Source organism: Nerophis lumbriciformis, linkage group LG04 (assembly GCF_033978685.3).
Source record: "Nerophis lumbriciformis linkage group LG04, RoL_Nlum_v2.1, whole genome shotgun sequence".
In the NCBI taxonomy this organism is placed as follows: Eukaryota; Metazoa; Chordata; class Actinopteri; order Syngnathiformes; family Syngnathidae; genus Nerophis; species Nerophis lumbriciformis.
Window position 1 is genome coordinate 67,294,942 of NC_084551.2, and position 72,089 is coordinate 67,367,030.

Here is a 72,089-nt window from a genome sequence, read left to right on the forward strand (position 1 = left end):
GAGGGCAGTGGGAGTGATTCAGATAGGGAAGATGCTGTGAGAGGCGGGTGGGACCTGAATGACTAAAACAGTAAATAAACACAAGACATATACAGGTAAAAGCCAGTAAATTAGAATATTTTGAAAAACTTGATTTAGTTCAGTAATTGCATTCAAAAGGTGTAACTTGTACATTATATTTATTCATTGCACACAGACTGATGCATTTAAATGTTTATTTCATTTAATTTTGATGATTTGAAGTGGCAACAAATGAAAATCCAAAATTCCGTGTGTCACAAAATTAGAATATTACTTAAGGCTAATACAAAAAAGGGATTTTTAGAAATGTTGGCCAACTGAAAAGTATGAAAATGAAAAATATGAGCATGTACAATACTCAATACTTGGTTGGAGCTCCTTTTGCCTCAATTACTGCGTTAATGCGGCGTGGCATGGAGTCGATGAGTTTCTGGCACTGCTCAGGTGTTATGAGAGCCCAGGTTGCTCTGATAGTGGCCTTCAACTCTTCTGCGTTTTTGGGTCTGGCATTCTGCATCTTCCTTTTCACAATACCCCACAGATTTTCTATGGGGCTAAGGTCAGGGGAGTTGGCGGGCCAATTTAGAACAGAAATACCATGGTCCGTAAACCGGGCACGGGTAGATTTTGCGCTGTGTGCAGGCGCCAAGTCCTGTTGGAACTTGAAATCTCCATCTCCATAGAGCAGGTCAGCAGCAGGAAGCATGAAGTGCTCTAAAACTTGCTGGTAGACGGCTGCGTTGACCCTGGATCTCAGGAAACAGAGTGGACCGACACCAGCAGATGACATGGCACCCCAAACCATCACCCAACCATGCAAATTTTGCATTTCCTTTGGAAATCGAGGTCCCAGAGTCTGGAGGAAGACAGGAGAGGCACAGGATCCACGTTGCCTGAAGTCTAGTGTAAAGTTTCCACCATCAGTGATGGTTTGGGGTGCCATGTCATCTGCTGGTGTCGGTCCACTCTGTTTCCTGAGATCCAGGGTCAACGCAGCCGTCTACCAGCAAGTTTTAGAGCACTTCATGCTCCCGGTAGGAGCAGCACTCTTTTATGCAGAAGCACTGTAGTACTATAAGTGATATGCTTGCAGCAATAACATGTAGATAAATCTGTCTGAACAAAGAGAGCACAGTCTACCAGGTCAAATTCTGTGTGTTAAACATACTTGGCCAATAAATCTGATTCCATTTAAAATAGTTGTGTGACAAAATAAACCAATACGTGTTTATGTCAAAGCTAGGTTGCATTTAATGTCATGTAAAAAAAAATCAACAAAAAGTATCTAGCATGTACGTTGGGTTGTTCAATGTCTCTGTTTGCTGGGGTCAATCTTCTCCAGGTGCACCAAAGGTTTGAGCTGCTCTGCAAAACTGCGCATGTCCTCTGACACGGTGTCTTGACCGGCGGGCGCCAACACACTCAGCTCCACCAAGTACGACAGCGACAGGCGTTCCGTGTTGTCCGTGTTCCCCGGCACCAGGATGCGCGACAGCTTGCTGACCACCACTTTCATGGCGCCTTTACGGAATATGTGTCCGTTCGCTACAAACTCGTGGTCCATACGGAAGCCCATTTCATTGAGGAACTCGGGTAAACTGTGCGAGGCCGCCACGTCAACGCAGTTGCGCACCAGAGCGTGCCGGCTCTTGTCCCCCACCTCGGGCTGTCCCAGGTAGCGCAGGTGCCACGGCGCTGTGGGGTGGGCGAGGGAGCGGCGAGCACGGAGGATAAACGGGTTGCCTTGTTGGCCTTTCAGGAGGTAAACCAGCTCGTGGTCTGTAAAGGCCTCGGGTTCAATGTTGTCGCACAAGCCTCGCAGGCGATGCAGGAGGCTTTCCAGGGCCTGGTCCAACACACTTCCTACAATGACCAATATACAGAATGTGGTGCGATGAGTTTATCCTTGTTATTTTCATTTATTATGTGCCCCCCAAGCAACTGTTACATCAGTTGGTTGAATTTCACTGCAAACAAAAAAAACAAAAACAAAAAAAAACAAAAAAAATCAGAAACAGAGACTGAGACACACAAAGGAATCTAAACTAGGGATGTCCCGATCCAGGTTTTTGCACTTCCGATCCGATACTGATACTGACCGATACCGATACTTACCGATACTGGCCTATCCAAGCATGTATTAAAGTTTAAAGTTATTTAGCCTACTTACCGTATTTTCCGCACTATAAGGCGCACCTAAAAACCACAAATTTTCTCAAAAGCTGACAGTGCGGCTTATAACCCGGTGCGCTTTATATATGGATTAATATTAAGATTCATTTTCATAAAGTTTCGGTCTCGCAACTACGGTAAACAGCCGCCATCCTTTTTCCCCGTAGAAGAGGAAGTGCTTCTTCTTCTACGCAAGCAACCGCCAAGGTAAGCACCCGCCCCCATAGAACAGGAAGCGCTTCTTCTTCTACTGTAAGCAACCACCCGCCCGCGTAGAAGAAGAAAAAGCGCGCGGATATTACCGTACGTTTCATTTCCTTTGTGTGTTTACATCTGTAAAGACCACAAAATGGCTCCTACTAAGCGACAGGGATCCGGTTCATGAAAAGACGCAATCTCTCCATCCGCACACGGACTACTATTTCATAGCAACTGCCTAAAGACTTTCAAGAAAAGCTGGCTACTTTCCGTGCATATTGTAAAAACAAGATAGCTGAAAAAAAGATCCGGCCAGAGAACATTATCAACATGGACGAGGTTCCACTGACTTTTGATATTCCTGTGAACCGCACTGTGGATACAACGGGAGCACGTACGGTGAATATTCGCACCACAGGGAATGAGAAGTCATCCTTCACTGTGGTTCTAGCTTGCCATGCTAATGGCCAGAAACTTCCACCCATGGTGATATTCAAAAGGAAGACCTTGCCAAAAGAGACCTTTCCAGCCGACGTCATCATAAAAGCTAACTCGAAGGGATGGATGGATGAAGAAAAGATGAGCGAGTGGTTAAGGTAAGTTTACGCGAAGAGGCCGGGTGGCTTTTTTCACGCAGCTCCGTCCATGTTGATATACGACTCCATGCGCGCCCACATCACGCTGGTTTTTAATATATTATTAAAGTTTGACTGACCTATCTGACTGTTTTTTTGACATTCCTTTAGCGCAGTTAGATGCGGCTTACAACACGGGGCGGCTTATAGGTGGACAAAGTTTTGAAATATGCCGTTCATTGAAGGCGCGGCTTATAACCCAGGGCGCCTTATGGTGCGGAAAATACGGTAGTTGTCAGAATCATGTTGAAAAGGGTTTTAGTACTCTTGATAACAACTAGCCAGCTGAATTAGGGGAGTTTGAATAATACACAATGGTTGGTAACAAGAAACTGACCTGTTTATTCAAGGATAAACACAAAATAGACAAAATTATACATGACAAACAGAAATGGCATCATTGAACTAGGGCTGGGCGATATGGCCTTTTTTTAATATTGCGATATTTTAAGGCCATATTGCGATACACGATATATATCTCGATATTTTGCCTTAGCCTTGAATGAACACTTGATGCATATAATCACAGCAGTATGATGATTCTATGTGTTTTGATTGATTGATTGAGACTTTTATTAGTAGGTTGCACAGTGAAGTACATATTCCGTACAATTGACCACTAAATGGTAACACCCCAATAAGTTTTTACACTTGTTTGAGTCGGGGTCCACTTAAATTGATTCATGATACAGATATATACTATCAGATATATACTATCATCATAATACAGTCATCACACAAGATAATCACATTGAATTATTTACATTATTTATAATCCAGGGTGTGGATGTAAGTGTCAAAAAGACAGCCAAAAGAGTTTGATATGAGAATAAATCTAAAGTTAAAATATAGGGTAGAAATGCACCCATTTGCAGGAAATGTAGTCTTGATTTTCAAAATGTTCTTTCAAGGCTTGCATGTCTACATTAAAACATTCTTCTTCATACTACATTAATATATGCTACTTTTAAACTTTCATGCAGAGAAGGAAATCACAACTAAAAAAAAATCACAAATTTTTTCATACGGTGTTGATGTGGAAATGTTTGCCATTTTGATGGTGTGGACGTGTGGCACCGAATGGAGATAAGCGTCTCGACAGACGTCACAATATTTGAACAATGATGACGAAAACTGTTGTCTCTGTCGTGTCCGTGTGTCGAAAATTGTTATGCGCTTATTTTTTTATTTGATTTTGTGCGTGGCATAGATTTGCCGTGCGTAGAGGACGCTTGAGCAGGCGCGCACCTTAGCGGCTGCGCTAGCATCACAGCTAACGTTAGCCATGCTGCTACCTCTCTGCTGGGAGAGGACGTATACGTATGTGACGTGTGACGTGACAGTATGTGACGTGTGTAAGAAGGTGCGCTCGCTGTCTGTGAGAGGGAGACACAGGAAAGAGTGAGAAGAGCCTGTCGTGTAATGCCAGCAGCTAAAAGCAACTGTGTGAGAATTGTGGATGTGTTGAAGGTGTGCTGGAAAATGCGGAACGGAAATTACGGAGCAGCAGAAAAGTGGAAAGTATTATTTAAATCGGTGCGTTGGAAAACACGGACCGGAGTTTTTTTTTAAACTGGATCTGGATCGGCATTTTCCCATGCCTTGCCGATACGCAATTTTTGGCAAATATCGGCGGCCGATCCGATCCAAATATCGGATCGGGACATCCCTAATTGATATATATCGATATATAATGTAGGAACCAGAATATTAATAACATAAAGAAACAACCTTTTTGTGTGAATGAGTGTAAACGGGGAAGGGAGTTTTTTTGGGTTGGTGCACTAATTGTAAGTGTATCTTGTGTTTTTTATGTTGATTTAATAAAAAAAATTAAAATTAAAAAACAAAACGATACCGATAATTTAAAAAAACCATACCGATAATTTCCAATATTACAATTTAAAGCATTTATCGGCCGATATTATCGGACATCTCTAATTGAAATTGAGTTATTTGATACCCCTTTTGTTATATCTTAACCAGAAAGTTTTATTAAAACTTTTGTTTTACAAAGTGTTGAAAATCTTCAGTTATTGTGCATGCACACAACACATAATTACTACCACTATGTTTTTAAACATTCCGTATTTTCCAGACAACAGGGCGCACTGCACTGCTAGTCAGGTCTATTTTCATACAAAAGGCGCACCGGATTAAAAGGGTCATATTATTATATATTTTTTCTAAATATAAAAGACTTCATTGTGGTCTACATAGCATGTGATTGTGGTTCTTTGGTCAAAATGTTGCATGGATGATGTTTTACACATCATCTTCAAGTCACTTTCTGACAGTCGCTTCATGATGCGCCGTTTTGTGGGCGGTCTTATTTACGTGGCTCACCTTCGACAGCGTCTTCTCCCCGTCATCTTTGTTGTAGCGGTGTAGCGTGCAAGGACGGGGGTGGAAGAAGTGTCAAAAGATGGAGCTAACTGTTTTAATGACATTCAGACTTTACTTCGATCAATAACGGAGCAGCATCTCCTCATCCGTGGCTCACTAATGCAACAACAACACCGGAAATGTGTCCCCTTGAAAAAACGTCCGACCGGAACTCTCTAATAACTAAAGTTCCTTGGGTGAATAATGTAAACTCACTACACCGGTATGTTTTAGCGCTTTCATGGCGAGTTTATTGACAAATATAAGTAAGAACTTGACACTACTTTATATTAGAAATGGCAACAGCAGAGGATGAATGTCCCATAACAAGAAGAGAGAAAAAAAGGAGAAGCTTATCGACTACGGTGTCGCCATTGACTACAATGGCGGATGTGCGCAAATTTTCAGGACTTATGCAGATCCCAAATACAGATCAGCAGGTACCAGAAGTTAAGAAAAGTTGCTTTTGCATAATATTGTGAAACAAAACGCCTGATAATATGTCTTAGCTTATACAAACACCATAATACTCATATGTTGAAGCGCAGTACAATTCTTTTTTGTTTCCATTTCATTTATTTATTTATTTTCACTTAATTTAGAAAAAAAAAGTACAAAGTTGACAACACATAATAATATAAATTAATATAGTGGAAAAGGTCATGTATAGTATGTACCGTATTTTTCGGACTATAATTCGCAGTTTTTTTCATCGTTTGGCCGGGCTCCAGTGCGACTTATATATGTTTTTTTTCCTTTTTTATTATGCATTTTCGGCAGGTGCGACTTATACTCCGGCGCGACTTATACTCCGAAAAATACGGTAATGCAAGATTGTCCACTCCATCAAGCGGTGCGGCTTCATAGTTTACCAGAATCGTACTAAAACATTTTAATAGATTTTTGAGCGCCCTGTGTAATGTTCTATATTTTCCAATGGAACACACAACATTTTGGTGTTGTTTACTTGAGTCATATTGCAGTCTACACGTATCTCTTATGTATGACTGCCAGCTACGGGTCACACTTATTTCACCACGTACCAAATAAAATAGCTTCGAGGTCGGTCAGTAAGCGCAACCAAAATTATTCCGTACATTAGGCGCACCGGGGTTATAAGGCGCACTGTCGAGTTTTGAGAAAATGAAAGGATTTTAAGTAGAGATGTCCGATAATATCGGCCGATAAATCCTTTAGAATGTAATATCGGAAATTATCGGTATCGTTTTTTTTATTATCGGTATCGTTTTTTTTTTTTTTTTTTAATTAAATCAACACAAAAAACACAAGATACACTTACAATTAGTACATCAACCCAAAAAACCTCCCTCCCCCATTTACACTCATTCACACAAAAGGGTTGTTTCTTTCTGTTATTAATATTCTGGTTCCTACATTAAATATCGATATATTTAAATACAGTCTGCAAGGGATACAGTCCGTAAGCACACATGATTGTGCGTGCTGCTGGTCCACTAATAGTACTAACCTTTAACAGTTAATTGTACTAATTTTCATTAATTACTAGTTTTTATGTAACTGTTTTATATTGATAGTCTTTCTTTTTTATTCAAGAAAATGTTTTTAATTTATTTATCTTATTTTTTTTTTTTTTAAAGGACCTTATCTTTACCATACCTGGTTGTCCAAATTAGGCATAATAATGTGTTAATTCCACGACTGTATATATTGGTATCGGTTGATATCGGTGTTGGTAATTAAGGGTTTGGTCAATATCGGAATATCAATATCTGCAAAAAGCCATTATCGGACATCCCTAATTTTAAGTGCACCTTATAGGCGAGGGCGGACCTACGTCACTTCCGCCTGCCAATCCCCTAGCAACCGGTCGCCATATTGAATTCGTTGAAAACAAACCAGCTCACAGCGAACACAGCATTGACAGAAAAGGCATTTAACGAGGTTTCACGGCATTTTAAACTGTTCTAAATGGCGTATGATTATGTAAATAGTCTTTCCAGTGAGGCTAGGTTAAGATACGAGTTAAAATGTTCTGTAGTTGGATTAAACGACTGCCCTTACCGCCTTCCAGCAGATGCGTGGACTGATAATCCTACACAATGGCCGGACATGGAATTTGGAAATCTTTATGTCTACCTCACAAGCACACCAGGTCGGTTGTTAGCTTCGGTTGTTATATAACGAATAAATCACATAAAAATTGTTGTTAGGGTTTATTGGTTTTTAAAAACCCAACCGTTAAATGCAAATTTAAATGAAACCAGTTTTCGAAAATAGCCTTTATACCGTATGTTATTGTTGTGCAACAACAACAACTTCAGCTGTCGAACGTTATTCAGTAAAAATTCAACGAGTTCAACATTAGCAGGGACGGTATAGCCAAGTTGTGGTTAAGAAGGTGGATTTTTGTTCCTTATATTTACCAGAAACGAAGTGATCCGAACACACGACCCGGGATTTTGGGGGACTCCAGTGAGAACCGTCCTCGTTTTCCCGGTGTAAAGCTGCGAGCCATTTGTCTCGTCTCTGTGGGCTTTTAGCACGCTTTGGCAGAACAAAATACGACCTTTGTTTTCCCTGTTTCCAGATGGGGTTTGCACAACCAAAAACAACACAGTTTTTTGGCATTTTGGAGGCAGAATGACAGGTTTAATCAGCGCAGGTGGACAGGTTAAAGAGTAATGGCGACGGTTTGTTTTCAACGCCAGTCAGGTTGCTATGGCTCGAAGAACCCGTATGTAGCTCAGTTGCCCGGATGTCGGCCCTGCCCTATAGTCCGAAAAATACAGTACTTTGACACTGCTATCAGGATATTTTCTGTTTGGTTTCATTAATGCACCTGTTTTGTGGTTGAGACACTAGGTTTCCACTTGTATTTGATTATTGCCTGTAAACTTTGTTATCCAGTTGATGACATTAGATGGGTCTCACCTTGCAACAGGTACTCCATCATGTTGATGGTGCCCCCGGTGACAGGCATCACGGTGACAGGAGGAGCCTCCATCTCTCTTCAGGAGCCTCTTTTTTATTACGTTACTGGTGAATAATGACAATTGTATCAGCCTGCGCGTCTAAAACTGGCTTTGCATTTTAAAAGAAAAAGCCACAGCATCCAAAAAAAAAAAGCCATAAATTGGGCAAATTAGGTAACTTTTTGTGAGCTATACAAAGTGCTAGAAGACATGTTACCTTTGATATCGGGGTAGATCCAGATCCAGGAGCGTCACCTGCAACGCAAAAGACAAGCCCGTTCTGAGCGGATGTGGCTCGGCTTGGCCTCCGCAGGAATTACCGAGGATCCAGTGAGGCCTCCGGCGTCGACTCATGCGTGTAGCATTGTTAGCCACTGAGCTAACTAGCACGTAGCTAACCCGCTCTCAATACATTCACGAAATAAGTCAAACGGTGTTTATGAGTAAAATTTGAAAATATAACGGTTTGTTGGTTAAGCTATATAGAGGTGAGGACCTATTCAAGCAAAAAAAGAGCAGCCGGCCGGCAGTTCATTCATTAGACACGCAGCCTTGCTAGTCAACAAAACGGCAGATAAATATCAAGTATTAGAGCGGCTGGCTACGGGGTGTTAGCCAATGACCATGGCTGGGGGGCGGGACTTCCGGGGAGCGATAGGGAAGTGACGTTGATGATAGGTGGGAGACATAGACTGATTCATTGATTTTGAGACTTGTATTAGTAGATTGCACAGTACAGTACATATTCCGTACAATTGACCACTAAATGGTAACACCCCAATAAGTTTTTCAACTTGTTTAAGTCGGGGTCCACGTTAATCAATTCATGGTAAACGACATCTTCTAAGGGTACGCAGCATGGAGCGCTACTGCCTACTGGCGCTGACGAGACGCGGGGCCGCCATCTTGGAGTGGTGACCCGCTCCACTGAGTGCAATTCATTTGGCAGGAGCAATGAACTGTCAGCGCGTTTAAATCATCTTACCTCACTGAATACCACTGATTTTCACGCGCTTTTTTTGTCATACGTGTAGCTATGATAAAGGACACATGTTTTATTATTCATAGTTTGCTTAACAGTAATAGAATATTCGTATATGCTATAAGTGACCAGACGTCCGAGATCAAAACTGGGAATATAATCCCAGAGAAAGGGGGAAAAAACGGTCAGCTATTTTTAAGTTGAAGAAACAATATGATTAGGTTATATATACATGCGTATATCCTACATAAACAATGTATGAATACTATAGATATTTATATATCTTAGGGACCTACACTCTTAGAAATAAAAGTGCTAAGTAGAACCATATATGGTTCTTCGGCTCGTCCTCATAGGAGAACCCTTTTTGGCTCCAGGTAGAACCTTTTTATAAAGGTTCCACCTGGAACCCTTTTGGAGGGTTCTACCTAGAACTGTGTGTGTAAGGTTCCACCCAGAACCCCCCCATGAGAGGTTCTACAAAGAACCCACGCAGGGAGTTCCACTAAGAACCCTTTTGTATTTCAAGGGTTTCATCTAGAACCCACACAGGGAGTTCCACTAAGAACCCTTTTGTATTTCAAGACTTTCATCTAGAACCCACACAGGGAGTTCCACTAAGAACCCTTTCGTATTTCAAGGGTTTCATCTAGAACCCACACAGGGAGTTCCACTAAGAACCCTTTCGTTTGTCAAGGGTTTCATCTGGAACCTATGCAGGGAGTTCCACTAAGAACCCTTTCATGTTTCAAGGGTTTCATCTAGAACTCACACAGGGAGTTCCACAAAGAACTCTTTCATGTTTCAAGGGTTTCATCTAGACCTGACACAGGGGGTTCTAAAAACATCCCTTTTCAAAGGTTTTCACCGATAACCGTCTTGTCTTCTGAGGGTTCTATAAAGAACCATATTGTATTCTACAGATCAGTTTAGTTCATATTATATTGTGGTCATTTATCATGTTGACATTGAACAAACATTCAAAACATTTTAATGAGAAAAACATTTATTTAAAGATAGGCACCATTATTGGCAAATGTTATCAGGAAGTATGTCCCTGGTGACACAGGATCTTACCCATGCTTTCAACAATCCCTGAAGAACTCTTTCTTCCAAAAACGGTTCTCTGGATCAAAATAGTTCTTACTGGAACCCTTAGTGTTAGTGAGAACCCTTTTAAAACCAATTATTCAGAAAAGGGGTTTTAAAGGGTTCTCTGGATCAAAATGGTTCTTACTGGAACCATTAGCGTTACCAAGAACCCTTGAAAAACCCTTTCTTCGGGAAAGGGTTTTTCAGAAGCAAATGGTTCCAGTTAGAACCTCAGCCTTGTAGAAGAACCCTTTTAGAACCCTTATTTCTAAGAGTGTATAGACTGTATCTCTGTTGCTCCAGCAACAGATAGTTCATTCTGTCTTGACACTTTGTATTGATATTTTGTATTACATTCTTCCCTTAAATGATCATGTTTACAGTGATTATTTTATATGTATTTTTTATGTATGTCGCTTTGGATAAAAGCGTCTGCCAAATACTTAAACATAAACATATATAAACACCTGAAAGTCTTTATATCAGCTGAAACCACCAATCTGTTTCACTGGATTCAGAATAAAACCAAATTCTGTTTTACCCAACAATTTTATTATTTAAATATTGTTACTTGAAGACTTATTCCTGGTTACAATAATACTGTTAAGAAAGTATTGTCTTGTACTTGGTCTAAAATGAGAATGCATCATAATCAGTGGCGGCTGGTGAATTTTGTTTTAGGTGTCACAATAATTTATTTCAACTTTATGTTATTCAAGTATGACATTTTTAAACTTAATTAATTTCATTGACAAGCAATTCTATTATGGTCATACTCTTGTTTGCTAGCGGTTACGATTTCAGTACTATTGAAGATATTTGCTCCTTCTCAACTCTGATAATATTATTTTCACAGAATACAACCAATAGTACGTTAATGTTAAATCTTACTTGTGAAAAGTAATCCCCCAATTACTATTTTCAACAGTCCGCTCATTTGAGCAAGAAAACGCTGAACACCAGCCCCGGCATCTTTGTTTTCTACCTGTCAACTACCGATGGGTTGATGAGGCGTCATGAAGCGCTTCGACACATTGCAAAACTGTATTGATACTGTGTCGATACTGTGTCACTAATTACTGACATCTGTTGGACATTAAAAATCCCTACAGGCAACCTATGGACCGACTCAACTGACACTGATTTTATGACCTAGTATATACAATAATATAAACCAAGTCATTGTATTTCATTTAGGATTATTTCATATATTCATTTAAATAAAAATATATTTTTATCTTTTTTAGATACAGTCAATAAATAATGTGAACATTTGTCATAACATGAAAATCTAAGAGAACGTGTTGTGAATGAGGATGTTTGTGGACTGGGAATTTTATTTTAATTTTTTTTACACATTTTTATTTTTTTTAAAAAACAGTTTTTCCAACGTATTAAATTTTAGACGATTTCTCTTCTTAGTTATTATTTCTCCGGCTGTAGAAAAGACCCGCTCACAGGGCACAGAGGAGGCGTCAGTTCGACACAGTTTGCGTATCGGTTACGTGACCGAAACAGCTCATGATCGGTCAGATCAGTATTTAGTGACACAGTGTCGACACAGTATCAATACAGTTTTGCAATGTGTTGAAACGCTTCATGACGCCTCATCAACCCATCACTACTACTGTCAACTGTCAGTTTAGGCTGCTCGCCGGCTCCTCATCACCACTTCAAGATGGCGGCCCAATTTCTCGCGTCACAGCAGCCAATGCTGCGTCTACTTCTAAGATGTACCATGAATTGATTTACGTGGACCCCGACTTAAACAAGTTGAAAAACGTATTCTGGTGTTACCATTTAGTGGTCAATTGTACGGAATATGTACTGTACTGTGCAATCTACTAATAAAAGCTTCAATCAATCAATCAATCAATCAATGTCTATGGCCTCCACCCCAGATCACACCTCACTCCTACCCACTTCTCCAAAGTTGGCTGGCTCAGGGTGGAGGACAGAGTAAAACAACTTGCACTGAGCTTAGTCTATAAAATCCGCTACACCTCCCTGATACCGAAGTACATGTCAAACTACTTCCTTAACGTAAATGACCGTCATAACCACAACACCAGGGCGAGCTCCACTAACCACGTTAAACCCAGATTCCGAACTAACAAAGGTCTTAACGAGAGATGTCCGATAATATCGGCCTGCCGATATTATTTGTTTGTTCGGCCTGCCGATATTATCGGCCGATAAATGCGTTAAAATGTAATATCGGAAATTATCGGTATCGTTTTTTGTTTTTTTATCGGTATCGTTTTTTTATTTTTTTTTTATTATTAAATCAACATACAAAACACAAGATACACTCACAATTAGTGCACCAACCCAAAAAACCTACCTCCCCCATTTACACTCATTCACACTCATTCACACAAAAGGGTTGTTTCCTTCTTGTCAAGACTTGGTCCGGGGTGTGTGCTTTTCCAGGATGCAACGGAAAGTTGGCACGGGCGAGACGGGAATTAAGGTACATGATTTATTTATTAACTATAAATACAAAAAAAGGATCAAACAAAAGGCGCGCACAGTGGCGGAGAATAAACTATGAACAATTAAACAAAACTTGCAAACTATGGCTTGAATAAAGAAAACTTACTTGGCATGGACAAAAAAGGAGCAGCGTGAATATGGACATGAAAAAATGGACAGAGCATAAATGTGGTGTGAGGTCGTCAGGACGAACAACAGAAAATGAATGAACTTAAATACTATGGACATGATTAACAACAGGTGCGTGACTCAAAACAGGTGCGTGACATGACAGGTGAAACTAATGGGTAACTATGGTGACAAAACAAAACAAAAGTGCACAAAAAGTCCAAAAATAAAACCTGATCACACAGACATGACACTTCTGTTATTAATATTCTGGTTCCTACATTATATATCAATATATATCAATACAGTCTGTAAGGGATACAGTCCGTAAGCACACACAATTGTGCGTACTGCTGGTCCACTAATAGTACTAACCTTTAACAGTTAATTTTACTAATTTTCATTAATTATTAGTTTCTATGTAACTGTTTTATATTGTTTTACTTTCTTTTTTATTCAAGAAAATGTTTTTAATTTATTTATCTTATTTTATAAAAAAAATTTAAAAAGTACCTTATCTTCACCATACCTCGTTGTCCAAATTAGGCATAATAATGTGTTAATTCCACGACTGTATATATGTTGATATCGGTATCGGTTGATATCGGTATCGGTAATTAAAGAGTTGGACAATATCGGAATATCAGATATCGGCAAAAAGCCATTATCGGACATCCCTAGTCTTAACTCATTCTCTTTCTATGCCACATCGATGAGGAATGCACTCCCAACCGGTGTAAAAGAAAGGGCATCTCTATCCTCCTTCAAAACCGCACTAAAAGAACACCTCCAGGCAACTACAACCCTAAACTAACATCCTCCCTTCCACTTCGGATTGTAAATAATCAAATGTAAACAATTAAACAATCAAATGTAGACACTTTTTCTTATACTTCCTCTCTCTCTATGTCCACTACTTGCTGTACATATCCTACCAAGTCAGTCCTACACTGTTTCAATATCCATTTCTCTGATGATGCAATTGTTGATGCTGATTGTTGATGACTGAAGTGTTGATACCAACCAAACCTAACCCCCGTTAGGGGCGGTATAGCTCGGTTGGTAGAGCGGCCGTGCCAGCAACTTGAGGGTTGCAGGTTCGATCCCTGCTTCTGCCATCCTAGTCACTGCCGTTGTGTCCTTGGGCAAGACACTTTACCCACCTGCTCCCAGTGTCACCCACACTGGTTTAAATGTAACTTAGATATTGGGTTTCACTATGTAAAGCACTTTGAGTCACTAGAGAAAAGTGCTATATAAATATAATTCACTTCACTTCACTTCACTTCCCGTCCCCCCTCCATATTAAAACCAAAACAAACAGGCTAAAGAACAGCTTCTTCCCCAGGGCCATAACCATCCTGAACGGACTGCCCCATTGTCCCTCATAACTGCCTTCTCTTCGGTGCAATAACCCATTCCACCAACCACCCTGTTTTTGTTTTGGTTTTTTTCATGTATATATTCATTTCACACCATATTCATTGCACTTCTACATTTTTTATATTTTTATATATTTGCACATTGTTTTTCTAGCATGCACACATCGCACTGTATGGAATGGCCTCAATCTCGTTACCTTGCGTAATGACAATAAAGCTGATTCTGATTCTGATATCCCACACCCCGGATTGTAAATAATGTAAATAATGTAAATAATTCAATGTATATATGTGTCGAAACGCTTCATGACGCCTCATCAACCCATCACTACTACTGTCAACTGTCAGTTTAGGCTGTTCGCCGGCTCCTCATCACCACTTCAAGATGGCGGCCCAATTTCTCGCGTCACAGCAGCCAATGCTGCGTCTGCTTCTAAGATGTACCATGAATTGATTTACGTGGACCCCGACTTAAACAAGTTGAAAAACGTATTCGGGTGTTACCATTTAGTGGTCAATTGTACGGAATATGTACTTCACTGTGCAATCTACGAATAAAAGCATCAATCAATCAATAAAAAAAACAGGGCATATTTCTTCTTCTACTTCACATTGTTGAACATTGACGTCGCATTACTGACATCTAGCGGAGAAAGCGAAATAAACCTGCGGAAGTCAGCAATGAGAACGTGTTTGGATTTTATATTTTTGTCACACTTCGATATATCTAAGTATAAAGGGTAAATATAGTTGTTGGAAGTACATTCTACATTTTTAACGATATAATCAATGCATCTTTTGTAGCTCAGTCCCGCCCACCCAGAAAGTGACGTCACGCCTATTGAACACCGGAGCTTTGCTCTCACTTCGTCCTCACTTTCCCAACAACAATGTCCGTCACGGAGGTTTTGTTGGGGCTTCCGTCGGCCTGCTTTGTGCAGTACTCAATCGCTCTGCTTTGCCTCCTGGCTGTCGTCTACAAAGCCATCGTCCTGCTTCAACGCAGACAACAAGCCTCTCGGATCGACGAGGTGTTCCTGGGACCACCGAGACATTGGTTGTTCGGACACGCCCTCCAGGTGAGAAGCATTGCAATGTAACGATCGTTACCACAAAAAAAAAACAACCGTGCATGAGGACATTTGTTGTTGTGTTTCAGTTCAAACACGATGGGACTGACTTTGACACGGTGGTGAAGTGGGGGGTGCAGTACCCCTATGGATTCCCTGTGTGGTTCGGTCCCCTTGTTTGTTACTTCAACATCCACCATCCAGATTATGTAAAAAGCATACTGACGACAACAGGTGTCTATTTTTGTCCATATTGACCTTTGGGTGAGGGTAACTGTAGTATTTAAAAAAAAAATCCCAATCCTCTATTTCAATTACAGAGCCAAAAGATGATTTTTTGTATACCTTCCTACAGACCTGGATTGGTAAGACGTCCTTTTTCCGAGGAGTTGATATGTCGTTGCTCCAACTAACGCAAACAATGCTTGCGTTCTTTCTCAGGCGACGGCTTACTGGTGTCTAACGGTCAGAAATGGTTCCGCCACAGGAGGCTCCTGACGCCGGGTTTCCATTACGATGTGCTGAAATCGTACACAAGGCCGATGTCGGATTCGGCCACCGCGATGTTGGTTTGTACGATTTGTTTACTTGAAGGACAATGTGCACAATTAAAATTACACAGGATTGAAAATACACGACAATATTGAAATTACACAAGGTTGGTCTCCCCGCCAAGGCTGCCCTTTGTCACCCATTCTGTTCATAACCTTTATGGACAGAATTTCTAGGCGCAGTCAAGGCGTTGAGGGGATCTGGTTTGGTGGCTGCAGGATTAGGTCTCTGCTTTTTGCAGATGATGTGGTCCTGATGGCTTCATCTGCCCAAGATCTTCAGCTCTCACTGGATCGGTTCGCAGCCGAGTGTGAAGCCACTGGGATGGGAATCAGCACCTCCAAGTCCGAGTCCATACAGGTAAAAGCCAGTAAATTAGAATATTTTGAAAAACTTGATTTATTTCAGTAATTGCATTCAAAAGGTGTAACTTGTACATTATATTTATTCATTGCACACAGACTGATGCATTCAAATGTTTATTTCATTTAATTTTGATGATTTGAAGTGGCAACAAATGAAAATCCAAAATTCCGTGTGTCACAAAATTAGAATATTGTGTAAGGCGGGCCAATTTAGAACAGAAATACCATGGTCCGTAAACCAGGCACGGGTAGATTTTGCGCTGTGTGCAGGCGCCAAGTCCTGTTGGAACTTGAAATCTCCATCTCCATAGAGCAGGTCAGCAGCAGGAAGCATGAAGTGCTCTAAAACTTGCTGGTAGACGGCTGCGTTGACCCTGGATCTCAGGAAACAGAGTGGACCGACACCAGCTGGACTGCTGCTGAGTGGTCCAAAGTCATGTTTTCTGACGAAAGCAAATTTTGCATTTCCTTTGGAAATCGAGGTCCCAGAGTCTGGAGGAAGACAGGAGAGGCACAGGATCCACGTTGCCTGAAGTCTAGTGTAAAGTTTCCACCATCAGTGATGGTTTGGGGTGCCATGTCATCTGCTGGTGTCGGTCCACTCTGTTTCCTGAGATCCAGGGTCAACGCAGCCGTCTACCAGCAAGTTTTAGAGCACTTCATGCTTCCTGCTGCTGACCTGCTCTATGGAGATGGAGATTTCAAGTTCCAACAGGACTTGGCGCCTGCACACAGCGCAAAATCTACCCGTGCCTGGTTTACGGACCATGGTATTTCTCTTCTAAATTGGCCCGCCAACTCCCCTGACCTTAGCCCCATAGAAAATCTGTGGGGTATTGTGAAAAGGAAGATGCAGAATGCCAGACCCAAAAACGCAGAAGAGTTGAAGGCCACTATCAGAGCAACCTGGGCTCTCATAACACCTGAGCAGTGCCAGAAACTCATCGACTCCATGCCACGCCGCATTAACGCAGTAATTGAGGCAAAAGGAGCTCCAACCAAGTATTGAGTATTGTACATGCTCATATTTTTCATTTTCATACTTTTCAGTTGGCCAACATTTCTAAAAATCCCTTTTTTGTATTAGCCTTAAGTAATATTCTAATTTTGTGACACACGGAATTTTGGATTTTCATTTGTTGCCACTTCAAATCATCAAAATTAAATGAAATAAACATTTGAATGCATCAGTCTGTGTGCAATGAATAAATATAATGTACAAGTTACACCTTTTGAATGCAATTACTGAAATAAATCAAGTTTTTCAAAATATTCTAATTTACTGGCTTTTACCTGTATATTATAACTCTGCTGTTGTTTTGGCGCGCCAGCCATGCTCTCTCCTCTGGGTCAGTAGCGATCCGTGTTCGAGCGCAACCCTTGGGCTGAAAGCCGGCCGGCCCACCTCGCCTCCCCGTGCCTCTCACCCAGACGTGCTGCGGCCTCAAACTACAACTGTCAGTGTCACTGTGTTACCCCCTACCAAAAATGGCGAAAAGGAAGGGAGAAAACAGAACTTTTCTGGACAAGTGGGAGACAGAATATCTGTTTATATATGTAAAAGACAGACCTGTTTGTCTGGTCTGTGGAGCCAACGCAGACCCTAACCCTAACCAATCTGGCGCCCTAGGCAAGATTTTAGGTGGCGCCCCCCCACATCGGCAGTGAAGTGTATATACTCACAAGAAACCGAATAGCTTTGTCTTTGACCTTTTTTTTTTTTACTTACAACTATACCTAATATATAAAGGGGTGGAAAAGTGACTATTACCTGCAGGGCAAACATTAGCTAACCAGAAGGCAATAACAATGTAAACAAAAAACACCTGCTTAAAAGATCTAATACAAATGTCCCTGAGGAATGTAAGGTGGGAGTACTGTAATTACCTAACGTTACATTATTATTTTCCATAACAATTTAGCCCCCTCCACAATATTAACCCGACGTTAAAACAGAACTAGCTATTTATTGATTAGCAATTGCCGAATCATGTAACATTAGCTTAATGCTAAAAAGCCAGGTTACTATCACATTCTGTAACAGACAAATAATTTCATGTAGGCTAACGTTACCTACCTGCTACCTCTGTCTTTTCTCGTTTCTCCTCCTCTTCTTTTCTCTTTTTTCTTCCCTGGGCACCTGACAGTTTTGGCCGTTTTGACATCTTGTGTTGATTTTTTGATGTGGTGACGTCCAAAAAGAGTCATGATACGGGAAGGGAGGGGGCGCACCGTGCGGGGGGAGGGGGGGGAGGGCGTAATGTTGTAACAAATAATATTTCTATTAAATAGGCTTTACTTTGCATTTTAATTAACGTGGGATTATTTCTTGTATTTAGAAATAATAGTACCAACTTTTTTTTTTTTTTTTTTCTTTTCTCCAACATTTGTGGAACTGGCGTGGCGCCCCCTGATGGACGGCGCCCTTAGCATTTGCCTATACGGCCTATGCCACGGGCCGGCCCTGAGCCAACGTGTCGGTAAATAAGGAGTACAACGTTAGGCGACACTATGAAACGAAACACCAGGACCATACTTGCCAACCTTGAGACCTCCAATTTCGGGGGGTGGGTGCGGGGGGCATGGTTGGGGGCGTGGTTAAGAGGGGAGGAGTATATTTACAGCTAGAATTCACCAAGTCAAGTATTTCATATATATATATATATATATATGTATGTGTGGGAAAAAAAATCACAAGACTATTTCATCTCTACAGGCCTGTTTCATGAGGGGGGGTACCCTCAATCATCAGGAGATTTTAATGGGAGCATTCGCATACCATGGTTTATATAGGGCACAGAGTGGGTGGGTACAGGCTGGCCTAGAATTTGCCATGTTATTGAATATTCAACATTATTGTCTTTGAGGTCCCAAATGTGTTTGCTGAGTTCTGTGGTATTCCGCAGGTTTTTGTTCCTGAAAGAAGCCTTGTGATTGTTCCATCTGGTTTTGAATTCTCCCTCGGTTAATCCTACATATGTGTCGGATGTGTTAATGTCCTTGCGTATTACCTTAGATTGGTAGACAACTGATGTTTGTAAGCACCCCCCGTTGAGAGGGCAATCAGGTTTCTTTCGACAGTTACAGTCTTTGTTGGTTTTGGAGTCGCTCTGTCTGGGGGCCCCCAGACCACAGAACTCAGCAAACACATTTGGGACCTCAAAGACAATAATGTTGAATATTCAATAACATGGCAAATTCTTGCATCCAGCACACCTTACAATAGTGGTAATAAAAGATGCAACCTATGCTTGAAAGAGAAACTGTTTATTATTTACCGTCCAGACCTGTCATCCCTCAACAAGCGCAGCGAAATTGTAACAGCATGCCGCCATAGACGGAAACACCTCCTAGGTAACACATGAGCCAATCACCACGCCCCTAGGCCAGCCTGTACCCACCCACTCTGTGCCCTATATAAACCATGGTATGCGAATGCTCCCATTAAAATCTCCTGATGATTGAGGGTACCCCCCCTCATGAAACAGGCCTGTAGAGGTGAAATAGTCTTGTGATTTTTTTTTTCCCACACATACATATATTGCGCTCTACTACGGTATCGAGCACTATTTTTTGGATAACCTTATTAAGACATATATATATATATATATATATATATATCCCCGCGACCCCGAAGGGAATAAGCGTTAGAAAATGGATGGATGGATGGATGGATATATATATATATATACATATATATATATATATATATATATATATATATATATATATATATATATATATATATATATATATATATATATATATATATATATATATATGTATGTGTGGGGAAAAAATCACAAGACTATTTCATCTCTACAGGCCTGTTTCATGAGGGGGGGTACCCTCAATCATCAGGAGATTTTAATGGGAGCATTCGCATACCATGGTTTATATAGGGCACAGAGTGGGTGGGTACAGGCTGGCCTAGGGGCGTGGTGATTGGCTCATGTGTTACCTAGGAGGTGTTTCCGTCTATGGCGGCATGCTGTTACAATTTCGCTGCGCTTGTTGAGGGATGACAGGTCTGGACGGTAAATAATAAACAGTTTCTCTTTCAAGCATAGGTTGCATCTTTTATTACCACTATTGTAAGGTGTGCTGGATGCAAGAATTTGCCATGTTATTGAATATTCAACATTATTGTCTTTGAGGTCCCAAATGTGTTTGCTGAGTTCTGTGGTATTTCGCAGGTTTTTGTTCCTGAAAGAAGCCTTGTGGTTGTTCCATCTGGTTTTGAATTCTCCCTCGGTTAATCCTACATATGTGTCGGATGTGTTAATGTCCTTGCGTGTTACCTTAGATTGGTAGACAACTGATGTTTGTAAGCACCCCCCGTTGAGAGGGCAATCAGGTTTCTTTCGACAGTTACATGCTTTGTTGGTTTTGGAGTCGTTCTGACTGGGGGTCGACGGCTCATTTGCAATTGTTTTGTTGTGGTTTGAGATGATTTGTCGTATATTGTTCATGCAGCTGTAGCTCAATTTGATGTTGTTCTTGTTGAATACTTTTCTTAGGGTGTTGTCTTTGGGAAAGTGTTTGTCAATCAGATTGAGGAATTTGTGTCCAATGTTCGTTGAGACGTTTTTGCTGTATGGGGGGTTGTACCAGATGATGCCGCTTCGTTTTCTGTTCTTTTTTGGCTGGTTTCCTGGCGTGGGTTCATAGGTGAGGGTGAAATTGTATCCGCTTTCATCAAGGGCTTTTTGGTACGGGGGGGTTGCTTGGTCAAATTCAGCTTTGCTAGATGACAGCATCGATAGCCTTTTATTGATTCCGGTAGGTATTCTTTTCGTGGTGGTGGGTGGGTGGTTGCTGTCATGGTGCACGTATTGGAGTGTTGTGTTGGGTTTCGTGAATGGTTGGTAGCTGTTATTTCTCAGGTTGAAAGTGACGTCAAGGAAGTTGACGGTTTGCTTGTTGGCTTCAATCGTGATCCGTAGGCCGTTCTCTTTGAAAATTTGGCATATGCGCTTCTTGGTATTCTCGCTGCTCCTTGGCGAGGCGCGACACACTGCCAGTCCGTCATCACGGTAAATACCAAGGTTCAGATTGAGGCTAGCGAGCTGGGAGAGGAGGAAACTCCCAACGAGTTCACACGTTTCTGCTCCGTCAAAACTTCCCATAGTGACGTCAAATGTTGCATTGTTCTTTTTTTGCCATGGTGTACTGTTGTGGATGAGAATGGAGTTTTTTGCGTGGATGATGATGTTTCTTTCGTTGCCTGTGATTGAGTCGTAGTCTGAGGCGAAGTCTAGTGCTTGAGTCAGTAGGTCTTGCATGATGGAAGGGTAAAATTCCTCGATATCAAAGGAGATAAAGTTGTGCTGTTGTTTGTCTTGGATGTTGTTGAACCATTTGATTACTGCTGCTGTATTTCTCCATTGGTTGAGTGGTGTTTTGTCCTTGATTTTTGTGTTGACTCTGTCCAGGATTATTTTGCTGATTTTTCCTATTTCAGATTTAGTTGGGTTTATTAGTCGGCATGTTGGGTTATTTGCGAAGTTGGGTTTGTGATCCTTCAATGTGATGAAGGCTTCCTTGTTGGCTGTGGCGTCCACCCTGTCCTCAATGTCCAGTTCAGCCGCGATCCTTTTATTTTCCAGGTGGATGTTCTGTAAGGTATTGGGTTGCGCTTTTTTGTATGATTTGGTGATGCTTCTGTCCAGTAAGGTGTGGTGTTCTGGTATGTCCATTCTGTAGAAGTTTGTGGTTTTATCGGCAGCTATGATGAGGTTGTTTACTTTCTTGATGCGCTCCTTGTCATTTTTCAGCTTGGTGAGGAGTGGGTTGCGGATTGGCTTGAATTTGACTGATTGTATCATTTTGAGCATGTCGTTCTATATATATATATATATATATATATATACATATATATATATATATATATATATATATATATATAAGAAATAATTGACTTTCAGTTAATTCTAGCTATATATATATACTGTATATATCTTAACCACGCCCCCAACGGCTGCAAAGTCTATATAACCTACTGGCTGTCTTCAGGACAAATGGGAGCTTTATTCAAGCAGCGGCGAGTCCTTTGAGCTGTTCAAACATGTGAGCCTCATGGCGCTGGACAGCATTCTGAAGTGCGCGTTCAGCTACGACAGCAACTGTCAGACCGAGAGGTCAGCCTCGACTTTCTGTACATCATCAGCCTTGTTTTAGACAGTTTTTAACATGTACCGTGTTCTGCTTTCAGCGGAACAAACATCTACATCAAATCCGTGTATGAGCTCGCTGATTTGATCAACTTGCGCCTGCGGATCTTTCCTTACCACAACAACCTCGTATTCTACCTCAGCCCGCATGGCTTCAGGTACAGGAGAGCTTGCAAGGTGGCTCACAGTCATACAGGTAAGCCGATTTCTGGAAACGGTCAACATGTCACACGCGTCAGTAATACCTTCTCTTTGTCTTTGAAAGAGGACGTGATAAAAAAGCGCAAAGAAGCATTGAAGGAAGAGGCGAAGCCTGAGAACATCAAAAAGAAGAGGAACATGGACTTTTTGGACATTCTTCTCTTAGCAAGAGTAAGTTTTAGAAGCAAGTTGTTCTTTAATAGATGACAGTCACAGAAGCTCAAAGCCAAAGTCCTTAGTTTACTAAAAGCGTCTTCATGCTGACTTTGGCACAGATTCCGAACAAATAATAGTAAGTGGAAGTAGAAACCTACAAAAATAAAATCTTTACAGATCGCTTTGAATGCCATCAGGACTAATCTACATCTTATCCATCCATCCATCCATCTTCTTCCGCTTATCCGAGGTCGGGTCGCGGGGGCAGCAGCCTAAGCAGGGAAGCCCAGACTTCCCTCTCCCCAGCCACTTCGTCCAGCTCCTCCCGGGGGATCCCGAGGCGTTCCCAGGCCAGCCGGGAGACATAGTCTTCCCAACGTGTCCTGGGTCTTCCCCGTGGCCTCCTACCGGTCGGACGTGCCCTAAACACCTCCCTAGGGAGGCGTTCGGGTGGCATCCTGACCAGATGCCCGAACCACCTCATCTGGCTCCTCTCCATGTGGAGGAGCAGCGGCTTTACTTTGAGCTCCCCCCGGATGACAGAGCTTCTCACCCTATCTCTAAGGGAGAGCCCTGCCACCCGGCGGAGGAAACTCATTTGGGCCGCTTGTACCCGTGATCTTGTCCTTTCGGTCATAACCCAAAGCTCATGACCATATGTGAGGATGGGAACGTAGATCGACCGGTAAATTGAGAGCTTTGCCTTCCGGCTCAGCTCCTTCTTCACCACAACGGATCGATACAGCGTCCGCATTACTGAAGATGCCGCACCGATCCGCCTGTCGATCTCACGATCCACTCTTCCCTCACTCGTGAACAAGACTCTGAGGTACTTGAACTCCTCCACTTGGGGAAGGGTCTCCTCCCCAACCCGAAGATGGCATTCCACCCTTTTCAGGGCGAGAACCATGGACTCGGACTTGGAGGTGCTGATTCTCATCCCAGTCGCTTCACACTCGGCTGCGAACCGATCCAGCGAGAGCTGAAGATCCTGGCCAGAGGAAGCCATCAGGACCACATCATCTGCAAAAAGCAGAGACCTAATCCTGCAGCCACCAAACCGGATCCCCTCAACGCCTTGACTGCGCCTAGAAATTCTGTCCATAAAAGTTATGAACAGAATGGGTGACAAAGGGCAGCCTTGGCGGAGTCCAACCCTCACTGGAAACGTGTCCGACTTACTGCCGGCAATGCGGACCAAGCTCTGACACTGATCATACAGGGAGCGGACCGCCAAAATCAGACAGTCCGATACCCCATACTCTCTGAGCACTCCCCACAGGACTTCCCGAGGGACACGGTCGAATGCCTTCTCCAAGTCCACAAAGCACATGTAGACTGGTTGGGCAAACTCCCATGCACCCTCAAGGACCCTGCCGAGAGTATAGAGCTGGTCCACAGTTCCACGACCAGGACGAAAACCACACTGTTCCTCCTGAATCCGAGGTTCGACTATCCGGCGTAGCCTCCTCTCCAGTACACCTGAATAGACCTTACCGGGAAGGTAATCTACATCTTAGTCACAGAAAACCAAACCACCGTCCTTAGATCACTAAAAGCTGCTTCATACCAACTTTGGCACATAGTCTGAACAAGTAACAGTAAGTGGAAGTAGAACAAACAAAAATAAAATCTGTACACATCACTTTGAATGCCATGAGGACTAATCTACATCTTAGTCACAGAAAACCAAACCAACGTCCTTAGATCACTAAAAGCTGCTTCATACCAACTTTGGCACATAGTCTGAACAAGTAACAGTAAGTGGAAGTAGAACAAACAAAAATAAAATCTGTACACATCGCTTTGAATGCCATGAGGACTAATCTACATCTTAGTCATCAAAAACCAAACCAAAATTCTTAGTCCACTAAAAGCTGCTTCGTACTGACTTTAACCATACTTGCCAACCCTCCCGGATTTTCCGGGAGACTCCCGAAATTCAGCGCTTCTCCCGAATACCTCCCGGGACAAATTTTCTCCCGAAAATCTCCCGAAGTTCAGGCGGACTCAGGTCCTCCACAATATAAAAACGCGTACCTGCCCAATCACGTTATAACTATAGAATGATGGAGGGCGAGTTCTTGGTTTCTTATGTGGGTTTATTGTTAGGCAGTTTCATTAACGTCCTCCCAGCGTGGCAACAACACACAACAACAGCAGTCACTTTTTTGTCTACCGTAAAGCAGTTTGTCTGCCGTAAACAGCAATGTTGTGACACTCTTAAACAGGACAATACTGCCATCTAGTGCATTTGATGAAAGCACTTTTGTGCGTGCCACACAGCAATGCATCATCAGAGAGGGTGTTCAGCATGGTTCGAAAAAATAGTGACAGAGAATAGAACAAGGATGGACAATTCAACCCTTAACTCAACAATGAGTAGATGAGTGTTATGTGTGTGTATATGTGTAAATAAATGAACACTGAAATTCAAGTATTTATTTTATATATATATATATATATATATATATATATATATATATATATATATATAATTAAAAAAAAAAAAAAAAAATATATATATATATATATATATATATATATATATATATATATATATATATATATATATATATATATATATATAAATTGTTGCGTTTTGGACCAGTTGTTCCTCCCAGGGAATTCAAGTCACAATTCGCTCCCAAGCTCTTTACAACACTTAAAGCTGAGTTGTATATATATATATATATATATGAAATACTTGACTTGGTGAATTCTAGCTGTAAATATACTCCTCCCCTTTTAGCCACGCGCACTCTTGTTGATGTTAAGCATGGCGGGGGAGGTTGGAGTTCCATACACTGGTCATGCCATTCAGGGCCCTCCATGCAAGTGCCTTCCTCACTTTTAGATCTTGCTCAGTTGAGTTGACCCATGCGTCCAGGTATTTAAAGTCCTCAACTTATTTCAGCACAGTGCCCCCTGCTGTTATCAGAGGTTTATGTTCTGGTGGATGAGGTTTTCCATCAAGCATGGAGTGATAGTTTAATATCGTATAAACGCATGCTTACCTTAGCTAAAGCTAAATATTACTCAAATCTCATCCGCCTCAACAAAAACGACCCTAAATTTTTGTTTAGTACAGTAGCATCGCTAACCCAACAAGGGACTCCTCCCAATAGCTCCACCAACTCGGCAGATGGCTTTATGAATTTCTTTAATAAGAAAATTGAACTCATTAGAAAGGAGATTAAAGACAACGCATCCCAGCTACAACTGGGTTCTATTAACACAGATACAACTGTATCTACGACGGATACTGCAATACAAAATAGTCTCTCTCTTTTTGATGAAATAACATTAGAGGAACTATTACGGCGTGTAAGTGGGATAAAACAAACAACATGTTTACTTGACCCACTTCCTGGGAAACTTATCAAGGAGCTTTTTGTATTATTAGGTCCATCAGTGCTAAATATTATAAACTTATCACTTTCCTCTGGCACTGTTCCCCTAGCATTCAAGAAAGCGGTTATTCATCCTCTGCTCAAAAGACCTAACCTTGATCCTGACCTCATGGTAAACTCACCTTCCCTTTATTTCGAAAATCCTCGAAAAAATTGTCGCACAGCAGCTAAATGAACACTTAGTGTCTAACAATCTCTGTGAACCTTTTCAATCCGGTTTCAGGGCAAATCACTCTACGGAGACAGCCCTCGCAAAAATGACTAATGATCTACTGCTAACGATGGATTCTGATGCGTCATCTATGTTGCTGCTTCTTGATCTTAGCGCTGCTTTCGATACCGTCGATCATAATATTTTATTAGAGCGTATCAAAACACGTATTGGTATGTCAGACTTAGCTTTGTCGTGGTTTAACTCTTATCTTACTGACAGGATGCAATGCGTCTCCCATAATAATGTGACCTCGGACTATGTTAAGGTAACGTGCGGAGTTCCTCAGGGTTTGGTTCTTGGCCCTGCACTCTTTAGTATTTACATGCTGCCGCTAGGCGACATCATACGCAAATACGGTGTTAGCTTTCATTGTTATGCTGATGACAGCCAACTCTACATGCCCCTAAAGCTGACCAACACGCCGGATTGTAGTCAGCTGGAGGCGTGTCTTAATGAAATTAAACAATGGATGTCCGCTAACTTCGTGCAACTCAACGCCAAGAAAACGGAAATGCTGATTATCGGTCCTGCTAAACACCGACATTTATTTAATAATACCACCTTAACATTTGACAACCAAACAATTACACAAGGCGAATCAGTAAAGAATCTGGGTATTATTTTCGACCCAACTCTCTCCTTTGAGTCACACATTAAGAGTGTTACTAAAACGGCCTTCTTTCATCTCCGTAATATCGCTAAAATTCGTTCCATTTTATCCACTAGCGACTCTGAGATCATTATTCATGCGTTCGTTACGTCTCGTCTCGACTACTGTAACGTATTATTTTCGGGTCTCCCTATGTCTAGCATTAAAAGACTACAATTGGTACAAAATGCGGCTGCTAGACTTTTGACAAGAACAAGAAGACCAAAACAACGAGAATGTGAGCAACTAGAAACCTACCAAAATAAAAACAGTGCTAAACAACATCTGTGTCAAGCAACTTCCAGTGGAACCATGAACCCGAACCAGTACCCCATAAAACTAATCGATTTATGTTTTTTGTCGACGGCCGCAAACCTTTTAAGGATGAGGACCAGCAGGGACTATCGGATGAAGACATACGAGCGGAAGTGGACACCTTCATGTTCGAGGGCCATGACACAACCGCCAGTGGCATTTCCTTCATCCTCTACACCCTCGCCTGCCACCCGGTACACCAGCAGAAGTGCAGGGACGAGGTCACTCAGGTCATGGACGGCAAGGACAACATTGAGTGGTAACTTGGTTCCATGGACGACACCTCGGTGTAGCGGTTTTGAAATGTCGGTCATCAACTTGGGTTGTCTTCACTAGGGAGGACCTCAGCAAATTGCCGTACACCACCATGTGCATTAAAGAATCCCTCAGGCTATACCCGCCTGTGCCGGGAATGGGCAGAAAAACGACCAAACCCATTACTTTTTTCGATGGACGGACTTTGCCAGCAGGTTAGTTGAGTTTTTTTGGCAGTCCTTCCAGACGTATAATCTGAGAAATTGAGATAAATGATTAACTTCTGCCCTTATTTCTGTTTGTAGGATCATTAGTTGGGACAAGTGTGTTTGCACTGCACAGGAATTCAACGGTTTGGGAGAACCCTCATGTGAGTTAAGCTTGATTATTTGGCAGCCTCGAACTGTTGGAAGACACTTTGAATTCTGGGTGTCCCAAAACATTTTGACATGTTTTCCTAGTCCAATAACTACGTGGGTTCTCACCCTAGTGAGCACAAAGTTTAATGGGATGTGTTAAAAAACCGGTTTAATGTTTGACTAACGTTCATGAGCAATGTAAAGGCATGTTTGCGCGTACAGCAGTCTCCCGTTTATTGCTGTTAATTGGTTCCGGGCTTGACCATGGTACAAACCCTGTTTCCATAGGAGTTGGTAAATTGTGTTGGATACAAACATAAATGGAATGCAATGACTTGCAAATCCTTTTCAACCCATATTCAATTGAATGCACTACAAAGACAACATATTTGATGTTCAAACTCATAAACTTTATTTTTTTTTTGCAAATAATAATTACCGTATTTTCCGCACCATAAGGCGCCCTGGGTTATAAGCCGCGCCTTCAATGAACGGCATATTTCAAAACTTTGTCCACCTATAAGCCGCCCCGTGTTGTAAGCCGCATCTAACTGCGCTAAAGGAATGTCAAAAAAACAGTCAGATAGGTCAGTCAAACTTTAATAATATATTAAAAACCAGCGTGATGTGGGCGCGCATGGAGTCGTATATCAACATGGACGGAGCTGCGTGAAAAAAGCCACCCGGCCTCTTCGCGTAAACTTCCCTTAACCACTCGCTCATCTTTTCTTCATCCATCCATCCCTTCGAGTTAGCTTTTATGATGACGCCGGCTGGAAAGGTCTCTTTTGGCAAGGTCTTCCTTTTGAATATCACCATGGGTGGAAGTTTCTGGCCATTAGCATGGCAAGCTAGAACCACAGTGAAGGATGACTTCTCATTCCCTGTGGTGCGAATATTCACCGTACGTGCTCCCGTTGTATCCACAGTGCGGTTCACAGGAATATCAAAAGTCAGTGGAACCTCGTCCATGTTGATAATGTTCTCTGGCCGGATCTTTTTTTCAGCTATCTTGTTTTTACAATATGCACGGAAAGTAGCCAGCTTTTCTTGAAAGTCTTTCGGCAGTTGCTGTGAAATAGTAGTCCGTGTGCGGATGGAGAGATTGCGTCTTTTCATGAACCGGAAACCTGTCGCTTAGTAGGAGCCATTTTGTGGTCTTTACAGATGTAAACACACAAAGGAAATGAAACGTAATATCCGCGCGCTTCTTCTTCTTCTTCTACGCGGGCGGGTGGTTGCTTACAGTAGAAGAAGAAGCGCTTCCTGTTCTATGGGGGCGGGTGCTTACCTTGGCGGTTGCTTGCGTAGAAGAAGAAGCGCTTCCTCTTCTACGGGGAAAAAAGATGGCGGCTGTTTACCGTAGTTGCGAGACCTAAACTTTATGAAAATGAATCTTAATATTAATCCATATATAAAGCGCACCGGGTTATAAGCCGCACTGTCAGCTTTTGAGTAAATTTGTGGTTTTTAGGTGCGGCTAATAGTGCGGAAAATACGGTAACTTAGAATTTCATGGCTGCAACACGTGCCAAAGTAGTTGGGAAAGGGCATGTTCACCACTGTGTTACATCACCATTTCTTTTAACAACACTCAATAAACGATTGGGAACTGAGGAAACTAATTGTTGAAGCTTTGAAAGTGGAATTCTTTCCCGTTCTTGTTTTATGTAGAGCTTCAGTCGTTCAACAGTCCGAGGGTCTCCGCTGTCGTACGAACCCCGTTTCCATATGAGTTGGGAAATTGTGTTAGACGTAAATATAAACGGAATACAATGATTTGCAAATCCTTTTCAACCCATATTCAGTTGAATATGCTACAAAGACAACATATTTGATGTTCAAACTCATAAACTTTTTTTTTTTTTTTGCAAATAATCATTAACTTTAGAATTTGATGCCAGCAACACGTGACAAAGAAGTTGGGAAAGGTGGCAATAAATACTGATAAAGTTGAGGAATGCTCATCAAACACTTATTTGGAACATCCCACAGGTGAACAGGCTAATTGGGAACAGGTGGGTGCCATGATTGGGTATAAAAGTAGATTCCATGAAATGCTCAGTCATTCACAAACAAGGATGGGGCAGAGGGTCACCACTTTGTCAACAAATGCGTTGAACAGTTTAAGAAAAACCTTTCTCAAGCAGCTATTGCAAGGAATTTAGGGATTTCGCCATCTACGCTCCGTAATATCATCAAAGGGTTCAGAGAATCTGGAGAAATCACTGCACGTAAGCAGCTAAGCCCGTGACCTTCCATCCCTCAGGCTGTACGGCATCAAAAAGCGACATCAATGTGTAAAGGATATCACCACATGGGCTCAAGAAAACTAATTAGGGTTAGGGTTAGGGTTAGGCATAATAATGTGTTAATTCCACGACTGTATATATCGGTATCGGTTGATATCGGTATCGGTAATTAAAGAGTTGGACGATATCGGATATCGGCAAAAAGCCATTATCGGACATCCCTACACGTAAGCGATGGTATTACGGACCTTCAATCCCTCAAAAAGCCACATCAGTGTGTAAAGGATATCACCACATGCGCTCAGGAACACTTCAGAAAACCCACTGTCAGTAACTACAGTTGGTCGCTACATCTGGAAGTGCAAGTTAAAACTCTACTATGCGGAGCGAAATACATTTATCAACAACACCCAGAAACGCCGCCGGCTCCGCTGGGCCTGAGCTCATCTAAGATGGACTGATACAAAGTGGAAAAGTGTTCTGTGGTCTGACCAGTCCACATTTCAAATTGTTTTTGGGAACTGTGGACGTTCGTGTCCTCCGGACCAAAGAGGAAAAGAACCATCCGGATTGTTATAGGCGCAAAGTGTAAAAGCCAGTATGTGTGATGGTATGGGGGTGTATTAGTGCATTTTAATTGACAAATTACACAACGTGTAACAGTGGTTTTGGGTTTTGTCGATTGGTAAATCTCCAGAGAGGTTTCCTGTGACTTTGTGAGTCCAACATCTCCACAGGTGTCCTGACCAGATGTTGTGTTTATTGTTCCTCATGGTGTGAGCCCAGGTGTTTGACCCACTTCGCTTCCTGCCAGAGAACACTTCCCAGAGGTCTCCACATGCATTCGTGCCGTTCTCCGCCGGGCCCAGGTTGGTTTTGTCCGCTTCTCAACTTAAAAACACAAAACGTGACCTCCGTTCCGCCGGCCAGGAACTGCATCGGTCAGAACTTCGCCATGAACGAGATGAAAGTGGTGGTGGCTTTGACGCTGAGGAGGTTCCACCTGATGGAGGACCCCGCCATGAAGCCCAGGCTCATCCCTCGACTGGTGCTTCGCTCCATCAACGGCATCCACGTCAGGATCAAAGCGGTGGATACTTGAGATCCATTGAATTTCTTAAGAAAATACCACACATGCAAAAATAAAGTCAACACTACAATAAAAAATTCTAAACATTTTACAGTATAATTTGGATATAAATTATTTACAGTACCGTATTTTCCGCACTATTAGCCGCACCTAAAAACCACAAATTTACTCAAAAGCTGACGGTGCGGCTTTTAACCCGGTGCGCTTTATATATGGATTAATATTAAGATTCATTTTCATAAAGTTTCGGTCTCGCAACTACGGTAAACAGCCGCCATCTTTTTTCCCCGTAGAAGAGGAAGTGCTTCTTCTTCTACGCAAGCAACCGCCAAGGTAAGCACCCGCCCCCATAGAACAGGAAGCGCTTCTTCTTCTACTGTAAGCAACCACCCGCCTGCGTAGAAGAAGAAAAAGCGCGCGGATATTACCGTACGTTTCATTTCCTTTGTGTGTTTACATCTGTAAAGACCACAAAATGGCTCCTACTAAGCGACAGGTTTCCGGTTCATGAAAAGACGCAATCTCTCCATCCGCACACGGACTACTATTTCACAGCAACTGCCTAAAGACTTTCAAGAAAAGCTGGCTACTTTCCGTGCATATTGTAAAAACAAGATAGCTGAAAAAAAGATCCGGCCAGAGAACATTATCAACATGGACGAGGTTCCACTGACTTTTGATATTCCTGTGAACCGCACTGTGGATACAACGGGAGCACGTACGGTGAATATTCGCACCACAGGGAATGAGAAGTCATCCTTCACTGTGGTTCTAGCTTGCCATGCTAATGGCCAGAAACTTCCACCCATGGTGATATTCAAAAGGAAGACCTTGCCAAAAGAGACCTTTCCAGCCGGCGTCATCATAAAAGCTAACTCGAAGGGATGGATGGATGAAGAAAAGATGAGCGAGTGGTTAAGGTAAGTTTAAGTTTACGCGAAGAGGCCGGGTGGCTTTTTTCACGCAGCTCCGTCCATGTTGATATACGACTCCATGCGCGCCCACATCACGCTGGTTTTTAATATATTATTAAAGTTTGACTGACCTATCTGACTGTTTTTTTGACATTCCTTTAGCGCAGTTAGATGCGGCTTATAACACGGGGCGGCTTATAGGTGGACAAAGTTTTGAAATATGCCGTTCGTTGAAGGCGCGGCTTATAACCCAGGGCGCCTTATGGTGCGGAAAATACGGTAAGTTGAAATACAGTTCTATTGTTATTTTTACGACAAAAGTCCGGCGACTGAGCCACTTTTTTTTTTTTTTTAAACATAAAATCTTTGGTCCTTCTTTTACAGAATCAATCAATCAATCAATGTTTATTTATATAGCCCTAAATCACAAGTGTCTCAAAGGGCTGCACAAGCCACAACGACATCCTCGGTTCAGATCCCACATAAGGGATCACTGTTCATTTTAAATTAAAATCCTAGGGACTGTGCTTCTGGTTTTCTTACTGTAAAAATCGACACGTTTTTTTTTTACAGTGCTTTTGTTTACAGTAAAAATCCACAGTCTTTTTCATTCACAGTAATTCACTGTAAATCAAAAACGGTACCATACTACCACTGTTATGTTTACGGTAAAATTCTGGCGACTGAGATGCTAACCAATCTGGCGCCCTAGGCAAGATTTTAGGTGGCGCCCCCCCACATCGGCAGTGAAGTGTATATACTCACAAGAAACCGAATAGCTTTGTCTTTGACCTTCTTTTTTTTTACTTAAAACTATACCTAATATATAAAGGGGTGGAAAAGTGACTATTACCTGCAGGGCAAACATTAGCTAACCAGAAGGCAATAACAATGTAAACAAAAAACACCTGCTTAAAAGATCTAATACAAATGTCCCTGAGGAATGTAAGGTGGGAGTACTGTAATTACCTAACGTTACATTATTATTGTCCATAACAATTTACCCCCCTCCACAATATTAACCCGACGTTAAAACAGAACTAGCTATTTATTGATTAGCAATTGCCGAATCATGTGACATTAGCTTAATGCTAAAAAGCCAGGTTACTATCACATTCTGTAACAGACAAATAATTTCATGTAGGCTAACGTTACCTACCTGCTACCTCTGTCTTTTCTCGTTTCTCCTCCTCTTCTTTTCTCTTTTTTCTTCCCTGGGCACCTGACAGTTTTGGCCGTTTTGACATCTTGTGTTGATTTTGTTGATGTGGTGACGTCCAAAAAGAGTCATGATACGGGAAGGGAGGGGGGGGTAATGTTGTAACAAATAATATTTCTATTAAATAGGCTTTACTTTGCATTTTAATTAACGTGAGATTATTTTTTGTATTTAGAAATAATAGTACCAACTTTTTTTTCTTTTCTTTTTTTCTCTCCAACATTTGTGGCACTGGCGTGGCGCCCCCTGATGGACGGCGCCCTTAGCATTTGCCTATACGGCCTATGCCACGGGCCGGCCCTGCTGAGATGCCTAAAAACCTCAAAAAATCTACGGGCAATTTTTTTTACAGTGCCATTACTGTGAATGGGAAAACGGTACCACTGTTATTTTTACGTTAAAAAAATGTTTATCGTAAAAAAAAAATGGTCGTTGTTTTTACAATGCATTACTGCAATTTTTCATATTTTTACAGTAACATTTTTGAAACTGAGCTGCCTTATTTTTTTTTTACAAGAAAATCTATGGTCAATTTTCATTTTTCCTTATTTACTGTAAATATAAAAACTGTTATTTTTGCTGTACGATATTTCCGACTGAGCTGCCAGTTTGTTCGTTTTGTTTTTTTACCGCAAAATCTACAGTCTTTTAGTTTTACAGTGAATTACTGTAAATGGAAAAACGATAAAACTGTTATTTTTCCAATCAAATTTTGGCGACTGAGCTGCCAGTTGTTTTTTTTTACCGTAAAATCTGTGGTGATTTTGTTTCACAGTGCAATGGAAAATGATCCATCCATCCATCCATCTTCTTCCGCTTATCCGAGGTCGGGTCGCGAGGGCAGCAGCCTAAGCAGGGAAGCCCAGACTTCCCTCTCCCCAGCCACTTCGTCCAGCTCTTCCTGTGGGACCCCGAGGCGTTCCCAGGCCAGCCGGGAGACATAGTCTTCCCAACGTGTCCTGGGTCTTCCTCGCGGCCTCCTACCGGTCGGACGTGCCCTAAACACCTCCTTAGGGAGGCGCTCGGGTGGCATCCTGACCAGATGCCCGAACCACCTCATCTGGCTCCTCTCCATGTGGAGGAGCAGCGGCTTTACTTTGAGCTCCCCCCGGATGACAGAGCTTCTCACCCTATCTCTAAGGGAGAGACCCGCCACCCGGCGGAGGAAACTCATTTCGGCCGCTTGTACCCGTGATCTTGTCCTTTCGGTCATGACCCAAAGCTCATGACCATAGGTGAGGATGGGAACGTAGATCGACCGGTAAATCGAGAGCTTTGCCTTCCGGCTCAGCTCCTTCTTCACCACAACAGATCGATACAGCGTCCGCATTACTGAAGACGCCGCACCGATCCGCCTGTCGATCTCACGATCCACTCTTCCCTCACTCGTGAACAAGACTCCGAGGTACTTGGACTCCTCCACTTGGGGCAAGATCTCCTCCCCAACCCGGAGATGGCACTCCACCCTTTTCCGGGCGAGAACCATGGACTCGGACTTGGAGGTGCTGATTCTCATCCCAGTCGCTTCACACTCGGCTGCGAACCGATCCAGTGAGAGCTGAAGATCCTGGCCAGATGAAGCCATCAGGACCACATCATCTGCAAAAAGCAGAGACCTAATCCTGCAGCCACCAAACCAGATCTCCTCAACGCCTTGACTGCGCCTAGAAATTCTGTCCATAAAGGTTATGAACAGAATCGGTGACAAAGGGCAGCCTTGGCGGAGTCCAACCCTCACTGGAAACGTGTCCGACTTACTGCCGGCAATGCGGACCAAGCTCTGACACTGATCATACAGGGAGTGGACCGCCACAATCAGACAGTCCGATACCCCATACTCTCTGAGCACTCCCCACAGGACTTCCCGAGGGACACGGTCGAATGCTTTCTCCAAGTCCACAAAACACATGTAGACTGGTTGGGCAAACTCCCATGCACCCTCAAGGACCCTGCCGAGAGTATAGAGCTGGTCCACAGTTCCACGACCAGGACGAAAACCACACTGTTCCTCCTGAATCCGAGGTTCGACTATCCGGCGTAGCCTCCTCTCCAGTACACCTGAATAGACCTTACCGAGAAGGCTGAGGAGTGTGATCCCACGATAGTTAGAACACACCCTCCGGTTCCCCTTTTTAAAGAGAGGAACCACCACCCCGGTCTGCCAATCCAGAGGTACCGCCCCCGATGTCCACGCGATGTTGCAGAGTCTTGTCAACCAAGACAGCCCCACAACATCCAGAGCCTTAAGGAACTCCGGGCGGATCTCATCCACCCCCGGGGCCTTGCCACCGAGGAGCTTTTTAACTACCTCAGCAACCTCAGAAAAATGATATCACTGTTAATTGTGTGCTTCCAGTTTGCTTAAAGTCGTTTTTTACAGTAGTAATATTGTAAATATAAAAACTACCAAAATTCTGGTGACTGCGCTGACTGTTTTATCACCATAAAATCTATGGTCTTTTTTTTTTTTTTTACAGTGCATTACTGTAAATGGAAAAATGGTGTCATTGTTATTTTTATGATAACATTTTGGCGATTGAGCTGCCAGCTTTTTTTGTCGTAAAATCTGCAGTCATTTTGTTTTAAAGTAAATAGAAAAAAAACGGTACAAATGCATTCAAATATAGGGTCGTTTTTACAGATAATTACAGTAAATTAAAAAACAGTACCATACTATTACTGTTACATTTACAGTCAAATTCAGTTTTTTTACGGTATTTTTTAGGGATGTCCGATAATGGCTTTTTGCCGATACCCGATATTCCGATATTGTCCAACTCTTAATTAGCTCTACCGATATCAACCGATACCGATATATACAGTCGTGGAATTAACACATTATTATGCCTAATTTGGACAACCAGGTATGGTGAAGATAAGGTCCTTTTTGAACGATTAATAAAATAGTCTTGGTTGACAAGATTCTGCAGCATCGCGTGGACATCGGGGGCGGTACCACTGGATTGGCAGACCGGGGTGGTGGTTCCTCTCTTTAAGAAGGGGAACCGGAGGGTGTGTTCTAACTATCGTGGGATCACACTCCTCAGCCTTCTCGGTAAGGTCTATTCAGGTGTACTGGAGAGGAGGCTACGCCGGATAGTCGAACCTCGGATTCAGGAGGAACAGTGTGGTTTTCGTCCTGGTCGTGGAACTGTGGACCAGCTCTATACTCTGGGCAGGGTCCTTGAGGGTGCATGGGAGTTTGCCCAACCAGTCTACATGTGCTTTGTGGACTTGGAGAAGGCATTCAACCGTGTACCCCGGGAAGTCCTGTGGGGAGTGCTCAGAGAGTATGGGGTATCGGACTGTCTGATTGTGGCAGTCCGCTCCCTGTATGATCAGTGTCAGAGCTTGGTCCGCATTGCCGGTAGTAAGTCGGACACGTTTCCAGTGAGGGTTGGACTCAGCCAAGGCTGCCCTTTGTCACCCATTCTGTTCATAACTTTTATGGACAGAATTTCTAGGCGCAGTCAAGGCGTTGAGGGGATCTGGTTTGGTGGCTGCAGGATTAGGTCTCTGCTTTTTGCAGATGATGTGGTCCTGATGGCTTCATCTGGCCAGGATCTTCAGCTCTCACTGGATCGGTTCGCAGCCGAGTGTGAAGCGACTGGGATGAGAATCAGCACCTCCAAGTCCGAGTCCATGGTTCTCGCCCGGAAAAGGGTGGAGTGCCTTCTCCGGGTTGGGGAGGAGATCTTGCCCCAAGTGGAGGAGTTCAAGTACCTGGGAGTCTTGTTCACGAGTGAGGGAAGAGTGGATCGTGAGATCGACAGGCGGATCGGTGCGGCGTCTTCAGTAATGCGGACGCTGTATCGATCCGTTGTGGTGAAGAAGGAGCTGAGCCGGAAGGCAAAGCTCTCAATTTACCGGTCGATCTACGTTCCCATCCTCACCTATGGTCATGAGCTTTGGGTTATGACCGAAAGGACAAGATCACGGGTACAAGCGGCCCAAATGAGTTTCCTCCGCCGAGTGGCGGGGCTCTCCCTTAGAGATAGGGTGAGAAGCTCTGTCATTCGGGGGGAGCTAAAAGTAAAGCCGCTGCTCCTCCACATGGAGAGGAGCCAGATGAGGTGGTTCGGGCATCTGGTCAGGATGCCACCCGAACGCCTCCCTAGGAAGGTGTTTAGGGCACGTCCGACCGGTAGGAGGCCGCGGGGAAGACCCAGGACACGTTGGGAAGACTATGTCTCCCGGCTGGCCTGGGAACGCCTCGGGGTCCCCCGGGAGGAGCTGGACGAAGTGGCTGGGGAGAGGGAAGTCTGGGCTTCCCTGCTTAGGCTGCTGCCCCCGCGACCCGACCTCGGATAAGCGGAAGAAGATGGATGGATGGATGGATAATAAAATAAAATAAGATAAATAAATTAAAAACATTTTCTTGAATAAAAAATAATCTTAATAGTTTTGACAAAATAATACAACTGGAAATGTTGAAATGATGTATTTTACTGCATATTAGAACCCTTTGTAACCATTTTTGAAATTCTTATTTTATTTATATATATATACCAAATTATATATCATGATATATAGCATTGTCGGAGGAGGCCGCACTATATATTGCAATATGATTAGGGATGTCTGATAATGGCTTTTTGCCGATATCCGATATTCCGATATTGTCCAACTCTTTAATTACCGATACCGATATCAACCGATATATACAGTCGTGGAATTAACACATTATTATGCCTAATTTGGACAACCAGGTATGGTGAAGATAAGGTCCTTTTTTTAAAAAAATTATAAAATAAGATGAATAAATTAAAAACATTTTCTTGAATAAAAAAGAAAGTAAAACAATATAAAAACAGTTACATAGAAACTAGTAATAAATGAAAATGAGTAAAATTAAGTGTTAAAGGTTAGTACTATTAAAATAAGATAAATAAATTAAATTAATTAAATTAAATTAATTAAATTAAATTAAATAAGATAAATAAATTAAAAACATTTTCTTGAATAAAAAAGAAAGTAAAACAATATAAAAACAGTTACATAGAAACTAGTAAAGAATGAAAATGAGTAAAATTAAGTGTTAAAGGTTAGTACTATTAAAATAAGATAAATAAATTAAATTAATTAAATTAAATTAATTAAATTAAATTAAATAAGATAAATAAATTAAAAACATTTTCTTGAATAAAAAAGAAAGTAAAACAATATAAAAACAGTTACATAGAAACTAGTAATGAATGAAAATGAGTAAAATTAAGTGTTAAAGGTTAGTACTATTAAAATAAGATAAATTAAATTAATTAAATTAAATTAAATAAGATAAATAAATTAAAAACATTTTCTTGAATAAAAAAGAAAGTAAAACAATATAAAAACAGTTACATAGAAACTAGTAATGAATGAAAATGAGTAAAATTAAGTGTTAAAGGTTAGTACTATTAAAATAAGATAAATAAATTAAATTAATTAAATTAAATTAAATAAGATAAATAAATTAAAAACATTTTCTTGAATAAAAAAGAAAGTAAAACAATATAAAAACAGTTACATAGAAACTAGTAATGAATGAAAATGAGTAAAATTAAGTGTTAAAGGTTAGTACTATTAAAATAAGATAAATAAATTAAATTAATTAAATTAAATTAAATAAGATAAATAAATTAAAAACATTTTCTTGAATAAAAAAGAAAGTAAAACAATATAAAAACAGTTACATAGAAACTAGTAATGAATGAAAATGAGTAAAATTAAGTGTTAAAGGTTAGTACTATTAAAATAAGATAAATAAATTAAATTAATTAAATTAAATTAATTAAATTAAATTAAATAAGATAAATAAATTAAAAACATTTTCTTGAATAAAAAAGAAAGTAAAACAATATAAAAACAGTTACATAGAAACTAGTAATGAATGAAAATGAGTAAAATTAAGTGTTAAAGGTTAGTACTATTAAAATAAGATAAATAAATTAAATTAATTAAATTAAATTAATTAAATTAAATTAAATAAGATAAATAAATTAAAAACATTTTCTTGAATAAAAAAGAAAGTAAAACAATATAAAAACAGTTACATAGAAACTAGTAATGAATGAAAATGAGTAAAATTAAGTGTTAAAGGTTAGTACTATTAAAATAAGATAAATAAATTAAATTAATTAAATTAAATTAAATAAGATAAATAAATTAAAAACATTTTCTTGAATAAAAAAGAAAGTAAAACAATATAAAAACAGTTACATAGAAACTAGTAATGAATGAAAATGAGTAAAATTAAGTGTTAAAGGTTAGTACTATTAAAATAAGATAAATTAATTAAATTAATTAAATTAAATTAATTAAATTAAATTAAATAAGATAAATAAATTAAAAACATTTTCTTGAATAAAAAAGAAAGTAAAACAATATAAAAACAGTTACATAGAAACTAGTAATGAATGAAAATGAGTAAAATTAAGTGTTAAAGGTTAGTACTATTAAAATAAGATAAATTAATTAAATTAATTAAATTAAATTAATTAAATTAAATTAAATAAGATAAATAAATTAAAAACATTTTCTTGAATAAAAAAGAAAGTAAAACAATATAAAAACAGTTACATAGAAACTAGTAATGAATGAAAATGAGTAAAATTAAGTGTTAAAGGTTAGTACTATTAAAATAAGATAAATAAATTAAATTAAATTAAATAAGATAAATAAATTAAAAACATTTTCTTGAATAAAAAAGAAAGTAAAACAATATAAAAACAGTTACATAGAAACTAGTAATGAATGAAAATGAGTAAAATTAAGTGTTAAAGGTTAGTACTATTAAAATAAGATAAATAAATTAAATTAATTAAATTAAATTAATTAAATTAAATTAAATAAGATAAATAAATTAAAAACATTTTCTTGAATAAAAAAGAAAGTAAAACAATATAAAAACAGTTACATAGAAACTAGTAATGAATGAAAATGAGTAAAATTAAGTGTTAAAGGTTAGTACTATTAGTGGAGCAGCAGCACGCACAATCATGTGTGCTTACGGACTGTATCCCTTGCAGAAAGAAAAAACCCTTTTTTGGGTGGGTGCACTAATTGTAAGTGTATCTTGTGTTTTTTATGTTGATTTAATTAAAAAAAAACAAAAAAAAACGATACCGATAATTTCCGATATTACATTTTAAAGCATTCATCGGCCGATATTATCAAACATCTCTAGTTGTGATATCATAGTAGAGGTAAATCGGTATCAAATCAGCCAATAGTCAATTAAGGCTACAATATCGGCATGAATCAGAAATGTAGAAAGTTTTATTGGAACACTTCTGCTTATAATTAGTCGATTCATGTCCGTTAGGAGCTACATTGTTCAGAACTTTTGCCATAAACGAGATGAAAGTGGAGTCCATCTTTTCATGCAACCAAAAATGAACAATTTTCAAACAAAAAGTGTTTGAATACACCTTTAGTTTGGTTGCGTACACACTATTTTTGTCTCTATAGTGAGGAACCCTAAAAATATTTGCCTGACTGTAAAACAAAATTGAGCCATCACGTGTGCTTAAGTCGCCATCTAGCGGCTGCCAAAACAACTGCAATATATTTATTAAAAAGTTGGTCAGACTCCATTGGGGTGTAAGACAATTTCATCATCACATCATTGTAACGCTTGAAAACAACGACCAGATCACTTTTCTCCTGTCAGTCCTGACTCGTCACAGTCAAATTGTGTGTATAAAAATACTCTTCTGCCATTTATTCATAACGTTTTCAAAAAGCACTGAAAAGAGTTGAAAATAATAATAAGAAACTAAAGTTACATGAGTCTGTTATGACACAAAACCATCTAACCGTGGCTCAAGAACATGGTGTTTCATTTTTTTATACAACTCCAACGGAACCAGAAGGCCCACCAACATCATGGCTGAGCCTGGCCACCTTGTCCCTGACGCGCCGCCCCGCTGGTACCTGAGAGTCAACATGCAGGGCAAAGCGGTCATATGAGTAGCGACGGCGTGGGCTTCTTCCCCGGCCACGCCTCTTTGGCATACTTCTTTTTGCGTGGCTCGTTGTGGGTCTCTGGTAGATAGGGGGCCGTGACCGGAGTGGGGTTGAGCATGATGGGGGGCTGCTGAGCCTCTGGTGCCAGGTCCACCTCCGGTGCTGGGTTGGGGAAGGGCAAGGGGAGCCCGCCCTGCATGGAGGCCCCGCCCGGAGCGCCCGTGGGCTGGTTCTCGTGGCTGGTGGGAGGCAGGTCGCCGTAGAGACCGCCGCTCAGGCTGTAACCGTGCATGCGCTTTGAAGCAAAGTTGTCCAGACCCAACGTGTTTTGGCCCTCTGACCGCCGTTTCTAAAGCAAGACAGACATCATCAGACGGACATTTGACAGTAGATCTGCTTCACATATACAGTGGGGCAAAAAAGTATTTAGTCAGCCACCAATTGTGCAAGTTCTCCCACTTAAAATGATGACAGAGGTCTGTAATTTTCATCATAGGTACACTTCAACTGTGAGAGACAGAATGTGAAAAAAAATCCAGGAATTCACATTGTAGGATTTTTAAAGAATTTATTTGTAAATTATGGTGGAAAATAAGTATTTGGTCAATGACAAAAATTCAACTCAATGCTTTGTAATATAACCTTTGTTGGCAATAACAGATGTCAAACGATTACTATAGGTCTTTACCAGGTTTGCACACACAGTAGCTGGTATTTTGGCCCATTCCTCCATGCAGATCTTCTCGAGAGCAGTGATGTTTTGGGGCTGTCGCCGAGCAACACGGACTTTCAACTCCCTCCACAGATTTTCTATGGGGTTGAGGTCTGGAGACTGGCTAGGCCACTCCAGGACTTTCAAATGCTTCTTACGGAGCCACTCCTTCGTTACCCGGGCGGTGTGTTTGGGATCATTGTCATGCTGGAAGACCCAGCCACGTTTCATCTTCAAAGCTCTCACTGATGGAAGGAGGTTTTGGCTCAAAATCTCACGATACATGGCCCCATTCATTCTTTCCTTAACACGGATCAGTCGGCCTGTCCCCTTAGCAGAAAAACAGCCCCAAAGCATGATGTTTCCACCCCCATGCTTCACAGTAGGTATGGTGTTCTTGGGATGCAACTCAGTATTCTTCTTCCTCCAAATGCGACGAGTTGAGTTTATACCAAAAAGTTCTATTTTGGTTTCATCTGACCACATGACATTCTCCCAATCCTCTGCTGTATCATCCATGTGCTCTCTGGCAAACTTCAGACGGGCCTGGACATGCACTGGCTTAAGCAGGGGGACACGTCTGGCACTGCAGGATTTGATTCCCTGTCGGCGTAGTGTGTTACTGATGGTAACCTTTGTTACTTTGGTCCCAGCTCTCTGCAGGTCATTCACCAGGTCCCCCCGTGTGGTTCTGGGATTTTTGCTCACCGTTCTCATGATCATTTTGACCCCACGGGATGAGATCTTGCGTGGAGCCCCAGATCGAGGGAGATTATCAGTGGTCTTGTATGTCTTCCATTTTCTGATAATTGCTCCCACAGTTGATTTTTTCACACCAAGCTGCTTGCCTATTGTAGATTCACTCTTCACAGTCTGGTGCAGGTCTACAATTCTTTTCCTGGTGTCCTTCGACAGCTCTTTGGTCTTGGCCATAGTGGAGTTTGGAGTCTGACTGTTTGAGGCTGTGGACAGGTGTCTATTATACAGATAACCAGTTCAAACAGGTGCCATTAATACAGGTAACGAGTGGAGGACAGAAGAGCTTCTTAAAGAAGAAGTTTCAGGTCTGTGAGAGCCAGAGATCTTCCTTGTTTGAAGTGACCAAATACTTATTTTCCACCATCATTTACAAATAAATTCTTTAAAATTCCTACAATGTGAATTCCTGGATTTTTTTTTCACATTCTGTCTCTCACAGTTGAAGTGTACCTATGATGAAAATTACAGACCTCTGTCATCATTTTAAGTGGGAGAACTTGCACAATCGATGGCTGACTAAATACTTTTTTGCCCCACTGTACATCATGTTTATATCCTGTTAGGACCCAATTATTTTACATTTTCAACACCACCAGCAGAAATCATTAAAAAACTAAACTCAGTTGACAGTAAAAAGTCGTTGTGGCAATTGTTGGGTATGACTTTAAAGCATAACCAAGCATGCATCACTATAGCTCTTGTCTCAAAGTAGGTGTACTGTCACCACCTGTCACATCACACCCTGACTTATTTGGACTTTTTTGCTGTTTTAGTTCTTGTTTTGCACTCTTATTTTGGTGTCTTTTTCTCTTTTTTTGGTATTTTCCTGTAGCAGTTTCATGTCTTCCTTTGAGCGATATTTCTCGCATCTACTTTGTTTTAGCAATAACAGGAACTTAACATCACAAAGAGGAAAGCCCATGAAAATAGGTTACAAAAGTTATTTAATAAGAAGCCAAAAAGTGCAAAAACAATAATGTTTGTGTTGGAGGAGTTGTGAATTAGGTACACCTGCAGTCAGTCTGCAGGTGTATCTAATGTTGTGTCCCTGCAGTCATTCACAACTCCTCCAACACCAACATTATTGTTTTTGCACTTTTTGGCTTCTTATGAAATAATTTTTTTAAATAGATTCAATCTTGCACGTGGAAAGTTTAAGTGTGGGCTTTAGTTGATATAACAATTCTGAGGCGGGGTTGCAGGAGGCGGGATTACTGGAGCCTCAGCTAGTGCGTTTTATGATCGCTCAGCACAAGAAATACGTTACACACATACAGTTGTTGACAAAATACACTGTACATTATATACCTCAGCTAACTAAACTATGGAAATGTATAATATAATTCATATAGCAATACGGTCTCACTGCACAGCAGACCAGCAGTTAGCCGAGTCCGTCCATGTTGAGGCACTGAGTGACGTGCCTCAACTGGCTGCTGTTCACCGCACCGTCTCTTCTCAGTATTTGAACGGCAAATGTGAAAATTCAGCGATTTTGAATAAAAATAATCTAAAACTGGTGAAGTTAAATGGAAAATAACTTTATAGTATAATCACTGGATACATATAACAATTTAATAAATTTTTTTTCTTTTTACATTTTTTTTCTTTGTGAGGCAGGTGAGGCCCCGCCTCACCTGCCTCTAGTGACTGCACGTCACTGCCTAAAAATATCGAAATATTAATAAAAGGCCATATTGCCCAGCCCTAGTTCGAATGCAAAAAAAACAAAAAAACTTTTTGTCTTCTTGTCTCTCATTAGGATTGTGAACGATATGCAAAATTCCAAAAAAAAGTGCAGTTTCCCTTTAATACTATGCACTTTCGATTTATGGGAAAGTATTTCCGACAAACACACGATCGTGTCATGGGATCACCTGTACACCCAAATGTCTACATCACGGATTGCTTGCTGAAATGTAAGTACCACCTTATTTTTCGGACTATAAGTCGCAGTTTTTTTCAGTTTGGCCGGGCTCCGGTGCGATTTATATATGTTTTTTTCCTTCTTTATTATGCATTTTCGGCAGGTGCGACTTATACTCCGAAAAATACGGTACTCACTTTTTTTATCATCTATATTCTAAATTTGTGTGACAATTTAAAACACTAAATTTGTCTATCTTGCAGGATAAATAATGTTCCCAGTAAAACCTTACCTTGATGGGTACAACCGCCGTCTGCACCATATTCCTGAAACGTCCCACCGAGGGGTCGATATCCTCTGCGGGCAACAGCAAAATACAGTTCACACGGCGTATACTTTCCTCTTGTTCTCATCAAAAGCTGTTATAGCTTTTTGGTGCTTGTTTTTATTGCAGGATGGCGTGCAGCGTTAGAGTAATGAGTTTTGGCACCTGGATTGATGATGCAGTCCTCCTCGTTGAAAGTAACTCTTGAGTGCCTCCTCTTCCTCTTCGGCCTCTGGATGTCCAGGTTGCCCTCCTCGATGGTCAGAAGGGAGATGCGCTTGTTGTGGGCCGTGTTAAACTCGGTCAAATTCTGTCCGGTAAAGGGGTCCAAGGTTATCACAAGGTCATACGCCACTTTCGTGTCTTCAAGCGAGAACGCCATTGTACCTCCAGCTCCGTCTCCTCCTCCGGTAACCCGAGAAGTCCCTTCAGCTCGTCTTCGTCTCCTATCTTAATGTCTGCGTTGCCACCCCCTCCCTGGCTTTGGGGCTTCTCTCGGATGGTGTACGTCCGCGTGGAAGCACCAAAGGATAACGTGGAGTCGATGGGAACCTGCTGGGGCTTGTGTGGCTCCAGACGGATGTGTCCGAGGAAAGTACCGTGTGCTAGAAAAAACAAAACAATTAATTCTTAACTGTAAAATAGGGATGGATCATATTTAGAGATGTCCGATAATATCGGCCTGCCGATATTATCAGCCGATAAATGCTTTAAAATGTAATATTGGAAATTAACGGTATCGGTTTTTTTTATTATCGGTATCGCTTTTTTTTTTTTAATCAACATAAAAAACACAAGATACTAGTGATGGGTCCGGCAACATCGATGCATCGGCACATGCGTCGAGCTCATAGAGCAAAACCCTGTGTCGGTGCGCGTACCGCTTTTAGAAAGTCACGTGACCGATCATGAGCTGTTTCGGTCACGTCACCGATACGCAAACTGTGTCGCACTGACGTCTCCTCTGTGCCCTGTGAGCGGGTGTTTTCTACAGCCGGAGAAATAATCACTAAGAAGAGAAATCGTCTAAAATTTAATACGTAGGAAAAACGTTTTTTTTTTTACTAAAAATGTGTAAAAAAATATATATATAAAAATAAATTCCCAGTCTACAAGCATCCTCATTCACAACACGTTCTCTGAGATTTCCATGTCATGATACATGTTCACATTATTTATTGACTGTATCTAAAAAAAAGATAAAAATATATTTTTATTTCAATGAAGATATGAAATAATCCTAAATGAAATACAATGACTTGGTTTATAATATTATATATATTTAATATATATATATTATTCTATTGTAATATTTTTCTATTTAGTTTCCCATACCTGCCAACTTTTGAAATCAGAAAAACCTAGTAGCCAGGGTCCAAGGGCCGCAGGCCCCGGTAGGTCCAGGACAAAGTCCTGGTGGGGGGTACAGGGGGGCGAACCGACGCAAAATGATTGATTGCATTCAGACAGGTTAAAATGTTGCTAAAACCATCACTTTTCTATCAGTCACAGTGACTTTTCAAAACAAAAATATTACAGCAAAAATCATATGGGTTGATTGACATGTTTATTCTGTAAGCTAACTTCAATACTTTGAAATTATTTTGACAGTTAATGCCAGTTATCCTGTCAACCTTTCACAAGACTTCAATTTGTTAATTGAAAGTATAAACAGTATAAACACTTTTTACAGTAAACAAATGGTAAAACAGTACTAAACAATTCCATAAAAAAAAAAAATTGGTGTCATTATTAACTTTCTGTCCAAGCTTGTATAATCTACTGCCTTGTTCAATTGTAAAAAATATTCTGTGCCTAAAATTCACATTTCTATCACAATTATCATACTGTAAACATGGTAAGCTAACTTCATTAAAATTAATAGTCCTGTCAATAGCATGGAATTACAATTCAAATGTAGTTTTTTTGTAAGCCTTTCAAAAGAATTCAAAATATGAAAAATTAATGAAAATTAATTGAAGCCATCAGACACTTGAAAAGTGGCACATCACATCTCTAATGTAATCATTTGAACTTTTCAACAGAAATAGCACTGCAAAAATATTAAGGACATACTTCTGTATTTTGGTAGTTATGCTGTCAACATTTAACAAGATTTCTTCAACTTGGACTTGAAAGCATAAATAGTATCAACACTTTTAACAGTATAACAGTACTAAACAATTCCAATAGATAACATTGGTGTCATTACCTTTTTGTGGCTAAAATCCAAATGTATTCTATCAGATTGATCATACTCCATCAGTGTGTGAATGTGTGTGTGAATGTGTAAATGTGGAAGTAGTGTCAAAGCGCTTTGAGTACCTTGAAGGTAGAAAAGCGCTATACAAGTACAACCCATTTATCCATACTGCAAAAATGATATGGTAACTTTATGATAAGGGCGACGAAAAACGTTGAAAGTTTTCCACTTGTATCGCTAGCAACGGCATTAGACTTGTGTTTTTTTGTCCCAACGTGGTCTTTTACATCGCTAATTCCTCCGTGTCCGATCAAAAAATCGGCAATTCGCGTAGTTTTCACCCTTTTTGGAACGGATAATTATTCCCGGATAGGCTTTTGAATATTCTTCACGGAATGACTGCAGTTTTCTTTTCGGTTTAAGACTCGTTTGCGATTTTTCTCCGGCTGATTCCATGATTGTTCGCTCGTTTGGAAACAATGGCAACTGGTGCCTCGTGCTTGGCAGCGGTGCTATAAATAGCCTCGCGCATGGCATTCGGAATGGCTCGATAGGAAGTTACGGGAAGCAGTGTCGATTGTCATTGTTGTTACGCGATTTCGTGAATAAAACTTAAATTTTTTATTTTTTTTTAAATTAATGAAAAACCGTATTTTTTATCACTGCAACCGTAACCCGGAATAGGTTGATGAAAACCGTACTAAATACGGGAAAACCGGAGTACTTGGCAGGTATGCTCTTACTGCCAAGTTAGCCAGGCTGGGGGGGGGGGGTTAATCTGAGGCTGAGTTGACTTGAAACTGTTTAATGTTGCACTTTTTATATGTAGAAGAAAAGTTTTGTCATTTTATTTAATCTGAGCAACAACTTGAGGCAGTTTAATGTTGATTAACGTGGACCCAGACTTAAACAAGTTGAAAAACTTATTGGGGTGTTACCATTTAGTGGTCAATTGTAAGGAATATGTACTGTACTGTGCAATCTACTAATAAAAGTCTCAATCAATCAAAAAAAGCATTTTATATGTAGAAAGGTTTTGTTAAGAAACCATTCTGAGCCTTATTTTATTTACCGTAGTTAACCCTGGCAATGGACCCTTTTGGTAAATAACCAAAAAATTTATATTTTGTTGTTTTCTTACTGTACCGAAAATGAACCGAACCGTGACCTCTAAACCGAGGTACGTACCAAACCAACATTTTTGTGTACCGTTACACCCCTACTAGCAGCAAATAAAGTGGATTCTAAAAAGAAGGTCATGGCTTACTGCTATTGAGGTCTATTAGGAAGAGCCTCTTCAGGTGTTTGTGGTAGACGAGGGCGGCGTGGACACGCGAGCACGACTGATGGTCGATGGTGAAGTCGCACCAGTCCGGATTCCTCCCGAACAAGTAGAACTTCTTTTCGTCTATGATCAGTTTCTACGGGAGGAAGACAACGTGCAGCGTCAAATGCAAGGTTAGACGTATTTCGCCAACACATAGATATATGCCTTTTTACGGCTGTGCCTCTGAGTCATAACTCCACAGTGTTCCTTCCCACCGTGAAGCCTAAAAATCATGGCTGGGTTCTGCTCTGGCACCGGTAAGAAGCCGTGCAGCCACGGAGGGGAAAAGTCCAGTTTGAGGAACCCAAGCTGGGACTTTTCCTGGACTGCCCGGCTTGTAGTCGGTGCCCTTCAATAGGGTTTGTATGGATGCATGCTTTACAAATCACGTTTCCATATGAGTTGGGAAAATGTGTTAGATGTAAATATAAACGGAATACAATGATTTGCAAATCATTTTCAACCCATATTCAGTTGAATATGCTACAAAGACAACATATTTGATGTTCAAACTGATAAACTTTTTTTTTTGTGCAAATAATCATTAACTTTAGAATTTGATGCCAGCAACACGTGACAAAGAAGTTGGGAAAGGTGGCAATAAATACTGATAAAGTTGAGGAATGCTCATCAAACACTTATTTGGAACATCCCACAGGTGAACAGGCTAATTGGGAACAGGTGGGTGCCATGATTGGGTATAAAAGTAGATTCCATGAAATGCTCAGTCATTCACAAACAAGGATGGGGCGAGGGTCACCACTTTGTCAACAAATGCGTGAGCAAATTGTTGAACAGTTTAAGAAAAACCTTTCTCAACCATCTATTGCAAGGAATTTAGGGATTTCACCATCTACGGTCCGTAATATCATCAAAGAGTTCAGAGGATCTGGAGAAATCACTGCACGTAAGCAGCTAAGCCCGTGACCTTCCATCCCTCAGGCTGTACTACATCAACAAGCGACATCAGTGTGTAAAGGATATCACCACATGGGCTCAGGGACACTTCAGAAACCCACTGTCAGTAACTACAATTGGTCGCTACATCTGGAAGTGCAAGTTAAAACTCTCCTATGCAAGGCGAAAACCGTTTATCAACAACACCCAGAAACGCCGTCGGCTTCGCTGGGCCTGAGCTCATCTAAGATGGACTGATACAAAGTGGAAAAGTGTTCTGTGGTCTGACGAGTCCACATTTCAATTTTTTTTTGGAAACTGTGGACGTCGTGTCCTCCGGACCAAAGAGGAAAAGAACCATCCGGATTGTTATAGGCGCAAAGTTGAAAAGCCAGCATGTGTGATGGTATGGGGGTGTATTAGTGCCCAAGACATGGGTAACTTACACATCTGTGAAGGCACCATTAATGCTGAAAGGTACCGTATTTTCGGCACTATAAGCCGCACCTAAAAACCACAAATGTTCACAAAAGCTGACAGTGCGGCTTATAACCCGGTGCGCCTTATATATGGATTAATATAAATATTTATTTTCATAAAGTTTCGGTCTCGCAACTACGGTAAACAGCCGCCATCTTTTTTCCCCGTAGAAGAGGAAGTGCTTCTTCTTCTACGGCAAGCAACCGCCAAGGTAAGCACCCGCCCCCATAGAACAGGAAGCGCTTCTTCTTCTACTGTAAGCAACCACCCGCCCCCGTAGAAGAAGAAAAAGCGCGCGGATATCACCGTACGTTTCATTTCCTTTGTGTGTTTACATCTGTAAAGACCACAAAATGGCTCCTACTAAGCGACAGGTATCCGGTTCATGAAAAGACGCAATCTCTCCATCCGCACACGGATTACTATTTCACAGCAACTGATATTCCTGTGAACCGCACTGTGGATACAACGGGAGCACGTACGGTGAATATTCGCACCACAGGGAATGAGAAGTCATCCTTCACTGTGGTTCTAGCTTGCCATGCTAATGGCCAGAAACTTCCACCCATGGTGATATTCAAAAGGAAGACCTTGCCAAAAGAGACCTTTCCAGCCGGCGTCTTCATAAAAGCTAACTCGAAGGGATGGATGAAGAAAAGATGAGCGAGTGGTTAAGGTAAGTTTAAGTTTACGCGAAGAGGCCGGGTGGCTTTTTTCACGCAGCTCCGTCCATGTTGATATACGACTCCATGCGCGCCCACATCACGCTGGTTTTTAATATATTATTAAAGTTTGACTGACCTATCTGACTGTTTTTTTGACATCCCTTTAGCGCAGTTAGATGCGGCTTATAACACGGGGCGGCTTATAGGTGGACAAAGTTTTGAAATATGCCGTTCATTGAAGGCGCGGCTTATAACCCAGGGCGGCTTATGGTGCGGAAAATACGGTAAGCTGTACATCAAGCAAGAATGGGAAAGAATTCCACCTGAGAAGCTTAAAAAAAGTGTCTCCTCAGGTCCCAAAGGTTTACTGAGTGTTGTTAAAAGGAAAGGTGATGTAACACAGTGGTGAACATGCCCTTTCCCGACTACTTTGGCACGTGTTGCAGCCATGAAATTCTCAGTTAATTATTATTTGCAAAAGAAAAATAAAGTTTATGAGTTTGAACATCAAATATGTTGTCTTTGTAGTGCATTCAATTGAATAGGGGTTGAAAAGGATTTGCAAATCATTGTATTCTGTTTATATTTACATCTACCGTATTTTCCGCACTATAAGGCGCACCTAAAAACCACAAATTTTCTCAAAGGTTGACAGTGCGCCTTATAACCCGGTGCGCTTTATATATGGATAAATATTAAGATTCATTTTCATAAAGTTTCGGTCTCGCAACTTCGGTAAACAGCCGCCATCTTTTTTCCCGGTAGAACAGGAAGCGCTTCTTCTTCTACGGCAAGCAACCGCCAAGGTAAGCACCCGCCCCCATAGAACAGGAAGCGCTTCTTCTTCTACTGTAAGCAACCACCCGCCCCCGTAGAAGAAGAAGAAGCGCGCGGATATTACGTTTCATTTCCTTTGTGTGTTTACATCTGTAAAGACCACAAAATGGCTCCTACTAAGCGACAGGTTTCCGGTTCATGAAAAGACGCAATCTCTCCATCCGCACACGGACTACTATTTCACAGCAACTGCCTAAAGACTTTCAAGAAAAGCTGGCTACTTTCCGTGCATATTGTAAAAACAAGATAGCTGAAAAAAAGATCCGGCCAGAGAACATTATCAACATGGACGAGGTTCCACTGACTTTTGATATTCCTGTGAACCGCACTGTGGATACAACGGGAGCACGTACGGTGAATATTCGCACCACAGGGAATGAGAAGTCATCCTTCACTGTGGTTCTAGCTTGCCATGCTAATGGCCAGAAACTTCCACCCATGGTGATATTCAAAAGGAAGACCTTGCCAAAAGAGACCTTTCCAGCCGGCGTCATCATAAAAGCTAACTCGAAGGGATGGATGGATGAAGAAAAGATGAGCGAGTGGTTAAGGGAAGTTTAAGTTTACGCGAAGAGGCCGGGTGGCTTTTTTCACGCAACTCCGTCCATGTTGATATACGACTCCATGCGCGCCCACATCACGCTGGTTTTTAATATATTATTAAAGTTTGACTGACCTATCTGACTGTTTTTTTGACATCCCTTTAGCGCAGTTAGATGCGGCTTATAACACGGGGCGGCTTATAGGTGGACAAAGTTTTGAAATATGCCGTTCATTGAAGGCGCGGCTTATAACCCAGGGCGGCTTATGGTGCGGAAAATACGGTAAGCTGTACATCAAGCAAGAATGGGAAAGAATTCCACCTGAGAAGCTTAAAAAAAGTGTCTCCTCAGGTCCCAAACGTTTACTGAGTGTTGTTAAAAGGAAAGGTGATGTAACACAGTGGTGAACATGCCCTTTCCCGACTACTTTGGCACATGTTGCAGCCATGAAATTCTCAGTTAATTATTATTTGCAAAAGAAAAATAAAGTTTATGAGTTTGAACATCAAATATCTTGTCTTTGCGTGCATTCAATTGAATATGGGTTGAAAAGTATTTGCAAATCATTGTATTCCGTTTATATTTACATCTAACACAATTTCCCAACTCATATGGCAACGGGGTTTGTACATTCAGCTTACCTCGACCAGCTTGTCTCCCTTCATCACGTCGAGGTGGAGCCCGACCGGTGGCTTGCCTCCCCTGCAAAGCAAACCGGAACAATAACATTCTACATCCATTCATTCATTTTTTACCGCTTGTCCCATTCTCATTCAATACCATAGTGATATTTGCTTCCTTCTTGGTGACACATTATCTGTAAAACTCACCGCATTTGGGGGGGGAAACAATATGTTTCTGTCCTCTTTAACGTACAAGTAGACAACTAGCAAATATAAAATGAACAATTTTACAGCAGCTCGTCATGTTTGCTGGAGGATCAGTGCTAACCTCGTTAGCATGTGCTAGCATTGCCGGCTACACGGCCACATAACGAAAATGCATCCGCAGCGCAAAAGTTGTTACAAACAATGAGAATGAGACGACTGCGTTGCGCCGTAAAGCTCCACTTTAAACGTGTGCAAACGCTCACCATGATGGACAATCGAAAGGAGGGGCGCCGTCACTACTTGGGTTGGCCGCCATCTTGGCCTCATCTTCCCGGAGCCGCGGTGCATGCCGGGCCAACTCGACATGGACGCTGACGGGAATTGTAGTTCTTCAAAAAAAAATAATAATAATAATAATATTGAAAAGATTTTCGTTTGTTTTTTTGATAGTTTTTGGATATCATTCTTTATGGGAAAAAACTGTAGCAAGCAAATGGAATTTTTCTTTCTTTCTTTCTTTAGTTTATTTGGAACATGAACACACTTACATCATAATACATCACACAATTTCATATCATTCCACTTTACATCATGTCCGAAAAGGAGTAGGAAGAAGCAAAGCTTATTTAATCCTACCCCTTTCCTACTTCAGAGCGTTTACAAATATAAAGAATCATTTACTGACCTTTTTTATATAATAAAATAACATCTGTGAATTAGTATACACAACAGTTTTGTAATATGTAATCATACTTGCCAACCTTGAGACCTCCGATTTCGGGAGGTGGGGGGGGGGGGGGGGGGGTGGTTAAGAGGGGAGGAGTATATTTACAGCTAGAATTCACCAAGTCAAGTATTTCATATATATATATATATATATATATATATATATATATATATATATATATATATATATATATATATATATATATATATATATATATATATATATATAATGCAACATCTGACGTCACTATGGGAAGTTTTGACGGAGCAGAAACGTGTGAACTCGTTGGGAGTTTCCTCCTCTCCCAGCTCGCTAGCCTCAATCTGAACCTTGGTATTTACCGTGATGACGGACTGGCAGTGTGTCGCGCCTCGCCAAGGAGCAGCGAGAATACCAAGAAGCGCATATGCCACATTTTCAAAGAGAACGGCCTACGGATCACGATTGAAGCCAACAAGCGAGCCGTCAACTTCCTTGACGTCACTTTCAACCTGAGAAATAACAGCTACCAACCATTCACGAAACCCAACACAACACTCCAATACGTGCACCATGACAGCAACCACCCACCCACCACCACGAAAAGAATACCTACCGGAATCAATAAAAGGCTATCGATGCTGTCATCTAGCAAAGCTGAATTTGACCAAGCAACCCCCCCGTACCAAAAAGCCCTTGATGAAAGCGGATACAATTTCACCCTCACCTATGAACCCACGCCAGGAAACCAGCCAAAAAAGAACAGAAAACGAAACGACATCATCTGGTACAACCCCCCATACAGCAAAAACGTCTCAACTAACATTGGACACAAATTCCTCAATCTGATCGACAAACACTTTCCCAAAGACAACATCCTAAGAAAAGTATTCAACAAGAACAACATTAAATTGAGCTACAGCTGCATGAACAATATACGACAAATCATCTCAAACCACAACAAAACAATTGCAAATGAGCCGTCGGCCCCCAGACAGAGCGACTCCAAAACCAACAAAGGATGTAACTGTCGAAAGAAACCTGATTGCCCTCTCCACGGGGGGTGCTTACAAACATCAGTTGTCTACCAATCTAAGGTAACACGCAAGGACATTAACACATCCGACACATATGTAGGATTAACCGAGGGAGAATTCAAAACCAGATGGAACAATCACAAGGCTTCTTTCAGGAACAAAAACCTGCGAAATACCACAGAACTCAGCAAACACATTTGGGACCTCAAAGACAATAATGTTGAATATTCAATAACATGGCAAATTCTTGCATCCAGCACACCTTACAATAGTGGTAATAAAAGATGCAACCTATGCTTGAAAGAGAAACTGTTTATTATTTACCGTCCAGACCTGTCATCCCTCAACAAGCGCAGCGAAATTGTAACAACATGCCGCCATAGACGGAAACACCTCCTAGGTAACACATGAGCCAATCACCACGCCCCTACGCCAGCCTGTACCCACCCACTCTGTGCCCTATATAAACCATGGTATGCGAATGCTCCCATTAAAATCTCCTGATGATTGAGGGTACCCCCCCTCATGAAACAGGCCTGTAGAGATGAAATAGTCTTGTGATTTTTCCCCCACACATACATATATATATATATATATATATATATATACATATACATATATATATATATATATATATATATATATATATATATATATATATATATATATATATATATATATATATATATATATATATATATATATATATATATATATAAATAAGAGAAATACTTGAATTTCAGTGTTCATTTATTTACACATATACACACACATAACACTCATCTACTCATTGTTGAGTTAAGGGTTGAATTGTCCATCCTTGTTCTATTCTCTGTCACTATTTTTCTAACCATGCTGAACACCCTCTCTGATGATGCATTCCGCTTCGTCTCCTTGTTGCGTGCGCAGTTGTGCACTGCACTCTCTAAAAGCCCTAGATGTTATTGTCACATATGCATGTACAGTAGATGGCAGTATTGTCCTGTTTAAGAGTGTCACAACATTGCGAACTGCTTTTCGGTAGACGAAAACACGACGCTGTAGTTGTGTGTTGTTGCCGCGCTGGGAGGACGTTAATGAAACTGCCTAACAATAAACCCACATAAGAAACCAAGAACTCGCCCTCGATCATCCTACAGTTATAACGTCATTGGGCAGGCACGCTGTTTATATTGTGGGAAAGCGGACATGAAAACAGGCTGGACATAGGTCCGCTTGAATTTCGGGAGATTTTCAGGAGAAAATTTGTCCTGGGAGGTTTTCGGGAGAGGCGGTGAATTTCGGGAGTCTCCCGGAAAATCCGGGAGGGTTGGCAAGTATGTATGTAATTAATTAATTCAGTCCTTTTTAACATACTGAGATGAAGAATATCTTATTTTCAATAAGGTTGAAAGTATTTCTCATAATTCTTCTTCTTTGTACTCTGTAAGCACTATTATTTTGAACAACCTCTTAAACTGGATCATATCAGTACAATGTTTAACTTCTTTACATAATCCATTCTATAATTTAATTCCACATACTGATATGCTAAAGCAGTAGTCCCCAACCACCGGGCCACACAAGAAATAAAAAAAATAAAAAATAAAATAAATTAAAAAAAAAAAATATATATATATATATATATATATATATATATATATATATATATATATATATTTTTTTTTTTTTTTTTTTTTTTTTTTTTTATTAAATCAACATAAAAAACACAATATATACATTATATATCAATATAGATCAGTGCAGTCTGCAGGGATACAGTCCGTAAGCACACATGATTGTATTTCTTTATGAAAAAAAAAAAAAAAAATAATAATAATAATAATACAAACAACCCACCCACCCCCGGTCCGTGGGACAAATTTTCACGCATTGACCGGTCCGCAGCTACAAAAAGGTTGGGGACCACTGTGCTAAAGGTTCTAAGTGTTGTACGTGCATACAAATGTTTTAAATTATTTTTTTCCTCTATATTTCTCCTCTTTAGTTGAGAAGAATTGTTGTACATTCTTTGGTAGCAGGTTATAGTTTGTTTTGTACATCATTTTAGCTTTTTGCAATTTTACCAAATCACCAAACTTTAATATTTTTGACTCAATGAATAAAGGGTTTGTATGTTCTCTATATCTAACATTATGTATTATTCTAACTGATCTTTTTTGTAACACGGTTAGCGAATGTAGCGCACATTTGTAGTTATTTCCCCATATTTTTACTTTGGACAAGAGATTATTGTGATTGTTCAAAGACAACTTATTTTTATATATATTGTTACTATTGTAACCTATTTTAATCAGCTTGCCTCATTCTGATGTTAAGTTCCTGTTATAATAAGCTGTTATACAGTATATGCCTTGAGCTCTTATTTTGAAGGCGCGAAGGGCGGAAGTGGTGATACGTTCTAGTGGAGCGGAGGTTTTGAAAGAAAGAAAAATAAAGTGGTCCTCGTGTAAAATTGGAGCCTCCGTGTTTGTTATTTTGTAGTTTTATACAGTATAGGCGACATATATCAACCATCTGTTACAATAGTTTTTGGATATCATTCTGTATGGGAAAAAACTGTAGCAAGCGAATTTAATTTTTACTTTGGACAAGAGATTATTGTCACGATACACACTTTGTTCAAAGACAACTTATTTTTATATATATTGTTACTATTGTAACATATTTTAATTAGCTTGCCTCATTCTGATGTTAAGTTCCTGTTATAAAAAGCTGTTATACAGTATATGCCTTGAGCTCTTATTTTGAAGGCGCAAAGGGCGGAAGTGGTGAGACGTTCTAGTGGAGCGGAGGTTTTGAAAGAAAGAAAAATAAAGTGGTCCTCGTGTAAAATTGGAGCCTCCGTGTAAGATATTACAGCTTGTTGCTGAGATTTGATGACCTATATTGAGTAAAACATGCGTGAAACTAGAATATCAAGTGTTGCAAAGCTGTGTCATCAACACTCACAAGTATAAAACTACTTTTTTAAAGTAATCATTTCTTACTTCAAGCATGAACAAAAAAAATCGCATACCGAGCGCATATTATTATGTCAAGATAATGGCACTAGCATTTACTTCATTTAAGAATATTTTTCAACATACTGCATACTTGCCAACCTTGAGACCTCCGATTTCGGGAGGTGGGGGCGTGGTCGGGGGTGGGGCGGGGCGTGGTTGGGGGCGTGGTTTAGAGGGGAGGAGTATATTGACAGCTAGAATTCACCAAGTCAAGTATTTCATACATATATATAAATATATATATTTATTTATATATATATATATATATATATATATATATATATATATATATATATATATATATATATATGTCTTAATAAGGTTATCCAAAAAATAGTGCTCGATACCGTAGTAGAGCGCAATATATGTATGTGTGGGGAAAAAAATCACAAGACTACTTCATCTGAACCTTGGTATTTACCGTGATGACGGACTGGCAGTGTGTCGCGCCTCGCCAAGGAGCAGCGAGAATACCAAGAAGCACATATGCCAAATTTACAAAGAGAACGGCCTACGGATCACGATTGAAGCCAACAAGCAAACCGTCAACTTCCTTGACGTCACTTTCAACCTGAGAAATAACAGCTACCAACCATTCACGAAACCCAACACAACACTCCAATACGTGCACCATGACAGCAACCACCCACCCACCACCACGAAAAGAATACCTACCGGAATTAATAAAAGGCTATCGATGCTGTCATCTAGCAAAGCTGAATTTGACCAAGCAACCCCCCCGTACCAAAAAGCCATTGATGAAAGCGGATACAATTTCACCCTCACCTATGAACCCACGCCAGGAAACCAACCGAAAAAGAACAGAAAACGAAACGACATCATCTGGTACAACCCCCCATACAGCAAAAACGTCTCAACTAACATTGGACACAAATTCCTCAATCTGATTGACAAACACTTTCCCAAAGACAACACCCTAAGAAAAGTATTCAACAAGAACAACATTAAATTGAGCTACGGCTGCATGAACAATATACGACAAATCATCTCAAACCACAACAAAACAATTGCAAATGAGCCGTCGGCCCCCGGACAGAGCGACTCCAAAACCAACAAAGGTTGTAACTGTCGAAAGAAACCTGATTGCCCTCTCAACGGGGGGTGCTTACAAACATCAGTTGTCTACCAATCTAAGGTAACACGCAAGGACATTAACACATCCGACACATATGTAGGATTAACTGAAGGAGAGTTCAAAACCAGATGGAACAATCACAAGGCTTCTTTCAGGAACCAAAACCTGCGGAATACCACAGAACTCAGCAAACACATTTGGGACCTCAAAGACAATAATGTTGAATATTCAATAACATGGCAAATTCTTGCATCCAGCACACCTTACAATAGTGGTAATAAAAGATGCAACCTATGCTTGAAAGAGAAACTGTTTATTATTTACCGTCCAGACCTGTCATCCCTCAACAAGCGCAGCGAAATTGTAACAGAAATGCCGCCACAGACGGAAACACCTCCTAGGTAACACATGAGCCAATCACCACGCCCCTACGCCAGCCTGCACCCACCCACTCTGTGCCCTATATAAACCATGGTATGCGAATGCTCCCATTAAAATCTCCTGATGATTGAGGGTACCCCCCCTCATGAAACAGGCCTGTAGAGATTAAATAGTCTTGTGATTTTTTTCCCCACACATACACATATATATATATATATATATATATATATATATATATATATATATATATATATATATATATATATATATATATATATATATATATATATATATATATATATCTACATCCTGAAAATATGCAAACAAACTGTGTTTAGATCATTGATACTTCAAACTTTCATAAATAAATATTAAGAAATGTAACATAACTTGGCTTCTGAGAGCTTCAAAATGTAATGAATAAAATGCTAAAGTTGTTGATAAACAAGCAATTATTTTAATAATTAAATATGGTCATTTTAAATGAATTATTATGATCATTTAAAATCAATTATTTCAAATATGTTTATTTTAATGTATAATTCAATGGCTGGATGTAATAAGGAGTCACGAAAAAATACAAATAAAAATACAATTCATTTTGATGTTTTTAGCAAAATATAGTAAAAATGTATTTTTTATTTTTATTTTTTTTTAATTAATAAATATATTTATTTTTAGGGAAGATAAACATTATAATACAATTTATCTCGAGTCTGGATGATTTAGTTCTTGTCACCCTGTTGTCCTCCCGTCATGAAAAAAGGCTGTCCTCACTCAGGTCCGCATGGAGCTGGAGGGGGCGTGGCTTCCAGCTCCGGCTGAAAATCGGGAGATTTTCGGGAGAATATTTGTCCCGGGAGGTTTTCCAGGAGAGGCGCTGAATTTCGGGAGTCTCCCGGAAAATCCGGGAGGGTTGGCAAGTATGACATAGTGAGCAAAAAAGGTCTCTTTTTCTACCAAGAAAAGTGCACTTGTTAATAGCAGAGGTGGGACCAAGTCATTGTTTTGCAAGTCACAAGTAAGTCTCAAGTCTTTGCCCTCAAGTCTGAGTCAAGTCCCGAGTCAAGACAGGCAAGCCCCGAGTCAAGTCCAAAGTCAAGACTGGAAAGTCTCAAGTCAAGTCCTAAGTCCTGCATTTTGAGTTTCGAGTCCTTTCAAGTCCTTTTAACCACAGACTAATATATTAACACAGATTGTGTATGCTTTTCAAACGCTGTATTTATTTATTAAAACAAGTGCATTTTAAATTGCAGGAAAGAAAATTGTGCTGACATTGCACTTTATAATAGCACTATTAACCAGTCATTTTAAACATTAACTCATTCCTTTACAGAACAAACACATTGAAAAATAAAGTGCAAATGTACTTATTTGTACAAAAGTGTAAACATTGAAAAAACATGACATATACGTGAACATAACAAAAAAGTTGTACTTTTTATATGTCAGGGCCCTATGCTGCATTGCATTTGCAAAAGACCAAATTAGCCAAGAGTCTGTCAGTCATTTGTGCACGATGGGGGCGTAGTATGATGCCACCATGGCTGAAAACTCGCTCCACTGGAGCACTGGAGGCAGGCACTGCCAAGACTCTCATGGCCACTCGGAACAGTGAAGGAAGAGTCTTCATGTTCAATGCCCAGAACAAAAGGGGGGGGGAGTTTTTTTTGGGTTGGTGCACTACTTGTAAGTGTATCTTGTGTTTTTTATGTTGATTTAATTAAAAAAAAAATATATATATATATATATTTCTTGTGCGGCCCGATACCAATCGATCCACGGACCAGTACCGGGCCGCGGCCCGGTGGTTGGGGACCACTGAGGTAAACAACCAACAGTATGTCAGAAAGCTAGCTAAAACGGTACACTTATTCATAATATAGTATACATTTTAACTGACCTTTATTTTACTATTTTTGTCTTTTTTTAGGTGGCTAAAATACGCGGTGCTGCTGACCGCCGTCTAACGTTACGTGTGATATATTGACTAACGTAACCCTGCTTGAAAAAAATCACTGAACAAAAAGTATGAATAAGGTAGTGAACTGCAACAGATTCCCGTGTTTGCAATAACGTTATAACGTTAGCAGTGAGTTTACAGCCTCACTGATTTAACTACACAGCAAATAAAAGTCACGTTACTTAGCCAATAAACGTTATCTTACATTCAAAACTTACCGTTCTTTGTGCAACTTCAAATGCCGGACGAAGTTGGAAGTTGTTGCCTCTCCATCAGTCATTTTCGAACCGCATGTGTTGCATACTGCAAACCGTTTTGTGTTGACCACCTCGTAATTTTTATACCCAAACGAAATTATTTTAGGTATCATTTTTTGTTCACTGGCGTGTGGTTTGGACATGTCTTCTTCGTTGGTTGTCCTGCAATTTGATTGGATGAATGCTGTGTGATGAAAACAAAGTAGATGTAATTTGATTGGCTGTTGTACTGAGAGCACACCAGCTGACACACGCAACGCTGATAGACAAGTACACAATGAAAAATACGGAGCGCTCCCGAATAACTTTTTCATCTTTGGGTTTTGGGGAAAGTAGCAAGTCATGTCAAGTCATGTCAATTCAAAAGGCTCAAGTCCAAGTGAAGTCACAAGTCATTGATGTTAAAAGTCTAAGTCGAGTTGCAAGTCTTTTTACATTTTGTCAAGTCGAGTCTAAAGTCATCAAATTCATGACTCGAGTCTGACTCGAGTCCAAGTCATGTGACTCGAGTCCACACCTCTGGTTAATAGTGAGAATATACTTATTTTAAGGTATTTTTGGGTTCATTGAGGTTAGCTAATTTGACTTGTTTTGAAAAGTCTTGACAAGCCGAATTTTCTTGTTCTATTGGCAGATAATTTTGCTTAGTTCAAATAAAATACCCCTCACTTTTGCATTTGTTTTTTCTTGTTTTTGAACACTAACTTTTTGCGGTGTGTGCATTGCCACTTCAAATAAAGACTAAACTAAAATATTGATTGTATGCTTACTTATGTTTTGTACACTGTAAAAAAATAAATAAAAAAAAAGAATAAATTCACAAGAAATCACACTAAAATTACAACTATCCATTTTACAGTTAATTACAGTGTTTAAATGCAGAATGAGTTAGTCGTGTTCTTGTTTTTGCACCGCTTGCAATTCCCCGTGCACTTTATGTTGTGTGTAGTGTATGCAATTTTTTTAGCAGAAGCATCAGGACTTCCTCCCTTTGTGGTTTTGGTATGACAGGCACTCCACCTTCACGTACACGGTTCTGCACGCTTCATTCTCCTTCCGCCTGCCCTTCAGCTCGCACAGCCATGGCAGACAGCGGCGCCTTGCCTCTCCAGCAGTACATGGCGTCACTGGACGGCGCTTGTCTGCCCAGAATCCTGCAGGTCTGCTCGGGCGTGTACTTCCAAGGTAGGTCCTAGTGGGGGGATAAAAAGGGCCACCGTCAGAGTTCCTCACATGTCGTCCTTTTTTCCAAGAGTCCATCTATGAGATCTTGGGGAACGAGGTGTGCTTTTCCACCGGGGACGTCATCAAGGTCACCGGCTTTGAACTCCTGTCCGTCTCCTGCGAAGACGTCAGCAGCAAGGAGACGTTTGAGCTGCCCATCAACCACACAGGTGCTCCCTGTCTTTTAACCTTTTGGACCCACTATAGAGGAGCATTTACTCTAAATGTTAACACCAAATTTCAATCTTAATAATAATAATAATAATATATTTTTATTTGTAAAAAAAAAAAAAGCACTTTACAGTGAGTAAACAATCTCAAAGTGCTACAGTGTATTAAAAAAAATTAAAAATAATAAATAAATAAAAAAATAAAAAACTAGAACAGCCAAATAGCTATAACTAGTATGCATAAATCTTTTTTAAAAAGAAAGGTTTTTAAGCCTTTTTTTAGAAGCATCCACAGTCTGTGGTGCCCTCAGGTGGTCAGGGAGAGCGTTCCACAGACTGGGAGCGACGGAACAGAAAGTCCGGCGGTTGGAGGAGGTTAGCCTGTCTGGAGCGGAGGTGTCGTGTGGAGGATTCTGGGGGGGGCATTTCCATGGAGGCACTAGTGGGTTAGCAGGGAGACTGTCATGACTTGGTCCGAGGTGTGTGCTTTTCCAGGATGCAACGGAAAGTTGGCTCGTGCGAGACGGGAATGAAGGTACATGATTTATTATGATCAAAAAAAAGGAATAAATGAAAGCGCGCACAGTGGCGGAGAATAAACTATGAAACCAAAAGGACTATAAATATGGAACAAAAACTTACTTGGCTTGGACAAAAGTAGTTGCTTGAGGAATTGACATGAAAAGAAGTATCAGGCATGAACAGAGCATAAATGTGTTGTGAGGTCGTCAGGACGAACAACAGAAAATGAATGAACTTAAATACTATGGACATGATTAGTGAAAGCAGGTGCGTGACTCAAAACGTGAAACAGGTGCGTGACGTGACAGGTGAAAACTAATGGTTGCTATGGTGACCAGACAAGGGAGCGAAAAGACAGGAACTAAACAAAACATGACTTAAAACAAAACATGATAATACGGACATGACAGAGACTTTGAATTCAATCCTGAGTGGAATCTAATTCAATGATTACAGTGTTAAATTAAATGAAACAATACTTCCAAATGATTAAATAAAAACAGAATAAAGTGAATAATATAATAAAATAAAATATATATACATTTAATAATAAATATTTTATAATATATATGTTTTTCAGATTTTATCTGCCTCGCAAACACCTGGAAATGATACGTGTCAATAAAGTACTTCATAGTTTCTCACTAAATGTAATAGATTTTCTTTCATTTTGACAGAATATTTACTGCTTGAAATTGCATACCTTTTTAACTTTATAGTATCCAATATTGCAACAAATATTACAGTATATTATCATACTTCCTCTAAAAAAAAAAATACTTCACTTTACAGCAAACTACCCGTCAAATTAATTAAAATGACAATAAATGCTACATTGTTCTTTACAGCATATTACTGTAAATTGAAAAAAAACTACTATTTTTTTTGCGTTAAAATTATGTTGACTGAGCTGCCAGTTTTTGACTGTAAAATCTACGGTTGTTGTTTTTAACGGTGTACTACTGGAAATGGAAAAATGGTACATTTGTTTTTTTACGGTAGAAAAACTGGCAGCTAAATTGCCAGAATAAAAATAGAACTTCTAGTGTTTTTCCATTCACAATATAATGTTGTAAAAACAATGTCAATTTAACAGTAAAATTCTGGCAACTAAGCTGCCGGCTTTTTCTGTAAAACCCCCTCCAAAAAACTGTGGTACTGTTTCTCCATTTACCGTAAAATGTTGTAAAAAAACAAACAAAAAAACAAAACACAATTTTACAGTAAAATTTTGTAAATGTTAATTTTTTACTGTAAAATCGACAGTCTACTTAAATCGATTTATATAATTAATAATGAAATCCAGAAGCAAATGTTACAAGTGGCCCCCCGATGGCAGCCATAACTGCCATGTGGCCCTCAATGAAAACCAGTTTGACACCCCTGAACTAAATAGAAATAAAGACCAAATGAAAACACAGCTTCACCACTTTGGTTATAATTTTTGCGCTTTAAAGGGGAACTGCACTTTTTTTTTTCTTTAATTTTGCCTTTTGATTCCAGTCATTATGATAAACATGACGACGGATGTATTTTTATATACTTGTTTTTGCATTCTAACTTGTTAATAAAAGTCCACTTACACCGTAGCAGATGGGAGGTCCTCTATTTCGTCCGTAAAATAAATGTTTAAAAAAAAAAAAAAAAAAGCCTAAAAGCTCCAACAATACTTTGTGACATAAATATTAAGCAAGTATTAGTGATATTGTTATTATGAGCACTAACACAGTGATCACAAGCTTGTGTGTTTATTTCTACTGGTGAGCTGTTTCCTCGCTTCCTTGCTCCCTGGAAGTTTATTGTAGACCATAAAACATGCCCCCCACCTGGATAGTAGAAGGATGAGGACATATTCCCACAAGTTGGTACACTTTGACAGCCAATTTAGACCTGGAAATGCATAGAACGCCACAAAAAGACGCTTGGTTCCATGCCCCTTTTCTTCACGAGGACTATGAGTCATCCTTCATCTAAATGGGAATATATGAACACCCGAGCTGTCGGCATCCTAATGACAGCAGACATTGTACAGTAAGGCTGCAGCTAACGATTATTTTTCTATCGATTAATCTATAGATTATTTTTTCGATTAATCGGTTAATCTATAGATTATTTTTTTCGATTAATCTATAGATTATTTTTCCTTTTACCGATTATTTTTTTTATTTAAAATGAAGATGAAAAAATAAATGTTGGCCAGTTTTTTCAAAAGGCATGACTTTTATATACAAAAAAAAAAGTATGGCCACTCAGTCAACATTGACAACAACATGACAAAATATTCTGTAACAAGGTAAACCTTTAAAACTTTTAACATTTAACAAAATTAAAAGTAGCTTATTTGCTTTTTAATGTGCAAATATAAAAGTAAACATCCAGTGCAAATCTTAATATTCTGCAATAGTATAAGCATTTCTAAAGTAAAAGTATTGCTTATTTTGCTTTAAAATGTGCAAAAATAAAGATAAACATCCAATACAAAAAAGTGCAAAACGAAATATTCTGTAACAGTGTAAACATTTCAACAAAAGTAAAAGTATTGCTTATTTTGCTTAATAACACAACAATGATAGTATGATTAAAGTGAAAGTTAATTGTTGGTTTGTACATAGTATATGTAACTGTTAATGTTGTAAAAGGTATTTGCACAACTAATTAACGTTAGCGTTAAAGAGGAGCGCGTCTTTGTAAACACTGAACAGGCACGCCAAACGCGCCTCTCAGAGCGAAACAGTGTTTTAGTTTATGAATTTACAACGCAGATACAAATGACACATTCATGATTTTGTGTAATGATGACAATGTATACTCACGCGGACGATTGACTAGTTGATGGTGATGGCAAGAACGCTGTCGGGTGTTTTCTTTTCAAATGTTCCTTCATAGCCGTTGTGCTGCTATGATAGGCCATTTCCGCTCGACACAGTGTGCATACAACAACTGTCAAGTGTTTTGCTTTTTTCGCTGTGCTTATCCCACACTTGAAGGGATGTACCAATGCTGAATGTGGCTTCTGGATTTCACTCAAAAGACCAGACCGTAGTTACTTTTTCCTTTTATTTTCCTTTAGTTTGCAACAGTTTTTCCAACCAAGAAACAGCTTATTTTTTCTTCTTTAGTCTTTTTAGCAGTCTTTAGCAGTGTTAATAGACTTTAGTAGCCTTTAGCTTCTTTAGTAGGTGAAAAACCTTTAAGGACAAAACACCACAAGATTAACATGCTGTAAAAAATCAATCAATTATCAATCCCATAATTTACAACTATTAATTAGCTATCAAACTCTTAACCATTAAACAAGTGCAAGAAAATGGACACATCTTTTCCCTTTAAGTTAAAACAGATTTTAAATAAATTGTCTCAACATAAATGCACCAAGATACATATAAAGTACATTTAAACCCAGAAACACAATAGATAAATGCAGCAGAAAACCCAATATGCAAATACATAAATACCTAACCAATTAACCACCTATTTAGATACATATTTAAAATCCATATTCAATATAAATATATTATTAATTTAGCAGTGAAACACTCAATCTTAAACGCTGTCTACTGGTAGAAAAATGCCCCTTTTTCTATGCCCTCACCAACACAGTTAAATCCAACACTTGAAGTTGAGCGACTTCACCCTCCTGATGAAGCAAACTGCTCCAGCATTTATCAAACTAAGCAAAGAATATCAACACTAAACAACAGTTACATAACACACTGTGTGTATTTAGCCTCCAGACTAAGCACGCTACATGCACACAACCCCCCCCCCCCCCCCATCTCACCAGCGCCACACCCACGAAGAGAAATATTAAATCTTACATACTTTTGGCACAACTCTGGGTTATCTGTAATGAACTAAACCTTTTTCCACTCTGCGCTGGCGTCTTTTGTACTCCTTGATTTGACACAGCGGTCTAATTACCGGGCTCGCGCACCAGCAGATGAGACGGGAGCGCGCTGCGTTATACCTGCGCGCGAACGTAAACTGATCGGCTCTGATTTTATAAGCCGACTGGCCGAAATAATGCCGAATTATATACATTTGTTTATTGAAATACTCCCACACTTTTGACGACTTTTGGCGTGCTTTTTTCCCCTCGCTCGCACCGCTCGCATCATCTGCTTTGCGCTCCGCCATGACGGCAGTGTGACGTAAATATGCGACGCGTCGAAGCATAAAAACGACGTCGACGTATTTACGTAACCGATGACGTCGACTACGTCGACGCGTCGTTTCAGCCTTATTGTACAGTAAGTGATGTTTTATTATTTTTGTTGGCTCTCATGAAGTCTGCAGTGCGTAATAATCAGTCATGCTGAAAATGAAGCTAGTCGTGATGCGTTTTTTAAAATTTATAATTAATGCTTAAAATTATCAAAATACGTAAATATTAAATGTTATTATAAATGTTACATTACATATATACTTATATCGTGTATATAAAACCTTAATGGCGGTGTTTAGATGTGTTTTTAAGGGTTTTATAGGCAGAATACAGCGGCTCCCGTAGGCTCCATTGTAAGCGGACTTTTGATCGCTTATCTTTTAATATTTAGAATGAAATAAAATAAGAAATACATTTATTCTTGTCTTACATAAGGATTGTGAATGCTAGGCAACATTCCAAGAAAAGTGCAGTTCCAGAGGAGTCCAGGGCCCATAAAAAAAAAACAACACTAAATTATTCATCTTACTTTTCATTTTAATCTAATGTAATAATGACAGTGCTAAAATAAATATAAATGTATCAATTAAAATAAAAAAATAATAAAAATGAAAACATATACAAAATAAATGTATTAATTTATTTTTTTGTTCAATATATGTTTCTTAAATAAACTGCCAATAAAATTAAAGTGCAAATGAAGATACACCTTCAACCCTTTAGTCATAATTTTTGCGCTTAAGAAACTTCTCTCTGACTTTAGCTCCAGACTTCTTCTGTTTGTTTGAGATTGTCATTACTGCCACAAGTGGTGGAAAAGGGTATTACAATTAAAGACCGCTGCGGCCCATACGGACCACAGCTGAGAAACAGATATTTTTATATATACATTTTTTAATCTTATGTAATAATTACAGTGCTCAAATAAATAAAAATGTATCAATAAAAAACATTAATAATAATAAAATAAAAACATATACAAACAAAATGTATTAATTTTTTCTGTTCAATGTTTCTTAAATAAACTCCCCAAAAAATTAAAGTGCAAATGAAAATACACCTTCAACCCTTTAGTCATAATTTTTGCGCTTAAGAAACTTCTCTATGACTTTAGCTCCAGACTTCTTCTGTTTGCTTGAGATTGTCATTACTGCCACAAGTGGTGGAAGAGGGTATTACAACTGAGTACAGCTGCGGCCCATACGGACCACAGCTGAGAAACTGATATTTTTATATATATATATTTTTTAATCTTATGTAATAATTACAGTGCTCAAATAAATAAAAATAAATATAAATGTATCAATAAAAAACATTAATAATAATAAAATAAAAACATATACAAACAAAATGTATTAATTTTTTTTTTGTTCAATATGTTTCTCAAATAAACTCCCAATAAAATTCAAGTGCAAATGAAAATACACCTTCAACCCTTTAGTCATAATTTTTGCGCCTAAGTAACTTCTCTCTGACTTTAGCTCCAGACTTCTTCTGTTTGTTTGAGATTGTCATTACTGCCACAAGTGGTGGAAAAGGGTATTACAACTGAGTACAGCTGCGGCCCATACGGACCACAGCTGAGAAACAGATATTTTTATATATATATTTTTTTTTTAATCTTATGTAATAATTACAGTGCTCAAATAAATAAAAAATAAATATAAATGTATCAATAAAAAAAAATTAATAATAAAAATAAAAATGAATACATATACAAACAAAATGTATTAATATTTTTTTTGTCCAATATGTTTCTCAAATAAACTCCCAATAAAATTAAACTGCAAATGAAAATACACCTTCAACCCTTTAGTCATAATTTTTGCGCTTAAGAAACTTCTCTATGACTTTAGCTCCAGACTTCTTCTGTTTGTTTGAGATTGTGATTACTGCCACAAGTGGTGGAAGAGGGTATTACAACTGAGTACAGCTGCGGCCCATACGGACCACAGCTGAGAAACCGATATTTTTATATATATATATATATATATATATTTTTTTTTAATCTTATGTAATAATTACAGTGCTCAAATAAATAAAAAATAAATATAAATGTATCAATAAAAAACAATAATAATAAAAATAAAAACATATAGAAACAAAATGTATTTCTTTTTTTTGTTCAATATGTTTCTTAAATAAACTCCCCAAAAAATAAAAGTGCAAATGAAAATACACCTTCAACCCTTTAGTCATAATTTTTGTGCTTAAGAAACTTCTCTATGACTTTAGCTCCAGACTTCTTCTGGTTGTTTGAGGTTGTCATTACTGCCACAAGTGGTGGAAAAGGGTATTACAATTGAGGACCGCTGCGGCCCATACGGACCACAGCTGAGAAACAGATATTTTTATATATATATTTTTTAATCTTATGTAATAATTACAGTGCTCAAATAAATAAAAATAAATATAAATGTATCAATAAAAAACATTAATAATAATAAAATAAAAACATATACAAACAAAATGTATTAATTTTTTTTGTTCAATATGTTTCTTAAATAAACTCCCCAATAAAATTAAAGTGCAAATGAAAATACACCTTCAACCCTTTAGTCATAATTTTTGCGCCTAAGAAACTTCTCTCTGACTTTAGCTCCAGACTTCTTCTGTTTGTTTGAGATTGTCATTACTGCCACAAGTGGTGGAAAAGGGTATTACAACTGAGGACCGCTGCGGCCCATACGGACCACAGCTGAGAAACAGATATTTTTATATATATATTTTTTAATCTTATGTAATAATTACAGTGCTCAAATAATTAAAAATAAATATAAATGTATCAATAAATTTTTTTTATAATAAAAGTAAAAATGAATACATATACAAACAAAATGTATTTTTTTTTTTTGTTCAATATGTTTCTTAAATAAACTCCCCCAAAAAATAAAGTGCAAATGAAAATACACCTTCAACTCTTTAGTCATAATTTTTGCGCTTAAGAAACTTCTCTAAGCTCCAGACTTCTTCTGTTTGTTTGAGATTGTCATTACTGCCACAAGTGGTGGAAAAGGGTATTACAACTGAGGACCGCTGTGGCCGATACAGACCACAGCTGAGAAACAGATACATTTTTTAGTGGCGCTCTAGGGCAGGGATTTTGAACCTTTTTGACTTTGGGGCCCCAGATTTTCCACTACAGAGGAGTACAGGGCCCATTAAAAAAATAACACTAAACTATTAATCTAACTCTTTATTTTAATCTTATGTATTAATTACAGTGCTAAAATAAATATAAATTTATCAATAAAAATAAAGATAAAAATAAAAATGAATACATATACAAACAAAATGTATTAATATTTTTTTTGTCCAATATATGTTTCTCAAATAAACTCCCAATAAAATTAAAGTGCAAATGAAAATACACCTTCAACCCTTTAGTCATAATTTTTGCGCCTAAGAAACTTCTCTCTGACTTTAGCTCCAGACTTCTTCTGTTTGTTTGAGATTGTCATTACTGCCACAAGTGGTGGAAGAGGGTATTACAACTGAGGACCGCTGGGGCCCATACGGACCACAGCTGAGAAACAGATAGATTTTTTAGTGGCGCTCTAGGGCAGGGATTTCTAACCTTTTTGACTTTGGGGCCCCACATTTTCCACTACAGAGGAGTCCAGGGCCCATTAAAAAAATAACACAAAATTATTAATGTTACTCTTGATTTTAATCTTATGTATTAATTACAGTGCTAAAATAAATATAAATTTATCAATAAAAAATTTTAAAAAAATAAAAATGAATACATATACAAACAAAATTTATTAATATTTTTTTTGTCCAATACATGTTTCTCAAATAAACTCCCAATAAAATTAAAGTGCAAATGAAAATACACCTTCAACCCTTTAGTCATAATTTTTGCGCCTAAGAAACTTCTCTCTGACTTTAGCTCCAGACTTCTTCTGTTTGTTTGAGATTGTCATTACTGCCACAAGTGGTGGAAAAGGGTATTACAACTGAGTACAGCTGCGGCCCATACGGACCACAGCTGAGAAACAGATATTTTTATATAAATATTTTTTAATCTTATGTAATAATTACAGTGCTCAAATAAATAAAAATAAATATAAATGTATCAATAAAAAAATAATAAAAATGAATACATATACAAACAAAATGTATTAATATTTTTTTTTGTTCAATATGTTTCTTAAATAAACTCCCCCAAAAAATAAAGTGCAAATGAAAATACACCTTCAACCCTTTAGTCATAATTTTTGCGCTTAAGAAACTTCTCTAAGCTCCAGACTTCTTCTGTTTGTTTGAGATTGTCATTACTGCCACAAGTGGTGGAAAAGGGTATTACAACTGAGGACCCCTGCGGCCCATACGGACCACAGCTGAGAAACAGATATTTTTATATATATATTTTTTAATCTTATGTAATAATTACAGTGCTCAAATAAATAAAAATAAATATAAATGTATCAATAAAAAAAATTAATAATAAAAATAAAAATGAATACATATACAAACAAAATGTCTTAATATTTTTTTTTGTTCAATATGTTTCTTAAATAAACTCCCCAAAAAAATAAAGTGCA

The 72,089-nt window shown here is 39.5% G+C and overlaps 4 protein-coding genes and 1 non-coding gene across 5 annotated transcripts in view; 2 read left to right on the top strand and 3 right to left on the bottom strand.

The window, feature by feature from the left end:
- Window positions 1-1,248: 1,248 nt before the first annotated feature.
- On the bottom strand, window positions 1,249-8,995 carry med18 (mediator of RNA polymerase II transcription, subunit 18 homolog (yeast)). Its single transcript, XM_061946624.2, has 3 exons — window positions 8,583-8,995; window positions 8,325-8,429; window positions 1,249-1,884 (listed from the first exon to the last, which is right to left on the bottom strand). The coding sequence occupies exons 2-3, from the start codon at window positions 8,395-8,397 to the stop codon at window positions 1,328-1,330; spliced, it is 630 nt and encodes a 209-aa protein (XP_061802608.1). The 5' UTR covers window positions 8,398-8,429; window positions 8,583-8,995; the 3' UTR covers window positions 1,249-1,327.
- Window positions 8,996-15,234: 6,239 nt separating this feature from the next.
- Window positions 15,235-31,501, top strand: cyp4t8 (cytochrome P450, family 4, subfamily T, polypeptide 8). Its single transcript, XM_061958791.2, has 12 exons — window positions 15,235-15,504; window positions 15,585-15,729; window positions 15,816-15,860; window positions 15,937-16,064; window positions 22,428-22,552; window positions 22,627-22,781; window positions 22,851-22,957; window positions 27,602-27,792; window positions 27,870-28,003; window positions 28,094-28,158; window positions 31,186-31,268; window positions 31,330-31,501. Exons 1-12 carry the CDS (start codon window positions 15,316-15,318, stop codon window positions 31,499-31,501), a joined length of 1,539 nt encoding a protein of 512 aa, XP_061814775.1. The 5' UTR covers window positions 15,235-15,315.
- A 9,628-nt stretch (window positions 31,502-41,129) lies between these two features.
- ppp1r8b (protein phosphatase 1, regulatory subunit 8b) lies at window positions 41,130-53,370 on the bottom strand. The gene is made up of 7 exons (XM_061958798.2): window positions 53,277-53,370; window positions 52,825-52,885; window positions 48,703-48,856; window positions 45,620-45,837; window positions 45,398-45,542; window positions 45,200-45,264; window positions 41,130-41,918 (listed from the first exon to the last, which is right to left on the bottom strand). Exons 1-7 carry the CDS (start codon window positions 53,327-53,329, stop codon window positions 41,565-41,567), a joined length of 1,050 nt encoding a protein of 349 aa, XP_061814782.1. The 5' UTR covers window positions 53,330-53,370; the 3' UTR covers window positions 41,130-41,564.
- LOC133605480 (small Cajal body-specific RNA 1) lies at window positions 48,936-49,112 on the bottom strand. The gene has a single exon (XR_009815148.2).
- A 9,154-nt stretch (window positions 53,371-62,524) lies between the features above and the next one.
- themis2 (thymocyte selection associated family member 2) overlaps window positions 62,525-72,089 on the top strand; it is a 13,882-nt gene continuing 4,317 nt past the window's right edge. The window contains exons 1-2 of the mRNA XM_061946637.2: window positions 62,525-62,643; window positions 62,712-62,852. Coding sequence (XP_061802621.2) covers window positions 62,541-62,643; window positions 62,712-62,852 — 244 coding nt within the window. The 5' untranslated portion in view covers window positions 62,525-62,540. The remainder of the gene's footprint in view (window positions 62,644-62,711; window positions 62,853-72,089) is intronic.

Coding starts and splice junctions, on each gene's coding strand:
- med18 (XM_061946624.2), bottom strand. CDS start 8,397: ATGGAGGCTCCTCCTGTCACCGTGATGCCTGTCACCGGGGGCACCATC. Junction 1,885..8,324: donor GATGGAGTACCTGTTGCAAG/GTGAGACCCATC, acceptor TGGTCATTGTAG/GAAGTGTGTTGGACCAGGCC.
- cyp4t8 (XM_061958791.2), top strand. CDS start 15,316: ATGTCCGTCACGGAGGTTTTGTTGGGGCTTCCGTCGGCCTGCTTTGTG. Junction 22,553..22,626: donor AGCAACTGTCAGACCGAGAG/GTCAGCCTCGAC, acceptor TTCTGCTTTCAG/CGGAACAAACATCTACATCA. Junction 22,782..22,850: donor GGTGGCTCACAGTCATACAG/GTAAGCCGATTT, acceptor TGTCTTTGAAAG/AGGACGTGATAAAAAAGCGC.
- ppp1r8b (XM_061958798.2), bottom strand. CDS start 53,329: ATGGCGGCCAACCCAAGTAGTGACGGCGCCCCTCCTTTCGATTGTCCA. Junction 45,838..48,702: donor CCTAATAGACCTCAATAGCA/GTAAGCCATGAC, acceptor TGTTTTTTCTAG/CACACGGTACTTTCCTCGGA. Junction 45,265..45,397: donor GGACTGCATCATCAATCCAG/GTGCCAAAACTC, acceptor TGTTGCCCGCAG/AGGATATCGACCCCTCGGTG.